The sequence below is a fragment of the Oncorhynchus keta genome, chromosome 31 (assembly GCF_023373465.1).
Source record: "Oncorhynchus keta strain PuntledgeMale-10-30-2019 chromosome 31, Oket_V2, whole genome shotgun sequence".
Lineage (NCBI taxonomy): Eukaryota > Metazoa > Chordata > Actinopteri > Salmoniformes > Salmonidae > Oncorhynchus > Oncorhynchus keta.
The window spans coordinates 12161702-12232891 of NC_068451.1; the positions used below are offsets into that span (position 1 = coordinate 12161702).

Consider the following 71190-nt stretch of genomic DNA (forward strand, 5'->3'; position numbering starts at 1 on the left):
TTACAGGAGCAATTAGGGTTAAGTTCCTTGCTCAAGGGTACATAAAAATTTTTCCACCTAGTTGGTTCGGGGACTCAAACCAGCAACCTTTCGGTTACCTGGCCCAACCGCTAGGCTACCTGCCGCCCTATCCCTCTCTGTCCTTACATTGTTTCAATGTGATGTTGCCCAATACTCCCAGCTGGTATGAAATAGAACATTGTGGCCCCGCCTGCTTTGCGAGAAAACAGCCCATGGTTATCCTTGGTTACCCCATTGGCTCACAGCAAAAACTTGACCTTTTTCAAAATCTTATGCCTGGGGCCGGCCCTGTGTAATGTTACCCAATTGTTTACAGTGATCCTGGCCTATTTTATTATTTTGCCATAGGCCCATATTATTCCATTGCTCATTGGTCCATAATATTATTGTTCCAGTGCTTCACAGACCCAATCCCACACATACAGACATGCAGAGACATGGGATGTGGGACATGGCATGGGGGGGCTCCAATTCCCTGCGCTCAGCAGCAACACGAAAATAAGCTGGTCAAGAGCCACCAAAAGAAGGGAGGAATGGAAAGAGGGATGGGGAGGGAGTCAAAGACTTGCCTGTTGGGTAAAGGTACTATATCAATTTACACCAAACAAGAGGCAACCTTGTTTTAAATGTAATTAATTGAATCAACATGTTTACATTTTTTCCAATGGAGATGTTAAATGCTTGAACAGATATTTTGGTCTCATATGCGGTCATCATTTACAGTGCCAACCCGATTTGTTGGTTGTTTTTACACTCACACTGTGCTTACTTCATATCAATGCCTAACAAGGACTTCATAATTTACTGCATCTTCAAAATGTGCTCTCTGACATTGTTTCAAAACAACAAAGTTTTTTATGGTTCAATTTGATATAGGTGATTTTCACATTTTTTGTTTCCCAATGATATCTAATTCAATGAGAATTCACGCCTCGACCTCTTTTGAGCTACACAACCATGTGAGACCATAACACCCTTATTCACATATCATTCAGAGTATGGCCCAGAACAAACACTGTTTATAACATTAGTTAAATCCCACTCCGTATCCACCCACGGTGCAGGGGAGCCTCAGTCCGAGAGGCAGGCCTCCTAACTGCTTTTCCTTTAACAGCAGAGCCACAGCCACAGAGCATAGGCGTTTATTTATTTTATTTATTTATTTCACCTTTATTTAACCAGGTAGGCTAGTTGAGAACAAGTTCTCATTTGCAACTGCAACCTGGCCAAGATAAAGCATAGCAGTGTGAACAGACAACAGAGTAACACATGGAGTAAACAATTAACAAGTCAATAACACAGTAGAAAAAAAAGAGAGTCTATATACATTGTGTGCAAAAGGCATGAGGAGGTAGGCGATTTTGCAGATTAACACAAGTGATAAATGATCAGATGATCATGTACAGGTAGAGATATCGGTGTGCAAAAGAGCAGAAAAGTAAATAAATAAAAACAGTATGGGGATGAGGTAGGTAAAAATGGGTGGACTATTTACCGATAGACTATGTACAGCTGCAGCGATCGGTGAGCTGCTCAGATAGCAGATGTTTGAAGTTGGTGAGGGAGATAAAAGTCTCCAACTTCAGCGATTTTTGAAATTCGTTCCAGGCGTAAGGAAAGTGACAGTGGGGGAGTTTGGGGAGTGGAACTGTGTGTCCACATAGATTAGCCTGTCATTAACCCCCTCACTGAGAACACAGTTTTGACCCTGGAGGGAGTCCAGATGAGGATTAAACTTCCGTTAGCCTCTGTCACTCTTTTGTTTGGGGCTGGATCTGAGTCCACAATAGCATAGCTGCCTGGCCGGCTCCACCAGCAGCAAGGGAGGGAGAGGGACTCAGTCAGTTGAGATTTAATTGATGCTTTTTATTCACTCTTAATAATACTGATGGTATTTGGGGAATTGTTGTTATTATTGAGAGGCTGGGATGTACTGTAAAGCTACTGTAGAGTCAAGCATGGTGACATTGGCACGTTTGCACCAGACCAGCTGTCTCTGGATCCCTGTCTCCTCACAAGGCCTTCCCTCACATAATTCCAAGCCTGCCCTAGGTCGGAGCCCGTGAGCGGTGGGGGATTGCTGTCACAGCAGTTGGTGTGTGACACAGTTTGGTAGCGAGGGGCCGTCTTTAATGAGACTGTGAGAGAGATATTCAAAGTGCTGCCCTCTACTGGGGATTTGAGCAAAGCAACAGCAGCTCCAGTCCAATATTTTTAGGAGACCATTGTTCTACGTCCCATCTTGTAAAATTAGCAGTGCTTAGCTGAGCTAACTCACCCGCATATTTGGAATTTAAAGTACTTGTCCCCAGGGCGTGGTGTCAAACGGAACAATACAATGGCCTCTATGTCTATGTATGCATCTAAATTAGGGGCCAAATAACCATTCATTATAAGTTGGCCCATTTTCAGTTAGAATAACATTGGGCTTGGTGTGTCTGCATGGCTCGCATTGTTTGGTTTCATAACGTCCTTAGGGCCTGGAGGCACTGAGATGAGAGACAGTGACTGCAGCTCTCTCTGTGAGAACTGAGGAAAGGCTACAATGTCCTTATCTGGTCAAGCAGACACACAGAGTAGGCACGTGCATAACATGGTAAATACTGTACCTCATGATACAATGTACTGCACAGTGTTGGGTGTATACTGTAAATGTACAATTCAGTTGTTGAAATAGATACACCTCTCTACATGAAGATATGTAGAGTATAATTGAGATTGGGAGACCTGCCTGTCAAAACAATGCCCTCATAAATAATTGCAGTCACATACACTCTCAGTTTAGTTATAATGAAGGCCTTGTGATTACTTACTGGGGCAATAACATGCTAAAGGTCTCAGCTGACAGCTACCATTAATTATGTTGAACTGAGGAAATATTACTGGATGATGAATGAGAGTTACAGATATATAAATCCGTCCCATTTCTTTGCAGCTATTCTGGGAATGTACACACTGATGAGCAACAAGCAGTACTACGACGCCTTGGGCACCACTGGTACCATCGCCAACACAGAGGGCATCAACAGTACGTATGACGAGGTTGACCAGCAGAGCAGAACATACCTACTAGGGTATTCAGTATATTACATGTTTAGGAAAGTCTTACACTAACCTGTGATACTCCTGCGCTTTTAGGCGTAGTAAAACCAGATGCATTCAAGATCTTCCCAGACGAGCCCCCCAACCCCACAAACGTGGAGGAGACCCTTCAGCAGATACAGAAAAACGACAGCAGCCTGTTTGATGTCAACCTCAACAACATCAAGGTGAAGCCAGTGGGCTTTAGATCCTATGGTCTGAACGTACACTGTGACCAATTCAATGAGATCACTTGATGGTAGCGTGTAGCCTTGTGTGTTATGGCGTACTGAATCAGCATAAAGTGATTGACATCTGTCTGTCCTGTAGGACATTCCCATCCCAACTCTGAAAGAGATCTTTGAGGCGATGAAGGGCAACACTCACGTGGAGTATCTGAGCATTGCCGCTACCCGTAGCAACGACCCCGTGGCCTATGTGAGTACATCTTTCTCCCCCAGACTAGCAACAAAGAATCTTCATTTTCACATCCTTATTGTAATTTTTCCCCTGTTACTAATGAATGTGACTCTAGTAACATACATGTGTCTGTGTGTGAATCAGGCTGTTGCTGAGATGCTCCAGGAGAACACCACTCTGCAGAGTCTTAACATCGAGTCCAATTTCATCACCTGCGAGGGCATGAATGCCATCGTCAAGGCCATGGCCAACAACACCACACTGACAGAGATCAAGATCGACAACCAGGTCAGACACCCATACAGAAAGTATGCTGTAGTATGAATACATACATTTGAATAGTGCTACATACTGCATGTATGCTGTATAAACAACTGAATATAAAACAAATTCCCTGAGTTCCTCAAAAGACATTAAAATACTATAGAAAAAACTATAATAATCTTATAATATGACAATGCTGTGATTTTGTTGTGTGGTTATGGGGTTATTGAAGTCCTTTTCATCCTTTGACCCACCCCACTCCTAGAGACAGAAACTGGGGGACTCCTGTGAGATGGAGATTGCCACCATGTTGGAGAACAACTCCAGCATCGTAAAGATCGGCTACCACTTCACCCAGCAGGGACCTCGGGCTAGAGCAGCCATCGCCATCACCAAGAACAATGACATGAGTGAGTGTCTTGAGAATGCATGCGTACTGTCAATTATTGTATTCCAGTTGTGCTTCGTTTAACATGGTCAATTTTAAAGTGCTTGACATTCTTCCTGTTAGGGTTTTTGTGACGAGGCTGTCATAATACCCTCAGAAAGTGGCTATAATTCTGACATAATGACAGATTTTCAGTTCATGTTTAGTTGTCCTAGGTGTTCTAACCTGTTACTGAGGTATTTCAGCTTTCGGATGACCATTGATAATGTACTCTGGCTGACTCATATTGTTCCTTTTCTTTCTCTATCCAGTTCGTCAACAGAGAGTAAGATGAGATGAGAGTGGAGCAACGAGATTGCGCTCACAAGACGCTAGCCTGTCAATTCAGCCCCTTGGACCTAACAACTCAAACAACTGCCATTGACAGCTTTGCGCTAGCTTTGTCAATGGGGCGCAACAAACCCTCTGTGCTCCTCACAAGGCCGGGTGTTCATTTCTGTCTGTGTCCAAGCTTTCCATTTCATTAACCACAAACAGCTTTTTGTAGACCATTGAATTCATCATAAAAGCATTGTACAAAAGTGTTGTAAAGTGTCGTTTATGCTTCTAGACTGTGCCATGAAAACACACTCAGAAAATGACTGAACTCCTACATGGTGGTGGTGATATATCTAGGAAAAGAAAATCTGTAAATACTTTAAATAAAATGTTTAAATAATTGTTTTAATGGGCTGAATGTGATATTTTTGCCATTTCATCACCTCATGTGAACATACATAATATTCAACATTCATAATTTCCATGGTTCAAAATTCAGAGCTGACACAAGGTACAAGCAGATACAAGAGTATACCGTGTGCTCCGAGATCTTGAGAATTGGAACAATTCAATACCTCATTGAGCCTGCCGGATCCCCAAACCTATTTTTACTCCCCCCATTGGGAATGTAACCCAGTCCTCTGGGCTTGAGTTACCCTTCCCAGAATATACCAACTTTTAAAAGGGTCTGAAGGGGAGGGGGCACCCATATGCACCCAAGGAGACTCGTGAGCCTTCACCAAACAGCTGCTAACCTCTGAGGATTTTCATAGCATTGGAGTGGCTCCCTTCTCCATGTACACATTCATTGTATACCTGTATTAAGCAATGTGTTTGGATTATTAAGTAACATTTATAATTTCTTGTAAAGAAATGTCACCTAGCAGGTTTTGAATAAATTGGGAGATGGGTTTTGAAACCTTGATTGCAGCGGTACGGCAACATCCATAAAGAGTGACATTTGGCACAGGGATCAGGCTTGTAATGATTTAAGGTCAGTATTGCCATACCAGATGCTATTCCTGGGGTTATTTATTCCCCTTTGATTATTCAGCCACAGTAAAGTGCATGTGTATTTATAGTTAAGTAGGGTACCAAGCAAAGCATTTAGCGACTGACCTGGTATACAGTTCTAAGTTAAGTAGTGCTTTATTTTACTCCCTTGTATCTGGGTTATTCAAACAGACATTGAACATTGTGGCTAGTTAGCAATGGAGGACAACTGTTTTGTTTAGTCATCTAAAAGTACAAGTAACATGATAGAATCAACATGACTTATTGCATTGACAATTTAACTCCATAACATCAGTCTTGATGACACAAAGACTGCATCGACACAAGAGGTCAAAACTGTCAACAAACACTCCAAACGTCTTGTGGAAGTCACGCACTGAGCTCAAAAATAATGATCAGGTACTCAGTTTTTGCCACACTTTAACGCCATCATTTAAAACTAACCCACGTTAAGTCCACACGCTCCCTTTCTCTAGGTTATCCAATATATAGAGTGATCACAAATGAGAACCTTCTGAAGAATGTTAACCGGTGGCTCCACTACCAAGATTAGCAGTAATATTGTCCTATATGCTGTTGATTTATGGTAAACTCACAGAAGCATAGCCTTAACAGGGGAGGTGTTGGACCTAAATAAAATGGGCAAACGGAATAACACAAAGGGTGCTGAGAATCAATCAAAGCATTGTCTCAAGCACCAATGCATCTTCCCTGAGATAGGGAAGCATGGAGGCAGTTCAAAGGAACAAAGGAAGCATGGAGGCAGTTCAAGATGATCTAGTACTGCTCTTATAGTGTTGTCATTACCGCAACAGAGTGCACTTCATAACTGTTGAGTCAACGGATGTATGTCCAAACGGGACCTTTGTGTCAGTGGCAGGGTTTGAGGAAAGGTTTAGGGATTGTGGGAAGGTGGTGGTGTTGATCTGGTCACTGCTGCTCATCTGGTCAGCCCTCTGTTGAGTCAGTGGGGGGAGAGGATGGGAGCAATGAGGGTTCCTCTTCATCTGAATCAAACTCCACATTCTCATCCTTTACCCACTGGCCACTCCTGTCTTGCAGCCATCCCGCACTGAGGCAGAAAGTGAAAGAGAGGTGGTAGAAAAGTTAAGATGGCATACTGACCTCTGGTGGTGAACTTACATAATTGCAGCCTTCACATTTGAAAAAACAACACTTAAAATGTGCATGAAGCCAGTGAGAAATTTGAATGAAATGACCAGTGATCAGTGTTGAAGCTGAATGAGTCAAGACTTTCTGGGTACACAGTACCTTTTCAATTTAAGGTAATGCTCCATCTCTCTCCTCCTTTGAGCTGTCATAGGTTCCGACTCCTGGTTCGCTGTTGGCTGAGACTCCTTACACACTTCATTATTGCTCCCGATTGGACACGATCCCTGATTGACTAGTGAGGATGAACGGCATTGAACAAAAGGGTTAGAGGGGAGAACAATCATTATAGATTTGTAATAGGATAACGTTATTAACAATAAATCTAGACTTTACCTGCTGTATTACTGTTGGAACTGGGTAAGGACATGATGTCTGTATCTCTTATCTCCACTGACATTTGATGTGGTGATGATAGTATTGTGCTGGAGGGGCTGATGTCACAGTCTGGAATGGAACTAGTTGATCCTTTTTCAGACTTTGTACTGGAAATACATTTCAAAGGGGTCTATGAACATGTGATTGTAATAATGTGTAGGGTACTACTCCAAAATAACATATCACTTTCAGCATAGAGTACCTTGTCTTTTTGTGACAACTGTTGTATGGCACAGTCTTCAATAAGGCGTGGTGGGTGAGTTTACGTGTCTGTGTCAACAGGGGGGCAGAACTAGAGGGTTCCTATGGGGAAAACAAAAAAACAACATGACACATAGTCAACACTCCAGTTTACACTAGTCTAAAGCCTCAGGTTTACAAAGACAAAATATTTCACTGAGTAACCGAGCTAGTTATATAGCTTTACCTGTTGGCTATCTTCAGCTTGAACATAGTTTTCATGTTTTCGTTTAGATATCTCATTTTTCAGTTGAGTTTTCTTTCCATAAAACCACTTCATCCCTGGCAAAGAAAGGATCAGTGTTGGTACATTCAGCTTTCACAGATGGTTTTGATATAGCTTCCTGCTTGGGAAAACAATTGATCATTCATATGTACCACCTTCGAGATGTCTTTTCCCCTTTCTGTGTACTGTCAGCATGTCAACTGTATCAAAAACAGGGCGGTATGAACACACAAGGCATGTGTATCTGAAAGGGAATTAGGAAAAAAAATACAGATGCTCATGATAAGTGCTTGCTCTGCCAAATAAAAACAACACTAAGATCTGGGTAAGGATTCATTCCAGTTGATAGCAATGATGCCGGTGCTTCACCTTCCATTTTTCATCAAGGCTGCCTCATCCTCTGGAATGAAATTGGACAGGAGATCTGCAACACGCCGTTTCTGGGAAATAAATAATTAACGTTAGCTAGCTACGTTATCTAACTAGATAGATACTTGGTTAGCTAATATGAAACAGTGCAAATTACAAACTTTACCATATAGCTAGCTAAAGTAACGTTTGAATCAGTTACGTATGGTCACAAGCTGCTCCATGCGTCCAAACTGATTTATGTAAGCAACTAGTAAGATGGCTTACCTTGAGGATATTCAATTGACTCTGATCATTGCCATCTCTTTTAAACGACATTTAGGTTTAGCTAAATATATTTGGTAGTTGAAGGTCTTTATTTGCTAATAGCTAGCTACTCCAAGCATCTTCAAAACAGTTTGTAATTTAGCTACTTCCTGCTTTCAGCGAGGAATTATGGGAGTCGGTCATACCACGGCAGCCATGGAAACTGACAGCTGCCTGAATAAATCTTTATGGTAAGTTTTTGTTTAGAAGCGAACTAGTCGACGGGATAAGGTAAACTAGCTACATGCACTTTAACACTCATGTTATTAGCTAGCACCTCCCTACAATAACGATTATACGGGGTTTCTAGTTGTATACTCGCATGGTAGGCGATTTAGCTAGCTGGCAAACTATTGCTAGGTAGCTTACCAGTTACAAGCTCCACCATGTTCCACGGGGAACGGGCTCCTCTTTCAACCAGTGGAGACGGTCTAGTCCCCGTTAACCGCACGAGGTCATACGGCAGTCTTGTACAATCCAACCTTTCTCCGGTACGACAAAGACGAATTGAACACCTAGTTCAACCAGGAGAGACGCTGCAAGGACTCGCGTTGAAATATGGAGTATCCGTGAGTAGCTAGACAATGGCATTGACATTCTTCCTGATTGTTTGACTATTTTTAATGTTTCCCCAGTAGACAGTTTGTCAGTGAGGAGTTTTTATTGCATGACAACTCAAAATTGGCTATGGTGATAACTTTGTTTACCTTCATAAACTCACATATTCTGCAATTTTCTCTTTTTAACAGATGGAACAAATCAAAAGAGCAAATAGACTGTACACGAATGACTCGATATTCATAAAGAAGTCTCTTTCTATCCCTGTGCTGTCAGACTACAACAGTGATGCTAATAGTGGGGTAGATGTGACTGAGGAGGACTCAGGCCAGGTACAGGACAGTACAAGTAAAGAAGGCTCTACTCAAAATGGGAAGCCAGTGAACAACTCTGAAAAGACACAAGAAGGCATATCAGAACTTTCTCCAATTAATTTCTTAAAAAGGATGGATTGTATGATCAGCCAGTCCAAGCAAGCTGTGAAAAGATGCCAAGAGGGAGAAAAACGGTAAATTCACCCAGATAACTTCATATTGTACTATTCTGTCCTGTCATAAACTAGTGGTCAGTCTGAGAGTTTACGTTAAAGTTCTTAAAGATGCACTATGCAGAAATCGCTCCACCAAAATCCAATAGTTTTCCTAATTTCAGTTTGTAACAAAACAAGCAAATATATTGTGGAGAATCATTGTACCATCTTAACCGCTGTGAAATGCCTTTTCCATGACCAAAAATATTGTATTTAGCTGTTTGAATATGGTGTACAAAACCGAAAGAGAAAATATGCAAAAATGAAATTTAAGAAAAGGAAGCATAGAAATAGTTCACAAAGAACAGATTTACAGCTTCTTAGATTTGCTTTCAATGAGAATGACAGATCTATAACACATTTCTATTTGAATTTGGTCAGTCGCCCAAAACGTTTGCAGCTTTAACTTTGATGAAATGCTAATATCCATTTAAACATGTAGGGTGTCAATGTGACGATGTCATGACATCAATAGCATGTTATTATCAGGGGTTCCCAAACTTTTTTTGTCCCGTGACCCCATTATGATTAATTTAAATAATGTACCACCCCACCATGTAAAAAAAGGTATGTAATCAACGGCCAAATGTTTCCATGTTTTAATTGGGGCTAAGACAGTCTATTGCAAATCAGTCTGACAGTATTTCAATCTGAAGGAAGTATGCTTTGAAGTGACATGCAACAGAAAGGTATTGGGAAGCTCAGAAGATGATCAGGAAATATTTTTGTATGATCTTCTGTGTAAAAAAGAAGGAAAAAAAGTCTGATTTAGTTCCTTGTCTTATCCACTCTTAATGATTCATTTGTGGTCATTGTAGAGGCAAACAAAGTCTTATATTTGAGTGATGGGGTCATATCATTTTGAAGCTTAAACGGTTCAAAAGATGGAGACATATTTGTAGGAAGGAACTGCATCTAGCGGCAACAGCAAGTTAAAACAAATGTATTTACGTTTTTCTCGTCACCCAATAGTTTGGGAAACACTTATGTGCTTAGCTCTTCATATAATGATTTTGTCAAGCTTCTGTTTATTTCACCTGTTGGGGTTTTCCATCACAGATTGACATCTTTGGAAGCTTGTACCACCAGCAAGACAACAGACCGTCGATTTACAAGGTCAAACAGTGCCACGGTCGTCACCTCTCCCAGAATGCATCAGCAAGCCATACTTGGTGCATTGCCCCTCACCATCACCAAATGCACCAAGAAACTGAGAGAAAGAGAGGATGAGATCTTTGAGTTGTGATTTCATTGCCTCTGTCAGGCAGATCATGGGACACATGTACTAATGCATAAATCAAAGGGATTGGCCGCCAAGCTAATCTGGCAATACAGATTTAGGAGAGTTCTTATTTTCACTAACGAGTAACCTGCTGCTCTATGGACTTGGTACTTGAAAGTTGGTCGTTAGCACTGTTGATATAATTGTTTTGCTGGGAGGATGAGTTTCATTTTGACAATACACTACTGGTTAAAAGTTTTAGAACACCTACTCATTCAATGGTTTTCTTTATTTTTACTATTTTCTCCATTTGTAGTGAAGACATCAAAATTATGAAATAAAACATATGGAATCATGTAGTAAACAAATCAAAATATGATATATTTTAGGTTCTTCAAAGTAGCCACCCTTTGCCTTGATGACAGCTCTGCACACTCTTGGCATTCTCAACCAGCTTCATGAGGAATGCTTTTCCAACAATCTTGAAGGAGTTCCCACATACGCTGAGCACTTGTTTGCGGCTTTTCCTTCACTCTGCAGTCCGACTCATCCCAAACCATCTCAATTTGGTTGATGTCGGGGCATTGTGAAGGCCAGGTCATCTGCACTCCATCACCTCTTGGTAAAATAGCCCTTACTCAGCCTGGAGGTGTGTTGGGTTTGTTCTGTTGAAAAACAAATGATAGTCCCACTTAGCCCTAACCAGAACCAATTTGGACTCCAGACCAAAGGACAGATTTCTACCGGTCTAATGTCCATTGCTCGTATTGCTCGTGTCCATTGCCCCAGAAAATCTCTTCTTCTTATTGGTGTACTTTAGTAGTGGTTTCTATGTAGCAATTCAACCACGAAGGCCTGATTCACCCAGTCTCCTCTGAACAGTTGATGTTGAGATGTGTCTGTTACTTGAACTCTGAAGCATTTATTTGGACTGCATTTTCTGAGGCTGGTTACTCAACTGAACTTGTCCTCTGCAGCAGAGGTAACTCTGGGTCTTCCATTCCTGTGACGGTCCTCATGAGAGCCAGGTTCATCATAGCGCTTTATGGTTTTTGCGACTGCACTTGAAGTAACTTTCAGTGCAAAGCTGTCATCAAGGCAAAGGGTGGCTATTTGAAGAATTTCAAATATAAAATATATTTAGATTTCTTTAACCATTTTTTCAAAAAAAAAAAAAAAAAAAATTATATGTTATTTCATAGTTTTGATGTCTTCACTACAATGTAGTCAAAGTAAAGAGAAACCCTTGAATGAGTAGGTGTTCTTATACACTACCGGTCAAAAGTTTTAGAAGACTTCTTATTAAACAATGAACTATTTACAAGTTATTTCAAGATGTAGTACATTGATTACGTATTATATATTAGCCATGTCCAGAACAGCACTGTCTGGTTGTCCGTTTACTACACAAGACGAGAGTCAGAATGTGGCACTTTGGAGTTGTGTTTGTATGTTAGTGTGATCTTGTAAATCTCCAAGCTATGTTTGGCCACAGGCGCTAGATCATGTGAGTTATGCTACCTCGTAGTGTCTTATGCAATGTCAGAAATGTGAAAAATATGCAAGTCTTGGAGAACAATAGAAGTTGACTAAATACATTTATTATTGAAACCAATGTGAGTTGGTATAGCCTAGTCTTCATTGGGTGTTTGTTACAATTACGCAATGGTGTACATATTTATTTTTAGAAGAATACTGAGCATTGCGCTTTCTTGTTCTAATCTTGGCACTAGGTTGTAGGCAGTGGTAAGGTTGTATGTATTGTATTGTTAACACTGAATTAGCCATACTCAATTAAAGTGTGAAACTTGTTGGATCTCCTTGCTATTTGTTGCTTTTCTGCTGTTTAAGTAAATATAGATGTGTAGTTTAGAAGTACAAGATATATTTTATGTTGCCTTTAGTTATTTCAGAAGCATCTGGCATGGTTACTCTTTTTGAGATGTGATTTTACCGTTGATTCACCAGTTTGTCCCTTTTTTACCCAGGTATTTCCATTTTGCACACTACCTACTGTACCAGTCAAACATTGGACACACCTACTCATTCCATTTTTTTTTCCTTTTTTTACTATTTTCTATATTATAGAATAATAGTGAATACATAAAAACTATGAAATAACACATATGGAATCATGTAGTAACCAAAAAAGTGTTAAACAAATCTAAATATATTTGATATTCTTCAAAGTATCCACGCTTACACTTTATGATAGCGTTGCACACTTGGCATTCTCTCAACCAGCTTCATGAGGTAGTCACCTGGAATGCATTTCAATTAACAGGTGTGCCTCGTTAAAAGTTCATTTGTGGTATTTCTTTCCTTTTAATGCGTTTTGAGCCAGTCAATGGACATAGACCGGTGGAAATCTGTCCTTTGGTCTGATGAGTCCAAATTTGAGATTTTTGCTTCCTACCCCCATTTCTTTGTGAGATGCAGAGTATGTGAACGGATGATCTCTGCATATGTGGTTCCCGCCGTGAAGCATAGAGGAGGTGGTGTGATGGTGCTTTGCTGTTGACACTTTCGTGATAACAAATCAATACAAATCAAATGTTATTTGTCACATACACATGGTTAGCAGATGTTAATGCGAGTGTAGCAAAATGCTTGTGCTTCTAGTTCCGACCATGCAGTAAGATCTAACAAGTAATCAGTTTCTCTTTGGGTCTTATAAAATGACTGTTTTGTATCTCCACAATAGATGTGCACTGTTTTTGTAAATAAGCTTCTATTTTTTCTTTGATACATACAGTACTGAGTCATTGCAAGCTGGACCACTAGATTGTGGTACTCTTATTATTTAGAATTCAAGGCATCCTTAACCAGCATGGCTAACACAGCATTGTGCAGCGGTATGCCATCCCATTTGGTTTGTGCTTAGTCCCACTATCATTTGTTTTTCAACAGGAAAATGAGCCAAAACATACCTCCAGGGTGTGTTTGACCAAGAAGGACAGTGATTGAGTGCTACATCAGATGATCTGGCCTCCAGAATCACCTGACCTCAACCCAATTGAGATGGTTTGGGATGAGTTGGACCGCAGAGTGAAGGAAACGCAGCAAACAAGTGCTCAGCGTATGTGGGAACTTCTTCAAGACTGTTGGAAAGGCATTCCTCATGAAGCTGGTTGAGAGAATGCCAAGAGTGTGCAAAGCTTCATCAAGGCAAAGGGTGGCTACTTTGAAGAATCTAAAATATATGATATATTTTGATTTGTTTAACACTTTTTTAGTTACTACATGATTCCATATGCTTTCTTTCATAGTTTTGATCTCTTCAATATTATTTTGCCATGTAGAAAATAGTAAAAAAATAAAGAAAAACCCTTGAATGAGTCAACTTTTGACTGATACTGTATGTATACACATTGTCAATTTATTGATAAATTGCACATATTGTACATTTTATTAACATTAACTAAAGATGTGAAGTCAATATATTCACAAATAGACAATAAGGCACCAATTTACAAGGCATTTTATTTTTTCCAATCCTATGATGTACAAGGCCCAAATAAAGCTGAATTATTTTATAGCCAGTTCTTAAATATTCCAATCCAGTTTCTCTTTGGGTCTTATAAAATTACTTTTGTATCTCCACAATAGATGTGCACTGTTTTTGGAAATACGCTTCTATTTTGTCTTTGATACATGCAGTACTGAGTCATTGCCAGCTGGACCACTAGATTATAGTACTTTATTGTTTTATTTCACCTCTTGCTTTAACCCTTGTTTTCATTCTGTTAGTCAGTATTGTGCAATCCTTGAGGTTTCTCTTTCCCTATACAGTACATAATATGTCCAGAGAGAGAAAAAATAGAATAGTAGTAAATGATCATGTGAAACCATGGACGGAAATTCCACTGTATAAAAATCAGGTGGTTGACACAATCTTAACCTAATCCTGACTTTCCAGGAACTCCATTCGTTGAGAAACAATTCATCAGGAGACATTAACTATACATCATCCTGCGTATTCTCATATTTCTTTCCACTTTGGGCAGTACGCTTTTTGGAAAATAACAGATCAGTGAGTGACTACATCAAGTAAAACTTGAATCACAAATCTCACCAGTTCTTATTTAGAGCATGGACACTTCCTGTCCTTACACACAGTCCTCTCTTGAGTTCTAAGCAGACCCCATCAAGCAGATCTTCCAGTGTCTCTCTCACAATCGTAGACTTGCTCACACTCTCATAACGTCCCCTCCTCCAGCAGACGGTTGAGGCCGGTGCAGATTTTGGTGAGGTTGGGTTTAAAGGGTCCATCAGGGTTGTACAGCTGGGTGAGAAGCTCTGGATCGGAGTAATGGTTGAATACGTGGTTGATGCGACCATGGGATTTGGGTGTGAGGTGGGAGTCGACTAGCTTCAACAGCAGATCTCTGCATCCTGTCAGGATCTCCGACATTACTGTCTTGTCAAATGTGAATTCCACCTGAACAAGAAGAAGTGGGAAATAGAGATAGGATAACAATGTTATTATGTTGTCATCGTCTTTTATCTGTTTTCATACAGAATGATTGGCCGTTAATGCGTAGAGGTCTATGATCGATTAACTCACTGTAACATAGTGTTATGCAAGGTGCCGGCATGTTTACCTCATAGAAGCTGATGGCTGTCATGGCTCCTTGATGCAGCTTCTTCTTGAAGTCCTCAGCCAGACTCAGCTCCTCTGGGGTGAAACGGTTGTGTCTGAACAGCACGCCAATCTTCACTGCTATCTTGATCAGGTCCTTCACCACCTTCTGGGCCTCTGAGCGGTTACCTGAATACTCTTTGGAAACACGGTAGAGCTCATCTAGGATCTCACTGCTGGTGTCGTCTATGAACATATGGACCACAGACTTGTTGGCCATGTGGCTGAGGATCTTCTTCTGTGCCTGCATGGCCATATCCTTGGAGCTGAATGACTCCATCCTTACCTGGGGGTTGGGAGAGAAAAGTGATCAGGGATGGCTGATTATGTTATTTCTAACTCCTAGCTCAGCCGTGCCACAGGATCTCCCTCAGTTCAGTTTTCTGGGCTTTTTGTTTTAGCATTACTGAGAATCCAACTGAGACATCCAGGGGATGTTCCATGGGTAATACCAGTTGTGGAAAAAGTACTCAATTGTCATACTTGAGTAAAAGTAAAGACACCTTAATAGAAAATGACTCAAGTGAAAGTCACCCAATAAAATACCACTTGAGTAAAAGTCTAAAAGTATTTGGTTTTAAATGTACTTAAGTATCAAAAGTAAATGTAATTGCTAAAATATACTTAAGTATCAAAAGTAAAAGTATAAATAATTTAAAATTCCTTATTTAAAGCAAACCAGATGGCATCATTTTCTTGTTTTTAAAAATGACGGATAGCCAGGGGCATGGTCCAACACTCCGACATCATTTACAAACAAACCATGTGTTTAGTGAGTCTGCCAACTCGGAGGCGGTAGGGATTACCAGAGATGTTCTCTTGATAAGTGTGAATTAGACAATTTTCCTGCTCTGCTAAGCATTCAAAATGTAACGAGTACTTTTGGTTGTCAGAGAAAATATATGGAGTAAAACGTACATCTTCTTTAGGAATATAGTGAAATAAAAGTTGCCAAATATTAATAGTCAAGTACAGATACCCCAAAAAACTACTTAAGTAGTACTTCAAGTAATTTTACTTTACTTTAAGTACTTTACACCACTGGGTAATACCCACCAAGGCTACAGCCTCACCCCACACCGTGTCCCTGTCAGGGGAGTGAAGATACAGAGACCCCTCATGGGAGGACTTGAGTGCACCTACATCACGTAAACACACGAAACTGTTGCACCACATACCGTTTAACAGGACTAGTGTCATTGCAGCTTTGTCCTGCAGCTGTGTTGCAGGTTCATTTGATGTACTCAATATTAAATTAACACAGTAGGTTCCATGGTACACCTATGGAATTGGGCCTAACCTACATTTTCAACATTGTAAAAATAGTTATGAACTATGTATAAAAGGTTACACAATTCCTACCATTGGTTTCTGTTACATGTTGAGAGCATACACAATCATCCTGTGGGGATAATTTCAGGGCTGAATCTCCACTTAAGGCCTGTGTGGACAAGTATGTGAGAGAGGCAGGTAGGCTGAATAGCTCAGGCAGGTTTCTACAAGTGCTCCTACATTGCATCAGAACAGGGGGAATGGAGCAAGTCATGGTCCTAGACCTGTCCTTGACTCTTAGAAAAATGGGTTATTCAGCTATCCCCATAGGAAAAACACATTTTTGGTTACTGGTAGAAAGAACCCTTTGGCATTCCATGGAGAACCCTCTGTGGAAAGGGTTCTACACTGAACCCAAAAGGGTTCTACCTGGAACACAAAAATGGTTCTCCGATAGGGACAGTCGAAGAGCCCTTTTAGGTTATAGAAAGCACTTTTTCCCCCCTAAGAGTGTATATTTACTGTCTTGTAATCCTCCCTTAGGCAAAAGGTATTACATTGAGGCATCCTTTAACTGGCAACAAGGCTTTCACAAATATGGGTCTTTTTTAAATCGCTTCAGGGCCCGTATTCACAAAGAGTCTCAGAGTCCTGATCTAGGATCTGTTTAAGCTTTTAGATAGTAATGAAACAGATTATATTGACTGACAGGAAATGGTCCTACGTCAGCACTCCTATTCTGAAAGGCTTTATGAATACGGGTCCAGGTGTGTGTGTGTACTAGTGCATGCGTGCGTGATCCAAATGACGGTCATCTATCTGACTCACAATTGATGCAGTAAGCAATAAATGCAAATTACTTTTCTGCCAATAAATCAAATGATCCTGACATACTAATAGGCTATGTTCTATAATCAGCAAACACACATCTCCCATATGTCATCCCACTGGGTTTTTATTACATGCGTATCCAGTGTCACATTTCTAATGGTACGCTCCAGTACAAAGCCTCCGCTCTCTGCGGGAACATTCATTAGATGAATTTCCCTTAACGATGATAATGGAAGTGGAACAGCATGATAGCTATTTCAGATTCACTCTCAATCTCATTCCAGTGCAGAAAAGCCCAGTGGGGATTGAGAGACGTGCGCACCCATCAGCCATGTATCCTCCCTGCAGAAATATGGAGCCGCAGCTGGAGACGGCTGGCTTTTTGGCTGGGCTTAAAGGAAAGTTCACTCTGTTTATTTGACTAGTCTGCTAAGGGTCAGTTGTTTAAAGTATAAATATCATTTTTGGGTTGTCTTCATGCGACAGCCAAGAAAGAGTACAATGAAAAAATACTCTCCTGTAATGGACAGCACAGGGCGGGCTGATAATGCTTTTTATGTTTACACAGTTCATGTGGAGTACAGCAACAGCAACAATGACCATGTACACATTTAAAGAGCACTCAAGAAGGTCAATCTGAGTTGCTGTCCATTAGGCTACGGATGGAAGAGCACTAACTTCGCCATTAACAATAGGAACCAATTTTATGAAACCAGACATTACACTTTCAGGAATGGGAAAAGCCAAGCAATGTGGGCCTTCCATGACTCCAGTGTTAGGAGGGCAGGTTGTGTGGATCAAGAAGAGCTGTGCTGACTGACTTGAAGATAGTGATCGCTGATTGGAAGATTATGTGCAGGGGGGCGGGGTGGGAGAGGTAAATATTTAGTATTCCGTAGATGACTGCTGTTTGTGTGTGTACGCCCAGGTAAATCCTCTGGACTCCCACAGGGCTTAGCAGGGGAATTGTGGAGTCCCTTCGACTTCCCTAGACAGAATGTGACTTCTACTGCTGCTATTACAAAGCACCAGGTCAAGCAGACATGTTCCACTAACACTAGCCCTAAAGGCTTATGTCACCCGCTGCCTGTCACCAGTGATATTATGGGGCAATGAGGCCTCCCAGTTCTTAAAGTGTCTATTCAGAAGGGAGAAATGTTCAGGGTATTTCAGATAGAAATATATCATATCGGATGGGCATGACTTTTAATCATACAAACAGAGAAAATATGCAGTTCTACCACCTCGTTGAACACACTCCTGGTGGCATTATCCTGAGCTCAGGTCCAGACCTTTCTGTTCAGTAGAGGACCTCACAAAGTTCGGAACTTTCCAGTTTTTCTCTCAGCATTTAGTTGGTATGGGTTTCTAAATCAGGATATGTCCTGTGTGTGTGCAGGTTCAGCATGTGGCACAATAATAGCCCAAAAACTGGCATCACAAAAGCATTGCTTCATTAAGAATGGTGTTGGACTGAATGCTTGATGTTTGATGCTGGCAGTTTTTCATTCAAAAGTGTTCATACAGTATGATTTTTGCATGTTTTGTCAGTCTTGTAACGTTTCTCGAAGTCTTTGAAGAGTTGTTGTTAAAGACTGACACACAACTCTGCTGGCTTATTATTAAGGAAGAGAAACCAGTAGTTGGTTTGTGGTGACCAATTTTGTTTTTACCCCTTAGTCTGTCCAACACTTTGCTGTGTCATTTCCATGTCTTTGTCTTTCGCTCTGACTGGCTCTCTGGCACTCTCAATCCGTGTAGGCTAGTAGACGAAAAGAAAGTCCACAACTTGTTTGATTGTGCAAGCTCCACCAGGCACAGATGGTTTCTCTCCTCAGTTATACAGCTGTCTGTCAGGACTAGGTTCCGTTTGTACCTGTTCCAGCATGACTCTGAGTGTACATACAGTACACGTCTCCCAAGTCCAGTGTAAGTTAGAAAACTATCGAAGAGGAATTCACACTATCTTATTTGGTCCTTCAGTACCACCTTCCTTCTCACTTTATCCACATAAACTTCAAATGTATTGAAAGATATAACAAAAAAGGACAAGCTCGCTATAATAATAACACAAGTGTTATATTTGCAAGAGTGTATGTTATTTCTGTCAAATGTAGAGCTATCTGTGCATAGAAAAGACATGGTTATCAGATAGAGAAAGGGATGGAGTTATCAGATAGAGAAAGCCCTGAGAGTCTTCTTACCTGTGTGTGCCAGAGAGAGTCCCCCCCTCCTTCTTGTCAAACGTCTGAGTCCCCACAGCACGTGGCTCAGGTTGTCAGCATTGAGCACTCGTTAATGGAATCCCTTCATCCTACCAGGTGAAAATAAAATAAAATCTCTCTGTGTCTCATCTATCTGTGCTGCTCGCCACCGTCTCAAGATAAATGTCAGTTGTACTTCCTTGAGGAACTAAATTGCTATGACACACCCCTTAGTGTGTTTCTCTCTCTTTCCTTCTCTCTCTCTCGTATTTCCCTCAAATTCAAACTTTTGTTCCTCTTCAAACTACAGTATCTCTCTCTTGCTTTCCTCCCTCTTCATACTTTATCAGTCTCCCTGTTTCTTTTTGTTTCTCTCTCTCATCCACTCTGTTCCTCTCTCGCTCTCTCTCGCGCTCTCTGTCTCTGTCTATGTCTTTGTCTGTCGCTCACTCTCTCTCTGACTGTCTCTCACTCTCTCTCTGACTGTCTCTCTCTCTCTTTCTCTCTATCTATCTGCTGACAGTGGGCCTCTGCTTGTTCTGACAAGTGAAAACCCCAGAAAGAATTGAGCAATAATCCGGCGTTTGAAAGGGGAGCGGCTTAAACCTTTTTGTGTTCACCATTGCAGGAATGCAGCTTCTGTCAGCAATGGACTCCATGTCACATCTGCTCTCCAGCAATGTATAAATTCATATAGTTCATCTGTTAATCCTAAACCTTTAACATTTCACTTCTTTACTTTTGTCATTGTAATTTTGACCCTGGTGACATAGTAAAGTATGAAGGGATTATATCGTATGGAGTGTATACTGTATATACTGTATTATAACTACATTGGCATGAATGAACAGTATTTGAAAATACTGAGCTCACATTGGTTTGAAATGGAGGGAAGTCAGTGAAAACTGATGAACATATAAGACCTATTTACCAGTTTTGTTTGCATTGGTTGCCATAGATTTTATCTCTCCTCGTGTTGGCTTAGTTTCAATTGATGTTGAATTTGTGAAAAGCAAATACATAGACATAGGTAGACTGGGGTAATAGTACAGACAGTGCATGGTGAAAATCTACACATCCCTTGCACATTATTCACATGTTGCTGCCTGAAAATACTATCTAAAAAGGCATTCAATTAGATTTAAGTGAAATAAAATTATAAGATATTTCCTAATGAATTCTTTTTTTAAAGAAGAGGGAAAAAAAGATGTCTTGATTGTGTGTCTTCACACCCCAGAGTTAACACTTGGTGGAAGCATCTTTGGCAGTCATTATAGCTGTGAATCATACGTCTACCAACCTTACACAACTCTTAGGGCAAGGTATATCCATTGTTTTTGTCACAATTGCTCAAGCTCAGTAAATTTGTTTTGGAATCATTGATGGACAAGCATATTGATGTCAGAACTGACATTGGACCACTCAGAAACACTCAACATTTTGTCATTAACATTTGTGTAATTGTTCCTCTGAAAAGTAAAACTCCCAGGGTTAGGTTTCTATAAGAGTGAGGCAGGTTTTCCTCAATTTTCCCCAAATATTGATCTTGTTTCATCACTGCAACTCCCCGACGGGGTTGGGAGGCGAAGGTTGAGTCATGTGTCCTGCCAAACTGCACTTCTTAACACCCACGTTTCAGAGGAAACACCATTCAACTGACGACTGAAGTCAGCCTGCAGGCACCCGGGCCCGCCACAAGGAGTCCCTAGAGCACAATTAGCCAAGTAACGCCCCCCGGCCATTAGCAAATGTATATTACAGATATCCTAGTCTTGGATCTTTAGTTATAAAGGGGGTGAATTTGATCAATCTCAACAATTCCTACCAAGGGAAGTGTGTTTTGTGTTTACACTGACCACAATTCATGAATGCTCTGATTCATACAGGCCTGGCCATTCTCTGATTCAAAAGCACTCTGTTTATCTGTAGGTTTATGTGAACGACATCCAGCTGGACCAAACAGCCTGCTGAGGCTCAACCCATGAAAACATCTCCATCCGATGGGGCTAAGGCCTTTGAGCCAATGATTGTTTTCATGTGTCAGGGTGAGAGGTCAGACCAAGGCCCAGTTGAACTGAAGGGAGAGTCTGAACAGATACAAGCCTACAGAGTGTGCAGTTGGGATTCAAAGACACCTGCACCTTTGTGTTTATTTTCTCTTTGCTCCGGCAAGAAATTAACTGACTAGAGATAGTGAACTGCAATTGCAAAAGTGGGCCTGTCACCATGGCAACAGACAGGAAATAGGGCTTAAGCGGTTTCCTGACGGCTTCCTCTTAATCATGTAATACCATCTCCCTCAGAAATGTCTACAAGGAGAGTTCAGATGTGTGTGTGAGAGTGTGTGTGTGTGTGTGTGTGTGTGTGTGTGTGTGGTAGGTAGGTCTGTAGCACTCACTAACCCTTAGGTATTCATACCCCTTGACTTGTTCCACGTTTTGTTGTTACAGCCTGAATTCAAAATGGATTACATATTTTCTTACTCTTCTACACACAATACTGCATAATGACAAAGTGAAAACATATTTTTAGAAATTTGACATAGTGAAAACATGTTTTTAGAAATGTTAGCACATTTATTGAAAATGAAATACAGAAATATCTCATTTACATAGACTACCGATGAAAAGTTTGGGGCCACTTAGAAATGTCCTTGTTTTTGAAAGAAAGACACATTTTTTTTGCTTATTAAAATAACATAAAATGTATCAGAAATATAGTGTAGACATTGTTAATGTTGTAAATGACTATTGTAGCTGGAAATAGCAGATTTTTTAAATGGAATATCTACATAGGCATACAGAGGCCCATTATCAGCAACAATCACTCCTGTGTTCCAGTGTCACGTTGTGTTAGCTAATCCTAATTATCATTTTAAAAGGCGAATTGATCATTAAACCTGCTGTTCTGATTAAAGAAGCAATGAAACGGGCCTTCTTTAGACTAGTTGAGTATCTAGAGTATCAAATCAAATCAAACTTTATTTGTCACATGCACTGAATACAAAAAGTGTAGACTTTACCATGAAATGCTTACTTACAAACCAACAGGGCAGTTTAAGAAGAAGAAAATATTTACCAAGTGGACTCAAATAAAAATTAATAATAAAAAGTAACACAATAAGAATTAAGGCTATTTACAGTGGGCACCGGTACTGAGTCAGTGTGCGGGTGTACAGGCTGGGGAGGGGTATCGATGTAAATTGTCCGGTGGTGATTTTATGAATTGTTCAGCAGTATTATGGCTTGGGGGTAGAAGCTGTTGAGGTGCCTTCTGGTCCTAGACTTGGCGCTCTTATACGTCTTGCCGTACGGTAGCAGAGAAAACAGTATATAACTTGGGTGACTGGAGTCCCTGATAATTTTCTGGGCTTTCCTCTGACAGCGCCTTTTATATAGGACCTGGATGGCAGGAAGCTTGGCCCCAGTGATGTACTGGGCCGTTCGCACTACCTTCTGTAGCGCCTTACGGTCAGATACCGAGCAGTTGCCATACCAGGCGATGATGCAACCCGTCAGGATGCTCTCGATGGTGCAGCTGTAGAACCTTTTGAGGATCTGGGGACCCATGCCAAGTATTTTCAGTCTCCCGAGGGGGAAAAGGTTTTGTTGTGCCCTCTTCACAACGATCTTGGAATGTTTGGACCATGATAGTTCGTTGGTGAAGTGGACACCAAGGAACTTGAAACTCTCGACCCACTCCAGTACAAGCACATCGATGTTAATGGGGGCCTGTTCGGACCGCCTTTTCCTGTAGTCCACAATCAGCTCCTTTGTCTTGCTCACATAGAGGGAGAGGTTGTTGTCCTGGCACCACACTGACAGTTCTCTGACCTCCTCACTATAGGCCGTCTCATCGTTGTCGGTGATCAGGCCTACCACTGTTGTGTGGTCCGCAAACTTAATGATGGTGTTGGAGTTGTTTGGCCACGCAGTCGTGGGTGAAAAGGGAATACAGGAGGGGACTAAATACACACGCCTGAGGGGCCCCAGTGTTAAAGTGTTAAGGATCAGCGTGGCAGACGAGTTGTTGCCTACTCTTACCACCTGGGGGGTGGCCCGTCAGGAAGTCCAGGATCCAGTTGCAAAGGGAGGTGTTTATTCCCAGAGTCCTTAGCTTAGTGATGAGCTTCGTGGGCATTATGGTGTTGAACGCTGAGCTGTAGTCATTGAACATCATCCTCACATAGGTGTTCCTTTTGTCCGGGTGTGAAAGGGCACTGTGGAGTGCGATTGAGATTGCGTCATCTGTGGATCTGTTGGGGTGGTATTCGAATTGGAGTGGGTCTAGGGTGTCCGGGAGGATGCTGTTGATGTGAGCCATGACCAACCTTTCAAAGCACTTCATGGCTACCGACGTGAGTGCCACGGGGCGATAATAATTTAGGCAGGTTACCTTCGCTTCCTTGGGCACAGGGACTATAGTGGTCTGCTTGAATGTGAATGTTGACCTGTTTTAACTTCTTGTGACTCTCAAACGGATCCGGGAGCGTAATCATCGCGTAATCATCGCCTCAAATGAATTAGCATAACGCAGCGGACATAAAGCTTCCTAGAAAATCTTCCTATTCATGAAAATCACAAATGAAATATATTGAAACACAGCTTAGCCTTTTGTTAATCACACTGTCATCTCAGAATTTCAAAATATGCTTTACAGCCAACGCTAGACAAGCATTTGTGTAAGTTTATCATGGCATAATGCTATGCTAGGCTCTGCTAGCGGCAGGCAACATTTTCAGGAAAATAAGAAAAGCAATCAAATTAAATAATTTCCCTTAGAAGAACTTTGGATGTTTCACTCAGGAGACTCCCAGTTAGACAGCAAATGTTCCTTTTTCCCCAAAATATTGTTTTTGTAGGCGAAATAGCTCCCGTTTGTTCTTCACGTCGACCGGAAAATGCGGTCACTACAACGCCAAACTTTTTTCCAAATTAGCTCCATAATATCGACAGAAAAATGGCAAACGTTGTTTAGAATCAATCCTCAAGGTGTTTTTCACATATCTATTCGATAATATATCCGTCGGGACAATTGGTTTCTCATTAGAAGCGATTGGAATAATGGCTACCTCAGTACTTTACGCAAGATTTTCTGCGGGAGCCATCATGTGACCACTTGCTCAATGTGGTCCCTTACGGCTATTCTTCAACATAAATGCGTAAAAAGACGTCACAATGCTGTAGACATCTTGGGGAATACGTAGAAAGCGTAAGCTCATTCATAGCCCATTCACAGCCATATAAGGCGTCATTGGCATGAAGCGCTTCCTGATTGGATTTTTATCTGGGTTTCGCCTGTAATATCAGTTCTGTTGCACTCACAGACAATATCTTTGCAGTTTTGGAAACGTCAGAGTGTTTTCTATCCAAAGCTGTCAATTCAAATCAAATCAAATAACATTTATTTATATAGCCCTCTAGTCGTGACAAAATATCCCGTTTAAAACGGGAACGTTTTTTATCCAAAAATGAAAATACTGCCCCCTAGTCGCAAAAGGTTAAAGGTCTTGCTCACTTTGACTACTGAGAGCGTTATCACACAGCTGTCCAGAAAAGCTGGTGCTCTGGTGCATTCAGTGTTCCTTGCCTTGACGTGAGCATAAAAGGCATTTAGCTGCGTCACTGGGCAGCTCGCATCTGGGTTTCCCTTTGTAGTCCGTAATAGTTTTCAAGCCCTGCCACATCCGATGAGCGGTGTAGTAGGATTCAATCTTAATCCTGTATTGACGCTTTGCTTGTTTAATGGTTCGTCTGAGGGCTTTCTTATAATCGTCCGGATTAGTCTCCCTCTCTTCGAAAGCGGCAGCTCTAGCCTTTAGCTCAATGCGGATGTTGCCTGTAATCCATGACTTCTGGTTGGGATATGTATGTACGTCACTGTTGGGATGACGTCATCGATGCGCTTGTTGATGAAGTGGATGACTGAGGTGGTGTATTCCTCAATATCATTGGATGAATCCCAGAACTTATTCCAGTCTGTGCTGGCAAAACAGTCCTGTAGTGTAGCATCCCCGTCATCTGACCACTTCCAAATTGAGCAAGTCACAGGTACTTCCTGCTTTAGTTATCGCTTGTAAGCAGGAATCAGGAGGGTATAATTATGGTCAGCATTTGTGGGTTCGATTACAGGCTCAAAATGGCCAGAAACAAAGACCTTTCTTCTGAAACTCGTCAGTCTATTCTTGTTCTGAGAAATGAAGGCTATTCCATGTGAGAAGTTCCCAAGAAACTGAAGATCTCATACAACGCTGTATACTACTCCTGTCACAGAACATCTCAAACTGGTTCTAAACAGAATAGAAAGAGGAGTGGGAGGCCTCGGTGCACAACTGAGCAAGAGGACAAGTACATTAGAGTGTGTAGTTTGAGAACCAGACGCCTCACAAGTCGTCAACTGGCAGCTTCATTAAATAGAACCCGCACAACACTAGTCTCAACATCAACACTGAAGAGGCGACTCCAGGATATGCTGGCCTTCTTTTTCACGACCCTGTCTTTCAAAGATAATTTGTAAAAATTCAAATAACTTCACATATCTTCATTGTAAAGACTTTAAACACTGTTTCCCATGCTTGTTCAATGAACCATAAACAATTAATGAACATGCACCTGTGGAACGCTCGTTAAGACACTAACAGTTTACAGATAGGCAACTAACGTCACAGTTATGAAAACTTAGGCCACTGAAGAGGCCTTTCTACTGACTGAAAAACACCAAAAGAAAGATGCCCAGGGTGCCTGCTCATCTGCGTGAACGTGCCTTAGGCATGCTGCAAGGAGGCATGAGGACTGCAGATGTGGCCAGGGCAATAAATTGCAATGTCTGTACTGTGAGACGCCTAAGACAGCGCTACAGGGAGACAGGACGGACAGCTGATCGTCCTCGCAGTGGCAGATCACGTGTAACAACACCTGCACAGGATCGGTACATCCGAACATCACACCTACGGGACAGTACAGGATGGCAACAACAACTGCCCGAGTTACACCAGGAACGCACAATCCCTTCATCAGTGCTCAGACTGTCCGCAATAGGCTGAGAGGGGCTGAGGGCTTGTAGGCCTGTTGTAAGGCAGGTCCTCATCAGACATCACCGGCAACAATGTCGCCTATGGGCACAAACCAACTGTCGCTGGACAAGACATTGCTAGCAAAAAGTGCTCTTCACTGACGAGTCACGGTTTTGTCTCACCAGGGGTGATGGTCGGATTCGCGTCTATCGTCGAAGGAATGAGCGTTACACCGAGGCCTGTACTCTGGAGCGGGATCGATTTGGAGGTCTGGGGCGGTGTGTCACAGCATCATAGAACTGAGCATGTTGTCATTGCAGGCAATCTCAATGCTGTACGTTACAGGGGAGACATCCTCCCCCCTGATGTGGTAACCTTCCTGCTGTCTCATGCTGACATGACCCTCCAGCCTGACAATGCCACCAGCCATACTGCCCGTTCGGTGTGTGATTTCCTGCAAGACAGGAATGTCAGTGTTCTGCCATGGCCAGCGAAGAGCCCGGATCTCAATCCTGTTGAGCATGTCTGGGACCTGTTGGATCGGTGGGTGAGGGTTAGGGCCATTCCCCCCAGAAATGTCCAGAAACTTGCAGGTGTCTTAGTGGAAGAGTGGGGTAACATATCACAGCAACAACTGGCAAATCTGGTGCAGTCCATGAGGAGGGGATGCACTGCACTACTTAGTATCTGGTGTGGCCACCAGCTGCATTGACTGTTACTTTTGATTTTGACCGCTCCTTTGTTCAGGGACACATTATTCCATTTCTGTTAGTCACATGTCTGTGGAACTTCGTTCAGTTTATGTCTCAGTTGTTGAATCTTGTTATGTTCATACAAATATTTACACGTTAAGTTTGCTGAAAATAAACGCAGTTGACAGTGAGAGGCGGTCTCTTTTTGCTGAGTTTATATATTTTTGAATCCATTTCGAATTCAGGCTACCACTACAAAATGTGGAATAAGTCAAGGGGTAGGAATACTTTCTGAAGGCACCGTACATTTTCTTTGAGCACAGCTTATGTATAATTTGTTACCTCCTTAGTTAAAAGATCAAGGACATTGGGCCTCCCACTTTAGTGAAGAAATTCTTAATCTAGAATAAGATTATGAAATAATGATGGGATTTCTATTTGGACATTAATTGAGCTCAGTGTCTTTGTCCACTTTACTGTCTTTTCATTCCACATTTTGGACATTTAGTATTTTCTGACTGGTGCTTACCTGTTCTCTGAACACATACAATCTCAGCTGTCCCTCTGACATTGTGAGCGATTCACTATTTTTTTTTGTGTGTTTATTGTCAAGCAAAACATTTAAAGATATCAACAAGGAAATGAACACGTGATGTGTTTGTCTGTACAGTTTTTATGGACAAAGAAGTGCTAACATACAGTAAACGTGCAACAAATTACAAATACAAAACAGAAAAGTAAATCACTTACAGCATTAGGAAAAGCGCTATTATATAAATGATTATTAAAGTCAATATTATTCCATCATTAAATACAGTATCAGAACTGTAACTTGTGTCAGACTTCTCAGAACTAGTTTATGCAAATAAAATACAACCATCTCTTGACATCTCATCTTACTCTGTATACCAATCCATTGTGATCCTGTAATTAGAAAAGGTGTTTTCACAGACGGTAATAACTTAATAAATAGTACATGAACTGTACATTTATTGACCTGTTTCCTATCAACAACATGCAGAAATCCAGAACATTAGCCAGGTGCTTGTATTACCAAAAAAGGCCCACTGTTTAACACGTCATCAAGACATGAGTATCGGTATATATTTGTTGGAAGAGAAATGTTTTTTCTCTTTTCAGCAATGTCACATTTGTTTAATTTTCGGAGCATCAATGTTTCCACTATTATTACTTAGGTGAGGTGGTCCGCTCTGTCGACCTCTGTTACTCCACCTTGAATAAATGGATTAATACATTACATTAGGTGTGGGCTGCCCTGAATATTGCTGTGGGGACCCTCAGGTCCTGCCTAAGAAAAAACATAGGATAGACACCAGGGCATCATACAATATATCGAACATGAAGGCTGGCCCATGATCTGAGAGGTCTTGAACTCTGGCCTGGTCCATCTCACAGTAGGGAGAAACTGAAAGGGACATGACTAACCAGCGAAAACATGTTGAATTTTCTAATTGGTTGAGGTTCAAGGTTAGGGTACGTTTCAGGTTTGCCTTCACAGGACTGTCAATAAGATGCAGGCCAGTCACATTATTTTAGCCTCTCCTCTCACAGTAGGCAGCAGGAAGTGCTGCGCATGGGAAGGTGGGCGGGCAGCTTGGTGTGCTGCCTGAAGCTGTTCTTCTTGTTGTTGAGCACTGGGGCGGCGGAGGCCGGGGGAGCCGTGGGGGTCTCCTGGGCAGCAGCAGGAAGAACTGCACTCTCCTGCACTACATTGACCTGCTGGGGGGGAGCTTCGGGCTTGGCCACGCCCCCTTTGTTGTTGTTCTTAGTGTTCTTTTTTACTTTCTTCTCCTGGGGCTCGGTGGGGTCTGTGGGGTCCTCAGGGGCGCCCTCTAGTGAAGGTAAGGGCTCTGCAGGCAGCTCTGTGGGGGTGGGCTTGCCCTCTGCCTGCTCCTCGTTGGGAATGTTCAGGTTGGAGGTGGAGCGCTTGGTGTTGGTGCAGGTGGACCTGTGTGTTGGAATGTATAAAAGAAAATGACCACATACAGTATGTACAAAAGCAAAGCAAATTAGTATCAGGTGTGTTTTTCTGATGCAAGCCCTTCGCTCCACAAACAGGCTGATGTTGGAACCTTACTAACTATACAGAAGTGAAGTTCAATGAACAGTTCACAGTCATATGATATAGGGCATCTTGCAGTATATCCCTACAGAAGAGATTGGTGTTGTCTCCTCCCCTGTTCCACTTACCCATTGGAGCTCCTGTCCTCTGAGTCCTTCTGTTCACTGCTGTAGCGGAGCTCTGCTGGAGTCTTAAACGACAGGTCCTTCTTCCCCTTCAGCCAATATGTCTTCATGTAGCCTTTACCCTGTGAATGGACAGAATTTAGGCAGAAATAGTACCGTGTTCATGATCCTTATGTTCAATACTTGTCAACTCAGCCAATGGATAGGCAGTAAATGACAATTTCAGGACTTTTGAACTTTGATAAAACTCCTGAAGAGATCAAAATATATTTGAATAGAAAGATTTTAAAAATGGATTTAGTGTGGTGCATTTATGTCTGTTTGGCAGGTAAAGCATCACACGGTGCCATGATGGGACATCATACACATACCTTCACAAAAATCTTTCCCCTCTCCTCAATTATGTAGGGCTCATGTTCCAAGTGGTCTTTGGTGGTCTGGCTTATGTGGATCTGCATGCCCTGTACAGACAGACACACAGAGGTTGATGGCTGACATAGTGCTAACTATTCAGCTCACTTAATGTTGCATTAATCTACTTGCTGCCTACTTACGAAATAAATTATTTGCTATACAGTGCTAATTGATTGCGTCTATTGGGTAAATCCATTTGAATTCAATCACTTTTTGACAGCACCCCTTTTCATTTGAACAAATCCTTCCAAATTGTAGAAGTGCTCAGAATGTGACCTATGGACCTGAATGCCTAAACTTTCAGGAGATAAAGTTGCTCAAAGTTGACCTATTTTGCATACCCCACCATACCATGAGACATCCATGTCTTCATCACTGGAAAATATAAACGGTTGATAATTGGTATAATTTAAAAGCTTACAAACAGGGTTGTCAAACCATTTTTTTTAAAGTATGTAATTTCCCTTAACCTTAAATGTCAATGATCAAAAAATGTGTAACCTCAGATTTAAAAAAAATATTCACATACATTGTAGCTTAGACCCTATTTGACATCAGAGTTTTTTATGTTGTGACCAATGTTCCCTCTAAGCTGTACGTGGACACGCAGATCCCTGGGACTGCCACACAGAAGAAATATCAGCCTGCGCAGAGTTTTCCCCATTAGTTAACACTATCAACATTTCCCTTTACTGCGGGAATTGTGATTGAATCAACGCAATATTAGCCACATTCAAGGCAATATACCGAAACAAAACTAAGTATGCAAGAGATTTTGTTGTAGGCAGAACACATCGGAGTAGGTTTCTACTGCAATGACAGGCACAACTCAGGGCCTTACTCTACACAGACCAGTGCGCCATAACCAATTAGAGCTGCAGTTGGCCGATATGCAAATAGACCATTGCTATATATGGATCTGTGCCATTCACTTTGAACTGGACTGTTTTTACAGCATGAGCGGTCATGAGTAGATGTGCTTGTTTTGAGATCAAAGCAAGAGCTACATGTAGCAATGTGTGTACATTTGTACATTTGTTCATATCCTTTGCTAGTTAGTAAGTTATTAGCCCAATTATAGATAATTTGTAGTCAGCAATGGGGGAGTGATTGCTTCCTACAAGAGCACAAAACGTGTGCATTTCAAGACATCTTTGAAAAGCGAGTCAGGTAAAGACATTTTGTTAATGTCTTAAAGGGGCAGTGTTGTATTTTGAGACAGGCTTGAATAAGCTAAGTAGTCAATAGGCAGAGGGTAGCATAACTTGTCTGACTCTGTAATAATGGTATGGGAATCATTTAGGGTTTTATTTTGTAAAGTGGTTTCTTGCATCAAACAACACATACCTTTCAGTCACCTCCTTGTCTGAAGGACAAGTGGATAAACAGGTTAATGTCAAGCCCTGCATGTTTTTTTCAAAAGTCTCATGGAATGTAGACCTACTTTGAACACCACACATTGGCTCCTACTGTAGGCTCAATGATAAAACAGCTATTTCAATGTAAACATTTTATGGGATGCATTTTCTCTGTTTTTGATGGTAGGCCACTCTGGTAGGCCTACATTATGATCAAATAGCCACAGTAGCCTACTTGACCACTGTCAAAACGTACTTAAACCGGGTACAGCATCAATGTTCACAGTAAATGCACGCCGGAAGTTGTACAGAATTTTCACAACATTCAGGTTTGCGCTCAGCAGACCTGAAATTTGCTCAGTGCCTACATTCTTTTGAGGGAACATTGGTTGTGACCGCCATTGGTTGTTGAGACACAACATGCTCTTGAATACAGAGTGGGTGTCCATCAAAGAAATAGAACATGTATGGAACCTTTTGTTTAAATAAAAAGGAATGCTGTCAAAAAGTAATTGATTTCAAATGGATTTACTCTATAGTGAGATTATGTTCTAATGTCAGCACTCACCACCCCATTGCTCTCCATGCGGGAGGCAGTGTTGACGGTGTCTCCAAACAGACAGTAGCGAGGCATCTTCAGCCCCACCACCCCAGCCACCACCATCCCTGAGTGGATCCCTGAAGGGAAACAACACACAATGAAGTTAAACTGCTTTACTGAACCTGGATCAGTGGCTATAGATTCAGGGTGCCTTAAGGAGTATAAATCTGGCAGCATTAACTGAGGAGCACAGTCAGGGATGGCTAGACAATATCAAGCCTATGACTTCCTTTTGACTGGATTATAAAGAGACACCGTACAGTATGTGTATGCTTTATGTCTGTCATATGCAGGGTTGGGTAGGTTACTATATAAATTTAATCCGTTACAGTTACATGACCAAAATTGTAATCAGTAAGGTAACTTTTGGATTACCCAAACTCAGTAACGTAATCTGGTTACTTTTGAATTACTTTCCCCCAAAGAGGCATTAAAGGAAGACAAAAAGGATCCATCAAACATAGTGGTCTCTGACTTGTGGTCAGACTCGCTCAGGTGGAACAACTTGCGGCTTTTTTTCAATGCTGAATTGAATGTCATTGAGAAAACAGAAAGGTGTCATAATGTATTTTGTCCCGCAATCGTCCTTTATGAATTTAAAAGTAACCCAAGAAGTAATCATCTAGTTTTTCAAATATATCTGTAATCGGAATACAATATTTTTGCTAGTAACGTATTACAGGTACAGTTTGTTTGTAATCAGATAACATGTAGTATATTTCTATGGTAAGGCCCACTCCTGTCTACACTGTCTGTGCCATAGAAATAGAGTGACTAGATTGTATTTCAATGGTCTCTGCTCACCGACTCTGATCTGGATATTGTCTCCAGTGGAGGGGTCTTTGAGGTGGTCGATGGAGCTCAGCATGTCCAGGGCCATGTCACATATGTGGTGGGCATGGAAGGTTGTCTTATTGGGCACGCCTGCCACCACCATGTAGGCATCTCGGATGGTCTCCACCTGAATCCAGGGGAATAAGAGTCAAGTTGTATGTTTAGAAGCATTACTGTATAAATTATATCCTACCAATGAAACAAACAAAATATTCCACTCTGTAAAACATTGCTACAGCCACTCAATGCATGATAATAGAGTCTGTGTTCTCCTTTTTGGTCCAGCCAACCTTGGTTGAGTATTCAGGCATATTGTTCCCACAGAGGCCCTTGTTTTGTATTGTCCTAGTCATTCACCTTGTAGACGTTGTGCTTCTCGCTGAGCGTGTCGAAGACGATATAGATCTCGTTGAGCATGTCCACCACCTGCATGGGCGTGATGTGGATGCAGATCTCGTTGAACTTCACCACGTCGCTGAATAGGATGGTCACGTCCGGGAACACCTGGGAAACGGAAAGGAAATACCAGCACACTTAAATGCTTGACATTTTACTGTGGTGTTTCTTCTGGCTTGACTGAACTGAGGTGGCTCGTTGGATTCCAATTGAGCCTTATTGTCATTGAATGTTTTGAGCCAACATGGAGGATAGTTTCCTCTACAAATTCTATGGCTGTGTCTAAAATGGCACCCTATTGCCTATATAGTGCATTACTTTTGGCCAGAGCCTGGGCATTATATAGTGCAATATATATGGAATGGGGTGTCATTTTGGATGCACCCTGTATATCTGTATATGTATCTGTAAATGTACGGCTGTGGGTTAGTACCTGGCATGTCTCCAGGGCCGTGATACCCTTCCTGAGCCGGTCAGCCACAGCTTTGGGTATCATGGCGTAGAGGAGGGAGTCTCCTCTCTTCTTCTCCTCGTCCAGCTTCTTGATGATCTCCTGGAGCTGGGCATACTTCTGCTGCTCCTGGAGTGGGAGGAGCCACCAGAGAGAGAGAGAGAGAGCTGTCAGTCAACTAACTCCTCATCCTTCTTCAAATCCAGCCCCGCCCTTGAGATGGTCTTTGTCTCTCCCTTCCAGTGTGAAGTATACACTACATATGTCTTTATTTGTAACTTTGAAAATGAAGCTGCCTATGAGCAGGACTGTGTGTGGGTATAGTAGTATGTCTTGCATTCTTAGATGAGGAAAACTTGGCCCAGTTAGTAGAGGAGTTATCTGATGATGTTAACAATGTACCAAAGTACGGTTGTGTGCTATTCCTATTCTAAAGGGTGGTATGTGGTATATATGAAATGTGTATGACTTACCTGGTCAAGAGCCAGCTGAAGTTCAGCCGACTGCTGTGTTCCAGCTAAGATGAGCTCTCGGCTGGAGTCGTGTAGGTTCAGATCGTTCACATAGACGCCCATTTTAATCATGTCCTCCACTGTCTCTATACTGGAAGAGGAAGAGGAATGAGAGAGACAGCAAGGATGGGGTGAGTGGCAGAAAGGGAGATAAGAATGGATTGGAAAGGTAGAGGGAAGCGGACAAACGCAACATGCAACAATTTCAACGATTTCAGCGATTTTACTGAGTTACAGTTCATAGGCCCACCCAATTGGAAGCCAGGCCCAGCCAATCAGATTGAGTTTTTCCCCACAAAATAGGCTTCATTACAGACAGAAATACTCCTCAGCTTTATCAGCTGTCTGGGTGGCTGGTCTCAGATGATCCCGCAGGTGAAGAAGCCGGATGTGGAGCTCCTGGGCTGGCATGGTTACACGTGGTTGTGAGGCCGTTTGGATGTACTGACAAATTCTCTAAAATTACGTTGGAGGTGGCTTATGGTAGAGAAATTAACATTCAATTCTCTGGCAACAGCTCTGGTGCATATTTCTGCAGTCATCGCGTCAATTGCAAGCTCGCTCAAAACTTAAGACATTTGTGCCATTGTGTTGTGTGACAAAACTGCACATTTTAGAGTGGCCTTTTATTGTTCCCAGCAGAAGGTGCACCTGTGTAATGATCATGCTCTTTAATCAGCTTCGTGATATACCAGACATGTCAGGTGGATGGATTACCTTGGCAAAGGAGAAATACTCACTAACAGGGATGTAAACAAACTTCTGCACAAAATTGGAGAGAAATAAGCTTTTTGTGTGTACAGAATATTTCTGGGATCTTTTATTTCAGCTCATGAAACATCGGACCAAATATATATTATGCATACTGAACATATTTATAGGCATATAGTAATATTATAAATATAGCATATCATTGTTTTTATTATTTTCATATGCTAATAAACACAGACACACCATAAGGTAAGGAATATCTAAAGTAAGTGTTATCTAAGGTAAGAGCCAACTTCCCTTACGTTCAGTATCATTATGAACATTTATGGTTTGTCTTATTAGAATCGTAAAACATTGATTTATTGAAATCTTTCAAGTCGCTCCCTCTCCCCCACGCTGGTGCTTGAGGTCTCCAGGCTGCTTATCATTACGCACACCTGTCACAATCGTTACTCGTATCAGCGCTTCATTGGACTCACCTGGATTCATCACGTTATGAATTACCTCCCCTATATCTGTCACTTCCTCAGTTTCTTTCCCGAGTCAGCATTAATGTCATGATGGTTCCCTTGTCCAGACGTTGTCCGTATTTTGTTTCATGTCGGTTACTTATTAAATATTCAGTCCCTGTACTTGCTTCTCATCTCCCAGTGTCTGTCCTTACAGAAGGCTGACAACACAATTTGAAGCTCCAGGGAGTTCTTTGTTTTTGTTGGTGACGTCAGGTCCGGGTGCAGCATCTGGGACTATTGTGGTCTGCTTGAAACATGTAAGTATTACAGACTCTGGCAGGGAGAGGTTGAAAATGTCAGTGAAGACACTTGACAGTTGGTCCTGGCATGCTTTGAGAGTACATGTCCTGGCAATCTGCCTGGCCCCGCGGCTTTGTCAATGTTGACCTGTTTAAAGGGTCTTGCTCACATCGGCCATGGAGAGTGTTATCACACAGTCGTCCGGTACAGCTGGTGCTCTATGCTTCAGTGTTGATTTGCCTCAAAGCGAGCATAAAGGCATTTAGTTTGTCTGGTAGGCTCGTGTCACTGGGCAGCTCATGGCTGGGTTTCCCTTTGTAGTCCGTAATAGTTTTCAAGCCCTGCCACATCCGACGAGCGTCAGAGCCAGTGTAGTAGGATTCATTCTTAATCCTATATTGACACTTTGCCTGTTTGATGGTACGTCTGAGGGCGTAGCAGGATTTCATATAACTGTCCAGATTTGTGTCCCCCTCCTTGAAAGTGGTAACTCTAGTCTTTAGCTTGATGTGGATGTTGCCTGTAATCCATGGCTTCTGCTTGGGATATGTATGTACGGTCACTGTGGGGACGACGTCGTCAATGCACTTATCTTATTGATGAAGCCGATGACTGAGGTGGTGTATTCCTCAATGCCATTGGATGAATCCCGGAACATATTCCAGTCTGCAAAACAGTCCTGTAGCGTAGCATCCGTGTCATCTGACTACTTCCGTATTAAGCGAGTCACTGGTACTTCCTGCTTTAGTTTTTGCTTACAAGCATGAACCAGAAGGATAGAATTATGGTCAGATTTGCCAAATTGAGCCTTACCTGGGTATACCCCCTTGTTCCCCTTCCCTATACCTAATTTGTGGTTTGGTGTTATGGCTCACATGGGCCTGAATGGACTATAGTCGATGAAATTATCTTTGTTTGTAAAATACCGTTTTGTTTGTTTTTATACTATCAAAGCTTTGGATTCTCCTTTTTTGGTTGCTTTGTAAGCGCGTCTGACCGTGGCATCACATAGCTGTAGCCTCAAGTTTTGAATTGGAGTACGTATTGCCTTCATAGTCAGATAATGACTAGGTACTGTAAGGATGTTGTGGGTGGTCTTACATGGGCGTACTGAGGAAGATGAGCGAGTCCCACTGGGGGACGTACTTCATTTGACCCTTCAGGTGGAGGGGCTTCTTGGGAGGTTCCCTCATATCCTCGAAGATGGTTTCACTGCACTTCCCTGGGGATGACGAAGAGAAGGGTGGCGTCATCCACAGACATAGAACTTGGAAACATTGGTTTGAAATTTAGAATTGTCACCAACAATTCCAAGACCATTTACACTCTAGTTATTCAAAATGGTATAGTTAATACTTCATTCAAAATAGACAGGGCAATCACTGACTGTTTTGATTCTGGCCTTGAGGTGGATTTCTGTACCCCTGTCAAATTTAGGAGAACGAAGCTATGTAGCATGTAAGCTTATTTTGGTGAGCTGGACAGGTGGGAAGATAGATAAAAAGAAGTGTGGAGGGTGAGGAAGAAGGGGTTCTCACCGGTGACAGTCTGGAAGGCGAGCAGCTCGATGTCCTCTCCCCCTGAGTTGGCTGAGCTGTTGTACTGTGTCAGAGCACTGCTGAACTCCTGATCCCCCTTCATCTCCTCCACAGACTTCACATCTAATGGGTCAGAGGAAAGGAGGGAATGAATGACGGAGGGAGGGAGGGAGGGAATGACTGAGTTAGGGAGGGAGAATGGGTGTCTGAGTGAGTGACATTTGTTTTATGCATTTCACTCATGCTTATAACAGCACTGACATAGATTTACTGTTACACATGTTGGAAGACTTTCAAAGCCCAGTTCAGTCAAAAATGAGATTTCCTGTGTATTATATATATTTCCACACTATGAGGTTGGAATAATACTGTGAAATTATGAAAAGTATTATAATACCCTTTTAGTGTAAGAGCTGTTTGAAAGGACTGCTTGAAATGTCAGCCTTTTTGGTGGGATGGAGTTTTGGCCTGCCTGTTGACATCACCAGGCAGTAAGTTAAGTGAATAGACCAATAAGAAAGAGTTCCAAACCTCTCTGCAAATAACAGCTAGTTTCCCCCTCCCCACTACCAGACAGTCCTAGCAAAATTCTTGTTTAAGAAATTGCTCTTTACTAAGAAGCTATTTGTCTTTCTTTTTGATCATTTTAGTTGAAACAATCACAGTAACTTACTTAATTGTTACCCAGAAACTATTTGATATTGAGATAAAAACAGCTGCATTGGACCTTAATGAATCAAAATCACTTAAACATTAGACATGTGCTAGAGATTGTTAGGGACAAAGTACTCCCCTCTCCTGTCGGTTGACTGTGGCGACGGGCGGACCCTTGACTTCTCTGTACCTCTCTCTTCCTCTCTCTTGGGTTTCTCGTTCTCCTCTTTTCCCTCGTCTTCCTTTTCCTTGCTCAGTTTAGGGACATTCACCTTCTGCTTGCTCTCCACCACAGCTTTGGACAGTAGCTCAAACACATTGTTAAGGTGGGTGTAGATCTGAGGGGAAGCATGGGAACAGATGACTTCAGTCAAATCCAGGGCCGGTATTCACAAAGTGTCTCAGAGTAGGAATGCTGATCTAGGGTCAGGTGCACACTGTCCATGTAACCTTATTTATTGTGATTATGAAGGCAATGTTGATCCTATATCAGCACTTTTACTCTGAGATTCGTTATTCTGAGACTGGCCCTGATTACATGCGGACATGGTGATGCTTACAGGTCCCGCACAGGTATCCTATTTCCCAAGTAAAAATAGCCTTTGAATGACAAAAACATCACCCATAATATTTGTACACTGTTAAAATGCTCAGAATTGAAGAAATGTTACATTTTCTCTAATTTCTAACTATCAGGAAGTCTGAAAGAACAGGTTGATTGGGCAGGGAGCTTATATTCATGAGCTCGCCTTGACTGACAGCTCTTTGAAACACCCTTGTGATCGTTGTAACAAGGTAAACAATGGGCCACATGTCATTGATGACCAGGTAAACAATGGGCCACATGTCATTCCTAGCCTAAATTGTAGGCTCAACCTATTTTCTCTGCAAAATGCTCTCATAGTCAACAGAACTGTTGGATATCAGACAAACAGCAGTAATACATAATTGCATTTCTATTGTTTTATAACTAATTACAGAATACAGCTCACTGATACACTTCTTCACAAGAATAGTGAAGCCTTAGTGATCTTAGAAGCTTACACATAAGAGAATATACAAACAGCATACAATAAGTGTACTGGACAATTTATTGGTGCCTCTGCATTAAATCAAATAACATTTTTTGGTCACATACACATATTTAGCAGATGTTATTGCGGGTGTAGTGAAATGCTTGCATTATAAATAACAATATGTTCAGAATTGTATGTATTGATCAGACAATTATTTGATCATTTACAATAGGACAGCATAGCCCAAAATATTGATCAACATGAACAATCATGAGAAAGAATGGTGGGAAATAAATGTGAGACATCATTTGACATAAAATAAATAATTAGAGCCATAAGCCTAATATAGGCACCCAGCCACCCTAGTGTCCAGGACCCCATTGATTCATACAATTTCTAACACTCATCTCCCATCCAAATGCTAAAAAAAACATAGAAATTAACAAAATGTAATATCATATCATGTAAAAGTTAATTACTTAGGCTTTAGGTAATGCAACCAACCACAGAGATTGATAGGGAGGGGGACCCATGTACCCCGCTTCAATCAAGCAGACTTTAGTCACCCCCAAGAAGCGGGACACTATGGCCTCCTCCTTGTCAGAACTCTCACACTGGGCAAACAAGGGTCCTGGGATGGACAGCTCACACAGCTTCCCCACATACTGTAAACATGCTACATACTGTAAACATGCTGGATCAAGCGTGACCTTGTTGAAGAGGAGATCCAGGAATCTGTCTACATAGCCGGTAATGTTTTTGAAATGTTTTTTATTTACTGTTCCTAGTTATGATGCTATCGATTCGTTGATGTAGTGATCTATTCATTCTACAATGTGTTTTCTGGTGTTTTTGAAGTACTCAATTGGAAATATGCAATATTTGGTTGTGCACTTTCTTGTGAAACGTTTCAATGTTTGTATCTTGAATTTTTGTGTGCCCGAAATGCTTAATTGGTGCAGACTTTAAATGAACAGTAGTACTTCATTCGTTTTTTGGTGTATCTGGACTTACACTATTTATATTTGTGAACATTTTTACTTCACTACATTCCTAAAGAAAATAATGTACTTTTTACTCCATACATTTTCCCCTGACACCCAAAAGTTGTTTTTACATTTTGAATGCTTAGAAGGACAGGAAAATGGTCCAATTCACAAACTTATCAAGAGAACATCCCTGGTCATCTCTACTGCATCTGATCTGGCGGACTCACTAAACACAAATGCTTTGTTTGAAAATGATGTCTGAAGTGTTGGAGTGTCCCGAGCTATCAGTAAATCAAATCTAAAGAAAACTGTGCCGTCTGGTTTGCTTAATAAGTCATTTGAAATTATTCATACTTTTACTTTTGATACTTAAATATTTTAACAATTATACTTACTTTTAATACTTAAGTATATTTATAACGAAATACTTTTAGATGTTTAGTCAAGTAGTATTTTACTGGGTGACTCACTTTTACTTGAGTAATTTTCTATTAACATATCTTTACTTTTACTCAAGTATGACAATTGGGTACTCTTTCCACCACTGGAAATTAATAAATGGCTTACAGTATGTTGGGTCTGTCTTCACATGTTTCACAGCATATCCCCCCCTTCTTTGCCTTTGGAAAGCAGATTTTGTATCACAGCATTCCTGCTGTGGTGGTTGCCTGGGAAGCTGTGCAGACAAAATAGATGTTGAATTTTCCAAAATGTCTATCATTACAGCTTGAAGATGGTGAAAAGACCAAAAGGAGATGAAAAGTGAAAATCATAATGACATTCAGCACTTTCAAGACCCACTGTTCCAATGTCAATGATGGTATTGAATCAGTCTTTAGGATTAGCTTCCTGGCAAGACCAATCGAATGTTCTCCACAATTGATAAAGCAACTTTGCTCAAAATGTGCACTGCACACCCGTGACATAATTGTAATTTTCGGTGAAGCCTGTCCACCCAAAATAAAAATGAGACACTGCTGTCGGATGTCTTCTTTCTTCAGACAATAGTGTAACGTTAAATTTACACTATGGCATCCAGTCACAATGTGCTTTTTTTCCGTGCATGCTGGTAAGTAGCTTGTTGGCTACCAGTATATTTAAAAAATATATATTATTTGGTTGTACGTTCTGCTTGAGCTAGCTACTAGTAGCTTGCCTACGGTTTGTAAACAAAGCCAAAGCAAGGCGTAGGAACACATGCAATTATGGTTTTAAGGCGGTACATATTTAAATACTTTAAGATGATACGACGCTACCGTTGGTGTATTACATTTCCGGCTTTATGTGACGTTGGATAAAGCAGGAAGTAAATCCTTGGTAATGCCTGACTGAATCCAAGCGTTTGACAAGGGGGAGGGGACCAGTAACTTTATGATCAAACATGATCAATGTGCCAGCTACAGACATTCTTCATACTTGGGTTACCCTACTTTGAACTGATTTCATCCAAATATCATCCAATGTGATGAAAAACATGATTTTCAATGTTTGGGACCATTAAAGGGGGTTGTTGAATGTTACTAAATTACCCAAATATCCACAAGAAAACTCTGGATTGACAACAATAGCCTAGGTAAGTGGAAAAACCACACCAAATGTAACAGAACCCTCATCCCACTCTCTCTCCCCTCCTGTACTCACGTTGTCCCAGCTGAACTCCAGCATGGGCCGCACCAGGGTGAACTCTTCGTTGACTTTCTTGCCCTGCAGGTCGGAGAAGACCTCCTTTAGGCCGTCCCCAATGCGGTACATGGTCATGTCTCGGCGGAAGATCACACTAAAGGGGAACATGTCGAAAAAGATGCCCCTCTTCATGGGTAGTTTCTCGTACCCTGGGGCCGTCTTCTGCTGGGGCATGCGGTGCTTGAAGGCAGCGTTGTCAAAGTTCATCTTGTAGATCTGCGGCAAAGAGACATGACGGCAAAGCAGCTGTGAGGATCATAAGGTTGTGCGTTTCATGACAATGGGGCCTGAAACTAAAGTTGTTTGACAATGGGGCAAACAGTAGCACTTGGAAAGTGATGCACTCCTACGTCAGAGGAGTTACTTGCACGTGCGCTGGGGTGTACATAAAATTGTTGAAAAGAAGTAGCTTCAGATAGGCACATGCCCACAGTACAGTACATACCACATATGTCATCTTCTCAGTCTCCTCTTTGGACAGGATCTCAACTTCAATGTCTGTATTGTAGAACTGCCTTCCCACTTGAGACAGCTGGCCTACAGTATGGGAAGAGAGAACAAGTATTTTTACAGTTTGGAGATGTGTGACATGCATCCTATGTATAGTATTACCAAATATAATTTAGTGCTTTGCTATGTTTGTCCTCTGTGGTGCTCCCTACCTACCTTTGACAAACTGGGTGAAGCCCTTGCGGGTGCTGCGGTAGTGCAGGGTGAGGCTGGTCTCACACTCCTCCTCCACACAGAAGCTGGGAGGCTGCACCTTGGGGAAAGAGAAGCGGAAGTACTCGTGCAGGTTGTCCAGCTCATTGATGAAGTCACGCACATTACGCCCCAACACCTGGATGAATGGACAAGGGATAAATAATGACATTGCACACACACACCAGTGTATTGATCATTAATTAGGGCCAATTATGCCTAGTGACACTTGAGGAGGGCCACTAGTCACTAGGTGACCTTGAGAATCCTCTCGTAGCCATAGTTCCCGATCCTCTTCACCATGTAAACCCCGAAGGCATACATGAGCTCATCATGGGTCTTCCCCAAGACCTCACCGGCAGCCTTGGCTAGCCGCAGGATTAGGTTGTCACTGCAGGGGAAGAAGATATGACATTTACATTGACATTTTAGTAATTTAGCAGATGCTCTTATCCAGAGCGACTTACAGTAGTGCATTCATTGAACCTGTTGTCTGTGTGTGTGTTATGTATTGATGGTCTATGTTAACTTGTTGTGCTTTTGCCAAGTCTATCAGGAAAGAAATTCAAGTGAAACCTCAAGTGACTTCCTTTCCTGGTAAAGTTAGAATATAAAGTAAATATGACGTATATGATGGGTACAGAGATGTAGTTTGCCCCGACAGTTAAGATGGGATATGGCCGTACTTGTACATCTGATGGCGGACAAACTTGAGATGCGGTATCTCTGCACGGGCCTCTATCAGCCTCCATACATCCTCTCCGTACGACTCGTTGATATAATCATTCACCGCTTCCAAGTACAGGCCGTACATCTTAAGGGGGTTGGGAACCTCCAGATTTCTGCCAAGTTTAACTGCTTTACTGAGGAATGGTAAGGAAAGAAGTGTAAAACACCTGCAGTCGGAGTCATTTTGCATATAGGATGAACTAGATATTAAAAACTATGAAGTCCCTCATTATTCATTGCCACAAATATTTTCCAAAATCAATAAATCATCCCTTTTGGGTCTTCTGAGAAAGATTAACATCTTGCTCTACACACAGCTCTACTCTAGTACTAGCACATGTGCAGTACTTGCACTTCACGTGTAGTATTTAACCAATGTTTTTCTCCTTTTTACTCAATCTCACACCTACAGTGGGGCAAAAAAGTAGTTCGTCAGCCACCAATTGTGCAAGTTCTCCCACTTAAAAAGATGGCCTGTAATTTTCATCATAGGTCCACTTCAACTCTGACAGACAAAATGAGAAAAAAAAATCCAGAAAATCACATTGTAGGATTTTTAATGAATTTATTTGCAAATTATGGTGGAAAATACGTATTTGGTCACCTACAAACAAGCAAGATTTCTGGCTCTCACAGACCTGTAACTTCTTCTTGAAGAGGCTCCTCTGTCCTCCAGTATAAAATACACCTGTCCACAACCTCAAACAGTCACACTCCAAACTCCACTATGGCCAAGACCAAAGAGCTGTCAAAGGACACCAGAAACAAAATTGTAGACCTGCACCAGGCTGCGAAGACTGAATCTGCAATAGGTAAGCAGCTTGGTTTGAAGAAATCAACTGTGGGAGCAATTATTAGGAAATGGAAGACATACAAGACCACTGATAATATCCCTCGATCTGGGATTCCACGCAAGATCTCACCCTGTGGGGTCAAAATCATCCCAGAACCACACGGGGGGACCTAGTGAATGACCTGCAGAGAGCTGGGACCAAAGTAACAAAGCCTACCATCAGTATCACACTACGCCGCCAGGGACTAAAATCCTGCAGTGCCAGACGTGTCCCCCTGCTTAAGCCAGTACATGTCCAGGCACGTCTGAAGTTTGCTAGAGAGCATTTGGATGATCCAGAAGAAGATTGGGAGAATGTCATATGGTCAGATGAAACCAAAATATATATTTAGGTAAAAACTCAACTCGTCGTGTTTGGAGGACAAAGAATGCTGAGTTGCATCCAAAGAACACCATACCTACTGTGAAGCATGGGGGTGGAAACATCATGCTTTGGGGCTGTTTTTCTGCATAGGGACCAGGACGACTAATCTGTGTAAAGGAAAGAATGAATGGGGCCATGTATCGTGAGATTTTGAGTGAAAACCTCCTTCCATCAGCAAGGGCATTGAAGATGAAACGTGGCTGGGTCTTTCAGCATGACAATGATCCCAAACACACTGCCCGGGCAACGAAGGAGTGGCTTCATTTTCTCATTTTGTCTGTTATAGTTGAAGTGTACCTATGATGAAAATAACAGGCCTCTCTCATATTTTTAAGTGGGAGAACTTGCACAATTGGTGGCTGACTAAATACTTTTTTGCCCCACTGTATATCACAAATACATTTTCACATGGACACAAATCATGTGAACATATGAGTTATGAGTGAACACATTGAGTTACTTTACACTCTTACCCTGAGGTTTGAGTGTCAGGTAACTTCCTCAAACATCTCCCTACCTCTGCACGCAGTTACACAATACTCTTTTGTCAGTGTTGATCAGAAGACTTTTATAATAGTACAACATTATCCTTTAAGGACTCATCTTTAAATAAGACACTACACTGCACAGTACTGCCTCTAGTCTATGGCACCTCGAACCTAAAATTATCCGGAATCTATGTTCCACAACATTTAGCCAGCTAATACAAACGTTTCCCCATAGTATATCAAAAGTTTTCCAAAAGAAAAAGCAGAAGAAGAGAGTGAAAAATATGGGTCCCTTACCTGCAGTCCCTCAGTGGTATGTAATTCGCTGGTCCAACTGTGGGAGCGAACGCCAAAATGCTGCTCCCTGATCTGACTGGCCAAACACCTGCTCGTGACACTGGCCCTCTTCAGACACTTCTCTATCAAGTCAATGGGTGGCAGGGCCTAAAATAAGCGTGCCAAGGCGTGTTTCTGGCAGGTACCAAAGAAAAGGTAATAGTGGTGACTTTCTAGCTCGCTGAAGACATAGCAGGCCAATGTGTGTGTGTGTGTACTGTAAGTCTGTGTTTGGATCTTGGTTATGAATGCCAAAAGGAAAAGTGTGTGGGCTTATTGTGGGGAATCTCTCAAGAGGGGCATGCCCCCCCTGTGATATAAGTCTAAATGTTTTAAATAAATCAATATACTGTTTAATTGTACATATAGGGCTGTGGACTATGAAATGTATTGTGACAAATATATATATATATATATATATATATATATATATATAAAAGAAGGCTCTCTAAACCGAGGTTATGGGATGGGCAACGTCTGGAGCAGCCCTTCAATGGATTTTCGGGGTTTGATTTGTACATTAAAATTAAGAAAAAAAATTGCAGTCCGGATAAAGGGAAGATATTTAAAGATATAAATATCTATCTATCAGGTTTTAGAAGTTAAAGTGTAACCTGTAGCCGTTTTTTAATCCAATTTTATTTTTTACGTGTTGGTTTAGCCTAGGCTACAGATGCTCGTAGAGTGCTCTATTGTAATGCTATGCTAAACGCACCCGTTATCAGAACCCGCGGGAATATTATGTCTCTTATGTTGCAAGTACGGTTGGATTGAGAAAGCCCTGTGAGTGTGAACATTGTCTTGATGGTGATAGTATGCTTGTCTTTAAAACGTGTCTATAGCCCTCAGTTAAATGTAAATTGATTACGAGCAGCCCTGCTTATTGAGACACTGGTTTTGCCCATTCTATAAACTCTGAAGGGGAGGGAGAGTATATGTCAGCTATGTTGTTAGCCTGTAGGGCAGGCTATAGACCTATTGTCCAAGTAGGTCAAATCTATCCGTTTCTAAAAACCAAAACCTTTGGGATTGATAACAGGTTGGTTTGAATAACTTCTACAAATATTCACAAATATGGTGGCCCAGCCATACCACTTTTGTCCAATGCCGACTGATCTCCCCACCACCCTTCCTTGCATCACGCGCGCAGAAGCAAGCTAATTATAAAATACTGTATAAACACTTAATTTTCGAAGCTTTAGTTATGTTGCAAAGCAGTGTGACGGTGCCCCTTTGCGAATATTTAGAGAAAAGTAGATGAGCGCACTAACTCACTTGTCGGTCGAGCCTATTCTGTCTCGACCGACAACTGATTAGGCTTTCATGCGCTCATCTACTTTTCTCTAAATATTCGCTAGGGGGCACGGTTACAACGCTCTCCATTCAAATGAAAACATCACTGGACGTCAACAGAGAGAGAAACTACACTACCACTAGTGATGGGCATTCCGAGTATTTTCGGTGATCCGGCTCATTGACTCCGTTCACGTAAAAGAGACGGCTCATTTGGTTCCCAAACGCATCTTCGTTTAAAATGCTTAACATCTACGTAGAACCATGAAACAAATAGCAAATATCCAATACAAAGCACAAAAGGTAGGCTACCATTATGTCAGATCGTGAAATGCGCGTTCAAATACATTTGTACTTGGCCAAATTATTATGTAGCCTGCAAAAACATGAAGCGTGGACCACATTGACGCACTCTCCCCACTATGTGTTTCTGCCGTCTAGAGTCACCCTCGTTAGAGAATCAAAAAGCAGTGCAGTATGCAAATCAGGGAGCCAAACGAAAGGCTCTTTCTCCGAAGCGATTCGAGTCGGCTCCCGACGTTCTCCAAAAAAAATCTGTTCAAAAAGAGCCGTTCGTTCGCGAAAGACCCATCACTAACTACCACCGCTGTAAGTGAAGCTCCAGTCGGCATTGCTTGCACACTTTTTCATAGTAGCTGCACCTAATTACTTCAAACCCTTAATGCTCCTGTGACTGCCTATGATAATCTTAGAACAACTTATTTGACCACAGCAGTTCTGTCTGCTCTGTCAACCATTCTCATCATAAGCTACAGCTCTTCAAGGCCTACCTGTTGTTACAAAGAGGAAACTCAAAGACAAACGCGTTTTAATTAGGGATCTTGTGTATTATTCATGCACTGTAACCAAGTAGGCTAACATTGTTTACTGAATCAATGACGGAAATGAGCCGTTAGCCGGCCAGGTCCTCCTGTACGTGGTGAAACTTCTTCAACAAGATTACTTCACCTATTCCAACCACATGGCCCCTCCTCCCCCACTCTCTACAACAATATGACAGGTGTGTGGTGAACCAGAGGTAGTTATTTTATTTTGTGTGATATTAAGCATCCTCTACCACATTTCCTGCCAGTGCTGGATTTCCTCCCTTTCTCTCTCTCGCCGCCTCTCCCTTTATTCCAGGTGTTACTGTCTTATTTAATGGCCTCTCTACAACTGTGCAGGAGCGACCCAGGATGTCTGTTGCTTCTTCTAACCTGGGAAATGGAGGAAGATAACAATGTGCTGTTGGTGCCAAGAAGTATCTCTCCACACAGATGTCTAAGGCAATTATTTTAAAGGGGAAATGACTCGTGATTTTGCTTTGATTTCAGCTGTATTACATCATGTAGTACCTGTGTAAAGGGACTGTCGTTTCTGAAAGCAGCCAAGTCCATTCAAATGATATCTGAAATGGTAGTGTGCAGCACCACACATTGATCCTGTCATCTGCACTCAGTGCTACTTTTCACAACCCCCCCCCCCATTCCTTGCTTGTTATCTTAGGAGTTATCAGCCTCAACCAGCTTAACTGGTGGATGATTTGATCACAAGGGTGCCAGGTGGAAGAGACCATTGCATAGTGCATACCTGATTCAGCACACCCGAGTTGGCTGCATAAATGGTCTGCTCCATTGAAATAGTGACCGTATAAATAGTGACCGTATATCAACATTCGACGCTATTATTGTAATTTCATGCAGATGGAAACACAAATTCTATAGGTGGGGGTCTTATTGAAACATTTCCACTGTGTTAAACCTGAACTTACCAGATGCCAGATCATGACAGTAACAGTACAGCCTAACATTCTGTTCCGTACTGCCACTGCCTCTGGCCCCTGATAAAATTGCAAATCCTGTAGTATAACTGGGCCGTGACTGCGCAAAAGCTGTATGGATGATTCACAGGGTGGGGTAAATGGAAATCTCAGCTACGGTGCTGTATGTGCTGTAACTTTTGTGCCCTGTAGTTGAATACTTCATAGGAATCTATCCGGCTCCCATCTCTCAATCTCCTCCCTCATCGCTTTCCCAGCACAACAATGTGCCATATTTCTCTCCCTCAATCCCATGATACCAGCCTCTTATTGGTTTTACTGTATACACAGCGGGAGAGGTAGCAGCTACTCTAACTGAATGTTAACAACAATGTCGATGGGGTGACTTGTGTGGCTTTATCCTCCTAGGGCCTCCCATTCTCCCTTCCTCTCACTCTATCACTCTCTCCCCTTCCCTCCACCCTCCTTTAAGTTCTGAGTTTTCGCTATCTTCATTCTTACGTCTGTCTGTCTATCTGTCTGTCTGTTTCTCTCTCTTTCGCTCTTCTCTCTCCTTGTCCCCACTTTCTACACTCTTTTTTTTCACTCACTCGTCTGTCATACATTCACCTCTCTCTTTCTCTCGCACTCTCTCGCTCTCTCTCTCTCTCTCTCTCTCTCTCCGTCTCTCTCTCGCTCTCTCTCTATTTCTCTCTCCTCCCCCATCCCTGCAGAGATGCTGTACTGTACCTAGCTATATTGTTATGGGTCGCACTAATACTCTTATCTTCCCTCCCTCTCTGCATTAGTTTATTGAATCTTCCAGGGCAGTTTAGAAAGCATGGTGTGGGGCGGTCCGTTATTCCTTTGCATTGATTTCTATGTGAGTCGGTGTGGTGAGAAGCTAATAGTCCCTGACAAATCACAGCTCCCATTCCCTCGCTCTCTACAAGGCCTTTTCAACAGCCGCCAATGGAACCACAGTCCTCTTGGAGGTGCAGAATTGGTGTCAAAGCCTAACAAAGGCAGTTGTAAAACGAAGGAAAAAACTGACTGCTGAGAAAAAGAAAGAAATATTCTGGAGTCTGCATATAAATATTCCATTAACTTTACCCGGCTCTATAACAGTGTGTTTATGCGTTCAGTGCCCTGAATTTGAAATTAAATTATTGCAAGGGGGAGAAAAAAAGTAGCCGTTTCCTTCTTCCAATTTTTCTCTCTTCCTTTTTTTGCCCTTCTCCTTATCGAGGGTGACACTAATCCAATTTCAGCTTGGCTTGTGACAGCTCTACCATGGTTTTGTATACTGATTCCCCCCTCCCTGTTCATTCAGTTCATTCACACACACACACAGCATTGTTAGCATTACGATTTCCCCATCGCCCTATCTCAATGACTGAATTAATAAATTACATTTTATTTTCATTTATATATATATAGTATACAGTACCAGTCAAATATTGACATAGCTACTCATTCCAGTTTTTTTTCTATTTTCTACATTGTAGAATAATAGTGAAGACATCAAAGCTATGAAATAACACATATGGAATCATATAAACATGAAAAGTGTTTGAGATTTGAGATTCAATGAAATACCACATGGAGACATGTAGTAAGCAAAAAAGTGTTCAACAAATGAAAATATATTTTATATTCTTCAAAGTTGGCACCCTTTGCCTTGATGACAGCTTTGCGCATTCTTGGCACTCTCTCAACCAGCTTCATGAGGTAGTCACCTGGAATGCATTTCAATTAACAGGTATGCCTTGTTAATAGTTAATTTGTGGAATTTATTTCCTTCTTAATAACGCATTTGAGCCAATCAGTTGTGTTGTGTTATGGTATACAGAAGATAGCCCTATTTGGTAAAAGACCAAGTCCATATTATAGCAAGAACAGCTCAAATAAGCAAAGAGGAACGACAGTTCATCATTACTTTAAGACATGAATGTCAGTCAATTTGGAAAATTTCAAGAACTTTGAAAGTTACTTCATGTGCAGTCGCAAAAACCACCAAGTGCTGTGATGAAATTGGCTCTCATGAGGACCGCCACAGAAAACGAAGACCCAGAGTTACCTCTGCTGCAGAGGATAAGTTCAGTTAAGTAACCAACCTCAGAAATTGAAGCCCAAATAAATGCTCCACAGAGTTTAAGTAACAGACACATCTCAACATCAACTGTTCAGAGGAGACTGCGTGAATCAGGCCTTCATGGTTGAATTGCAGCATAGAATCCACTACTAAAGTACACCAATAAGAAGAAGGGATTTGCTGGGGCCAAGAAACACGATCAATGGACATTAGACTGGTGTAAATCTGGCCTTTGGTCTGATGAGTACAAATTTGAGACTTTTGGTTCCAACCGCCGTGTCTTTGTGAGATGCGGAGTAGGTGAATGGATGATCCCCGCATGTGTGGTTCCCACCCATGCAGGAGGAGGTGTGGGGGTGCTTTATTTAGAATTCAAGGCACACTTAACCAGCTTGGCTACCACAGCATTCTACAGCGATACGCCATCCCATCTGGTTTGCGCTTAGTGGGACTATCATTTGTTTTTCAACAGGACAATGACCCAACACACCACCATGCTGTGTAAGGGCTATTTGACCAAGAAGGAGATATATGGAGAGCTGCATCAGATTACCTGGCCTCCACAATCACCCGACCTCAACCAAATTGAGATGGTTTAGGATGAGTTGTGGACTGCAGAGTGAAGGAAACGTAGCCAACAAGTGCTCAGCATTCCAGGTGAAGCTGGTTGAAAGAATGCCAAGAGTGTGCGAAGCTGTCATCAAGGCGAAGAAGGGTGGTTACTTTGAAGAAACTAAAATATAAAATAAATACATTTTGATTTGTTTAACACTTTTTTGGTTACTACATGATTCCATATGTGTTATTTCATAGTGTTGATGTCTTCACTATTATTCTACAATGTAAAAAAAAAAGTACAAATAAAGAAAAACCCTGGAATGATGTGTCAACTTTGGACTGGTACTGTATATACAGTCACAAAAATATAGAACAATGGAATGGAAGGCATTTGAACCCAGTCTGGCACAGATAGAATATTCTATCAATATAATTTCATAAAAAGACCTGAAGATAGGTGACTTTCAAAGTGTTGTGGAATCATTTTCAAAAGACAAGTAGTAATCTTTTTGCCAGTCTTACTTCAGCAAATGCTGAACTGGGCAGTTTTTGTGATATTACATCTAGAACTTTGAATGATTTATCCATAATACAAAGACTGGAAAAACAGTCCAAACTGTGCAAAGCTAATAATGCCTCTTCCTCACTAACACCACTTTCCACAGCAGTGAACCATAATCTCCAATTTGTATTCCTTTACATCCGATGGGAATAAATTCCCCATGTTCCAATCCATTCCCTGTCGGGGAACGCCTGTGGGTTTGTGTCAAAGAGTGGAAGCAGCTAAATAGAGACAAGGTCAGCTAGTATTTGTTAGGATTCCCTTGAGAATAGGGTGCACAGAGAGGACACAGCAGAATGATGGCAGACACAGATCACTGGGAAACAAAAGTGAACACATAATCCCCTCTGTACGGGAGATAATTGCATCAGAAAGCAGTCATCTGAGAGGAGGTCTGGGCGAAGCGACAGGCAGGGTGTGTGTGTGAGTTTGTGAGGTGTTTGATCAGCTCAGTCTTTCTCACTTGAGAGGCTTATCTCTGTGTGAAGGCATGCAAAGGAATGGTGTCGCTGTGTGTGTGTGTGTGTGTGTGTGTGTGTGTGTTTGATTGAGTATGTGAGGTAAAAGCCCACTACTGCTGAATCCGCTTTATCAGCATTGAGTGTGTGTAAAAGAGAATGTGTCTGCTGCATGCCTGTCGCTTTGCTTGCAGCATGTGTGTTGTGTCTGTCATAAATCATTCACACAACAACACCATTGCCATGTCTTTAAGATAAAGTGTGACGCGAGATTTGTGCACTGTGTGTGGTTGTTTTCAGTTTATAGTGACTCAATCGTATGACACCACCTTTTTGCTCCTACTCGTGTTCAATACTCCGCCCCTTGTAAAACAGTCCCAAAATTCATTGTTCACCATGTTTCATTGAATCAAAAGGAAGCTATTATGTCATTACCATTTTCACATTTGATCTAATATAGATAGTATAGATTTCTTATAGCTATAGAAATATTTTTTTTCTTCTCAATGATCGACAGTAGTATTGAACTTTGGCACCAGTTAATCCACTGCAACTCTTCTGCTCCCTCTCAGCTGTCAGCCTCAGCCCAGCAGCACTTCTGTCTGTGGTGAGTTAATGATGCCCCTCTGCTGGAGACTACTGCACCAGTCTGTCCTTCTGGTGGGTCTGGAACAGCCCAGTGTCCCTCTAATCCCACTCAAAGGCCTTCCTCTCGATTGGAGCCTCAGTCTTGCACTTGACAGAGCTTCAAAATTCTTATACTGTCTTGACTCTGGCAGCCATTTTGAATACAATTAATTAATCAGCTTAGAGGTATTTATAAAAGGTTCTGTTATGTTTTCTATGAGCTTGCAGGAGACTTATAGAGGGTTTATTTCATGGCTGTAAATACCTATTGTTCCTGCGTACACTAGCCTTTATGTCTGTGTCGCAATATAAGTAATAGTTTGAATCGGAGGAACAAAAATGTATTCTGTATCACCTCTTTTTAGATGACTTTGTCTGACTGTGTGTGAGTGTGTGTGTGTGTGTGTGTGTGTGTGTGTGTGTGTGTGTGTGTGTGTGTGTGAGTGTGTGTGCCACTGCTTGCATGTGTGTATGTTTTAATTGTGGATCCCTAGACATGTCTTTTTTGGAAAATCTGTGCAAAATTTTGGGACTTTGCAGGATCTCCACACAATATGGGGAAACGGAAACCAGACTGTTGGCCCCTTATGTAGAACCGACCAATGAGGGGTCTGCCAAAATGGCTGCCTATATGATTGATTGGTCCAGCACTAATCCTCTCCCTTCTGTTTGGCCTGCAGGAATCTTTATGGGCTCAATACTAAAGCACTCTTGTAATGAAGCCACCAAATCCTCTTTTCATTCAATTGTTCACACATTAAAAATTTTAAAAATGAAAAAGAAGAACTTCAGGGTAGTTATAGTATACACGAAAACGTCACGACAAAAGTAAACATTAACATTGCAGAATAGTTTAATACACACGCTATTTGGTAATTGTTGGTAGGTGGGATACATTGTGAGTGGTACACAGTGGTGTGTAGACAGTGAGCCCCAGTAATGAGCTGTGTTGCGGTAGGAACAACACAGACCCAGGGGAGGATGAGGGGGCTCTGTGTGTGGAACAGGAACACACACAGGCTTCAGGACATTTACAAGAGAATCTAGAGCTGTGACTCAAACTGATACCATCCTATTCTCTGTTGCTTTTCTATTCTGGTAGATCTGTTGTGCTATAAAATCTGTGGTTGTTATAAAGATTTAGCATGGCCCAGTTAAGGATAGCTGTCAATTGACTGGGAACAGTGGTTATCTCTTCATTCTGGATTGGATTTGGTTGTTTATTTCTACATTCAGCCTTTTTGCTTACAAGAAAATAAACAGTCATTAACTTTATGGTTTATAAAAAATCTTGCCGATACCGACAACTACTCAAAAGGAAAGAGAGCGATAGAAAAGCTCAGTAAATTGAATATCACTTAACATGGTTTATTTTCCGTCATTTCCATCATGTAATCTAAAACCTATTCTTGAGTTTGCTATTATCCTTGGTTCTGGGCTTCAGGCTGCATCCAGGCTTCTCTCCTCCACCATCCTCTAGGCAGCCATGTTATTTGTCTGTTACATAATCACCATTATTATTCCTGAGACGAACACTAAGCTTAAGACCAATTACATAATCACACAGAGATCGCAATCTGCCAACTATATTTGGGAAGGGATTGTTAGCCAGAGAAGGTGGGAACTCAATCGATTCATTCAAGTGTGCTTTAGTTTAGTGAGAGCTGTGCTGCCACAGGAAACGGCCTCTCATTTAGTCAGTAAAACCTCTCATTTGTTTAGTGAAAGGCGCTCTCTTCTCTTCCCAGCGACCACCCAGCCCAGAGTAATTCTGTCACCCACAGAATGAGATTACCATAAAACCCTGACCCTCCCTCCCAATGCACGGCCCAAACCAGCACCCCATCAGGGGAGGGCGGGGAGGCGGAAACTGCATTTCCACAGCTATTGTCTTCCTGAATGCTGGGTGGTGAGATAAACCAACTCTGGCGGGGTGTGCTTTCCTCCATGCCACCCGTGCCAGATGCTGCGGCGTGCCAAGGCATCCACGTGCCACCCTGCCAGTGCCAGCTTGACACAACCATCTGTGTGTGGACTCAGCAGTCTCTTTTTCCAGTCCATTTACATTCATATCTACCCCTATTCCACCCTCAGGGAGAGAGTCAATGTGTTTAGGGTCCAAGAGCCTGCCTACGGAATGCTGTAAAGGAGATTGCTGCTCAGCATTTTGTAATTCCCACTCTTCTCCACCCATCGCTCTGTATTCTGTTGACATTGCTTAAGCATCTCATCAGCCTGGGAGGAAATTGCCAGAAAGGAGGTGGGCAAATCTCCCTGGCTGCATTGTATTCGCAACACAGAGACAGCAGAAAGGACAGAGTTGGGAGGGAACACTGTTCAGGATGCTCAGCAGAACGTCTAGGGCTTTACCTGTTCTCAGTCTGCTATCAGAATCATCTGAAGCCAAGGCAGGCTACATTTATCCACCGCCAAGCTAGATTACATTTTTTAAAACACTATAAATGAACCTATTGCATTCTGACCATAGAGAGAATGTATCCGTATAATAGCAGGCTTTTCTTATTTTCTCTCTCTTTCTGTCTCATTCTCTAGAGAGTGAGGTACATTTGAACAAGCCTGGTGACAAAAGACGATAAAAAATGGAACAAGTTTGGGTCAGAAGACCGTCTCTGAGATAGATGGCTGCAGCTGTAAAGGATAGTCTAGACTGGGGATTCTTCAGAACCTGGACAGCCTGGAAGTAAACCCCAATACTCATAAATGGTAGACCTACATAACAGAAAGTTCATTGTCTTTCATTTCAAATGAGGGTCAAATTAAGAATCGATGAAGGGTTTATGAGCGGTTTATGTAGCCTTTATAAAATATACTATGCTTAAAGTGTGATGGAAATAGGCAGTACACTCTGTTTTAAAGGTCGTAGGTGTCTATATTAGCCATTGTCTTTTGAATGTATCTATGTTTAGGCCCATTCATAATAGCTAATGCAACACTTGCGTTCATTCCAATGCATCAGGAATACAGTCCAATACACATAATGCAAACCTATGCACCATATTGCAATCCAATTATTTCCCTCTCTCCCGCTTTCTTAAAGCAATTAACTTCACTTAAAATGTTTATATATTTATTATTGAGAATCACATAGCTAGTGTGCCCCAGAGGCCTCTGTTTAATATTTCATTCACAGCTGGGAAAGTCATTAGATGAGATTTCTCTCATATTATTTCAAGCTTTTATCTGACCCTGAATGGAATAACTTATCGAAAATGAATCTTTATGGTGACATTTCTATAACATATTGATATTTCAGATACATTCAAAGTTATTTCCCCTCGACTCTCACACAAAAACTGACAAGTGAAATGATGAACTAAGATGCTTTGCTGTATCAACTGTGGAGATATTTGAATAACCCAGGAGTTATTGATATATAATGCAATACGGTATGGTGAATAAATCCTTTATTTCATTCTCCTTCTTTTTCATTTGTCTTGTTTTCCACCTGTTGTATGTTATAAGTGATCTTAAATCAAATCACAGAGAGTTTAAGCGGTAACCTTGTGAAATGTTCCAACCCCCCTCCCCCTCTTGCTCTCTCTCTTTCTCTCCCTCTCTCTCACCATTCAAAGTTGTATTATCGATTCCCATATAAACAGAACGAGGCCCTTTTTCCCATGGTGCAGTTTCAACTTAACTCATAAATCAATAAATCAATACACTCCGATGAGGCTGTTCGCAGAAACACCCCCCAAATTGATATCCAATGTAGGCTAAATGAACAGGCATTAACCCTACATTTCTCTCACTCTCCTGAGATGAATCTCTTATACTACGAACCAGACTTCAGTGAATGCATGGGTATCCTCCTTTTTCTTTCAATTCTTGTTCTCTATAGATTTTCAGTTCAAAGTCTTCCTTCAAGCTTTCAGTATATTGTCACTATTTGTCCTGAAGATATTGTCAGCCCAGATATACCATAGAAGTCATCTGGTGCATATTTGACGCAAGTGAATCGCATTATATAACCAGTGAGCTTCAGGCTATTGCTCTGCAATTCTGATGCTTATCTAGATTAGGTTTTAGGCCCAGTCTCATTCTGCATTAAATAGATGGATTGTATGCATTATTCAAAGTCTGATAACTATTGTCTCCTTACTTATGGAGTTCTCTTCCCTGAAAATATGTGCATACTGTATTGTTTTGAACAATGGCAATACAAGCTTTATACAGACAAGCTAAGAAGAAAGTGTACAATACATCCTCACTGACCTTTGTCAGTTTTGGAAAAATATTATTTCATTTACTTTGGGCTCCCGAGTGGCGCAGCGGTCTAAAGGCACTGCATCTCAGTGCTTGAGGCATCACTACAGACACACTGGTTTGAATCCAGGCTGTATCACAATCAGCCGGGATTGGGAGTCCCATAGGGCGGTGCACAATTGTCCCAGCATCGTCCGGGTTTGACCGGTGTACGCTGTCATTGTAAATAAGAATTTGTTCTTAACTGACTTGCCTAGTGAAAGGTTAAATAAATAAATACTTTGAAAGGATATCTAGTGCAGAAAGTTACCATCAAAACTCTGTTTTACCACCATGGAGCACAGTTCCGCAGTAAAGAAAAGGGAAGTTGCTGCTGACGACCTCTTTGAGGTATCCAGGTCCAGTGGCCTTGTAGCCTGGCCTAGAAGGCTCCGTAAAGGGAGAGGAAACTAGCTGGCCTGACCACCATCTATTGTTAACCACAAGATTAAGGCTGAGGAGGGTAGGGTAGGGGTCTGAGGAGGGTAGCGGTCTGAGGGGCTTTGCAGAGCCTTAGGGGGATGCACAGTTCACTGAACTGTGTTGGAGGTATACCATATAGTGGGAAGGAAGGAATAATTGTACTTTCGTATCCTACAAGGTTGTGTGACTCACATGATCTTTGGAATGTGTGGAAGTTTGTGGCAGCGAGACTACTTTCTACTTTGTGACCTCTTAGCTAGGTCAAAGAGCAGCAGACTGAGGCCGTTTTTTAAGCCGTGGAGGTGTGTTGGCAGCAACAATATACCTTTATTCTCTGTGCCTTAAGCTAAGAAGAAGATAACATTCTCTTATTTTGTGCATTGATTTGTTTGCTCCGTAAAAGAGGACCTGAACATTTAAGCAAGAGATTTGTGCTTCACAATAGTTGAAATTCAGATTTTAGTAAAGCCCTTACGCCCACCTTAAGAAGCCAGGGCTATGTGCTATATAGAAGGCCGGGGTCGTGAACTGTATAAATGCAACAACAAAGAAAGACAACCACTCTTCTCTTGAGGGTAATGCATTGGCTGAGAGAGCACTGCAAACTACCCTATTTAAAAAGCCACAGGCAACAGCTTGAGGTTTGGCTTATTTGCATTCCATTTTGAATACCAGATTTGTGGTCTAATCCACACTTGTGGCACTGAAACAGCAGGTCATTGTTTGGAAATGATTCCAGGGATGAGACTTAACAGTAAGTCTAGAGCAGGAGCAACCAAAAAGTTTATGTTGAAAATGAATAATTATCACTTTCTCTAACAGTTCATTATGTAAACGTTTGGCAATGCATAATGTGGCAGCGTTTTACATGCAAATGAACATCTGGCCGACATCTGTCATTGCCTTTGTCTTAAACAAATGCCTGTTGTCTGTGACTTGCCAGCAAAAAGATGAATTCACATTTTGATATTTTATTCACAATTGTTTATACCACCCTTTTATCAGGCAAATATTTCCATTTTAGGAGGAGTTTCAGCAATGCACCTTTTAAAAATATTACCCAGATGAAGACTGCCAAATCCTGATATAGGACACGGCCTTGTGTTAATCAGCATTTTTAACAGCAAAATATTTGTTTTGGCTGCCAAGAAAACCAGTCATTATATTATCCTTGACCTAGACATACAGCTATTGAGGTAACCAAAAGATGGCCTGCTTGACTATAACCTTTAAGCTCTACTTGATGTCGTCACTGGATCGATAAAGTAATGGAAACCACTAGAAACACAAGGGGGTCATCGACTACCTGACTGTGTGCCCTTTCGAAGAAATCCTGAAGAATGTCTGGGTTTGAAAAGACGACATATTCACGTATGTACAGTGGTAATACTTTAGCTTTCACTTTTTCCTACACTAAACAGAGGTAACACTATAAAGACGTTTGGCTTGAAGTACATTGACACAAACTACTCTATAATAGTCCTCTATGGCATCTTATGACACCTCCTTTTCTAAATGGTCTTGTTTACCTGCAGGGGGTCTTGCTAGGTAGTCTGGTGTTATTAATATTGGATGGAGCATGATGGCAGTAACCTTTAAGACATCCCACAGCTATAATACTCCTTGGTGACCTTTCTACAGACACCTGGACACACTCGCACCGCTTCACTGTCTTATCTTACTTCCTGCTCAACAAAGTAGTAGCCTATAGAAACAGATTCGTAAGAAGGAAATACATATGCAGTCGTTCCCTCCATCGATCAAACTTTCTTCCACAAGCATGATATTTCTCATTTCTCAGTACATTTATGAACGAAAAACATGATTTGTAATTGGGATCGTCCTCTGCCAAACCCTTGCATTTCCTACATCTATGCAGTATTGGGAGAAAAACAAGAATACAGGCCCCGGATAGCCATGGAGGAGGGTGGTTAATGATTTTATATCACTGTTCACCCTTGCTGCCCGATACACTGGGGATTGGCGGGATTGTTCATTGGGGGGTTAGAGAACGGATGTGTTTGTGGTCACTGGCTACTCTGCCATCGATCTTGGGCATCAGATAAGGAAGCCCAATGACAAGCTGTTAACCTCAAACTGTTGGAGAATGAATCCCTTTCATCTCATCCCATTCCCTCCGCTGCTCTGCTCCCTCCCAGGCAGCCTAACCAACCCCTACAAGGACGAGGGAGGTTTGATACAGCTAGATGCACATTCATCCTTCCTACCCTGTGCCCCATCTCATGATTTGTAACAGCGGGAGGTGTGTGGTAGCTTAAGTTGATGCCGATACCCATCATGCTGTTTCAAATTTTCCCTGTTGTGATGATAAACTATATCTCTATAGTCGGATAATGCATTCGAGGTTGGGGGAGTGCACCCAAGGTGTCAAACGATAATGGAGAGTATGCTTCTGGATACTGATGTATTTTTGTTATTGGGCTGAATTGTTATGGAAATACTTTAAATAATGATTCCTTTGGAACTTTTTAATGAAATTGTAATTCTTTTAAATGATAAATCCTCCAAGGAGACTAACAACTGTATTGCAGCTTGATTGGCTAAATCAAGGGATCTCAATGTCTATTCTGCCGCTGTCTATTCTGCTCTCAGATGGCTTTGCAAGACTTCCAAGACCGATAACCAACCACCGCAGTAAACAAAGCCTGCTCAAATTGAAGTCGCCCAAGAATATGGATTTTGATTTGCATTCAACTTTTAAACATTGTTGTATGTGAAAGGAAATGCTTCCAAAACTGCATAACTTATAGATTCAGTAATTGTACCATTACCTCTGCAAGGTTTAATGGTTAGGATTGGAAAATGCTTTCCCACCTGATTGAATTATGGGTAAAAACTGTGCATCAATAAAGTGTTGGGAAATTACATTTTCAATTGTGCATGCACACTGTGACAAATAATGCATTGTATTTATCATATTTTCCTGCACTGCATGGAATTATGTTGTCCTTTGTATTTTTCAGTAAGACGTATGACAGCGCGAGGAACCAATCAGAACATTCAAATGAGAAGGTTTACTGTTCATGCTTAATGGCTTAAGACAGCTTACAAAAAGGCTGTTTTTAACTCGGTACTCTATGCTCTTAGTCAGAAGTGAAGTCTTGACAGCCACACTGCAATTATCTACACTAAAGCATAAATGTAGCTACATTCTCCATAATCATCTTGGATCAAAGGATAATTTTGACCTTTGCAAAACATATACAGTATATACAGTATTGTGTAAACAGTTGGAAACTCCCCATAGTTAGGCTATAGAAGCAACAGTCTTTTCATCTGATGGAGGCTGGGCAAGCGGCCAAACATGATATTTAATTCAACCAAGCATCATGTTTTCATTTTCATTATGAGCTCGTATTGCTCTTCCTCGCCTTCAAACCTGATTCAAGGAAGAAAGTTTACAGTGCTGGGATAACATAGCTGGGATAGCAAGGCTGGGATAACATAGCTGCGATAGCATGGCTGGTATAACATAGCTGGGATAGCAAGGCTGGGATAACATAGCTGGGATAGCAAGGCTGGGATAGCAAGGCTGGGATAACATGGCTGGGATAACATAGCTGGGATAGCAAGGCTGGGATAACATAGCTGGGATAGCATGGCTGGGATAACATAGCTGGGATAGCAAGGCTGGGATAACATAGCTGGGATAGCATGGCTGGGATAACATAGCTGGGATAGCAAGGCTGGGATAACATAGCTGGGATAGCATGGCTGGGATAACATAGCTGGGATAGCAAGGCTGGGATAGCATGGCTGGGATAGCAAGGCTGGGATAGCATGGCTGGGATAGCAAGGCTGGGATAGCATGGCTGGGATAACATAGCTGGGATAGCAAGGCTGGGATAGCATGGCTGGGATAGCAAGGCTGGGATAGCATGGCTGGGATAGCAAGGCTGGGATAGTATGGCTGGGATAGCAAGGCTGGGATAGCATGGCTGGGATAGCAAGGCTGGGATAACATAGCTGGGATAGCAAGGCTGGGATAGCAAGGCTGGGATAGCATGGCTGGGATAGCAAGTCTGGGATAGCATGGCTGGGATAGCAAGGCTGGGAAAGCATGGCTGGGATAGCAAGGCTGGGATAGCATGGCTGGGATAACATAGCTGGGATAGCAAGGCTGGGATAGCATGGCTGGGATAGCAAGGCTGGGATAGCATGGCTGGGATAGCATGGCTGGGATAGCAAGGCTGGGATAGCATGGCTGGGATAGCAAGGCTGGGATAGCAAGGCTGGGATAGCAAGGCTGGGATAGCATGGCTGGGATAGCATGGCTGGGATAGCAAGGCGGGGATAGCATGGCTGGGATAGCATGGCTGGGATAGCATAGCTGGGATAGCATGGCTGGGATAGCATAGCTGGGATAGCATGGCTGGGATAACATAGCTGGGATAGCATGGCTGGGATAACATAGCTGGGATAGCAAGGCTGGGATAACATAGCTGGGATAGCATGGCTGGGATAACATAGCTGGGATAGCAAGGCTGGGATAACATAGCTGGGATAGCAAGGCTGGGATAACATAGCTGGGATAGCATGGCTGGGATAGCATCGCTGGGATAGCATAGCTGGGATAACATAGCTGGGATAGCATGGCTGGGATAGCATGGCTGGGATAGCAAGGCTGGGATAGCAAGGCTGGGTAGCATGGCTGGGATAGCATGGCTGGGATAGCAAGGCTGGGATAGCATAGCTGGGATAACATAGCTGGGATAGCAAGGCTGGGATAGCATGGCTGGGATAGCAAGGCTGGGATAGCAAGGCTGGGATAGCAAGGCTGGGATAGCATGGCTGGGATAGCAAGGCTGGGATAACATAGCTGGGATAGCAAGGCTGGGATAACATAGCTGGGATAGCAAGGCTGGGATAACATAGCTGGGATAGCATGGCTGGGATAGCATGGCTGGGATAACATAGCTGGGATAGCAAGGCTGGGATAACATAGCTGGGATAGCATGGCTGGGATAACATAGCTGGGATAGCAAGGCTGGGATAACATAGCTGGGATAGCATGGCTGGGATAACATAGCTGGGATAGCAAGGCTGGGATAACATAGCTGGGATAGCATGGTTGGGATAACATAGCTGGGATAGCAAGGCTGGGATAGCATAGCTGGGATAACATAGCTGGGATAGCAAGGCTGGGATAGCATGGCTGGGATAGCAAGGCTGGGATAGCATGGCTGGGATAGCAAGGCTGGGATAGTATGGCTGGGATAGCAAGGCTGGGATAGCATGGCTGGGATAGCATGGCTGGGATAGCAAGGCTGGGATAACATAGCTGGGATAGCAAGGCTGGGATAGCAAGGCTGGGATAGCATGGCTGGGATAGCAAGGCTGGGATAGCATGGCTGGGATAGCAAGGCTGGGAAAGCATGGCTGGGATAGCAAGGCTGGGATAGCATGGCTGGGATAACATAGCTGGGATAGCAAGGCTGGGATAGCATGGCTGGGATAGCAAGGCTGGGATAGCATGGCTGGGATATCATGGCTGGGATAGCAAGGCTGGGATAGCATGGCTGGGATAGCAAGGCTGGGATAGCAAGGCTGGGATAGCATGGCTGGGATAGCAAGGCGGGGATAGCATGGCTGGGATAGCATGGCTGGGATAGCATAGCTGGGATAGCATGGCTGGGATAGCATAGCTGGGATAGCATGGCTGGGATAACATAGCTGGGATAGCATGGCTGGGATAACATAGCTGGGATAGCAAGGCTGGGATAGCATGGCTGGGATAACATAGCTGGGATAGCAAGGCTGGGATAACATAGCTGGGATAGCAAGGCTGGGATAACATAGCTGGGATAGCATGGCTGGGATAGCATGGCTGGGATAGCAAGGCTGGGATAGCATAGCTGGGATAACATAGCTGGGATAGCATGGCTGGGATAGCATGGCTGGGATAGCATGGCTGGGATAGCAAGGCTGGGTAGCATGGCTGGGATAGCATGGCTGGGATAGCAAGGCTGGGATAGCATAGCTGGGATAACATAGCTGGGATAGCAAGGCTGGGATAGCATGGCTGGGATAGCAAGGCTGGGATAGCAAGGCTGGGATAGCATGGCTGGGATAGCAAGGCTGGGATAACATAGCTGGGATAGCAAGGCTGGGATAACATAGCTGGGATAGCAAGGCTGGGATAACATAGCTGGGATAGCATGGCTGGGATAGCATGGCTGGGATAACATAGCTGGGATAGCAAGGCTGGGATAACATAGCTGGGATAGCATGGCTGGGATAACATAGCTGGGATAGCATGGCTGGGATAACATAGCTGGGATAGCAAGGCTGGGATAGCATAGCTGGGATAACATAGCTGGGATAGCAAGGCTGGGATAGCAAGGCTGGGATAGCATGGCTGGGATAACATAGCTGGGATAGCATGGCTGGGATAACATAGCTGGGATAGCAAGGCTGGGATAACATAGCTGGAATAACATAGCTGGGATAGCAAGGCTGGGATAGCATGGCTGGGATAGCAAGGCTGGGATAGCATGGCTGGGATAGCAAGGCTGGGATAGCATGGCTGGGATAGCAAGGCTGGGATAGCATGGCTGGGATAGCAAGGCTGGGATAACATAGCTGGGATAGCAAGGCTGGGATAGCAAGGCTGGGATAGCATGGCTGGGATAGCAAGGCTGGGATAGCATGGCTGGGATAGCAAGGCTGGGAAAGCATGGCTGGGATAGCAAGGCTGGGATAGCATGGCTGGGATAACATAGCTGGGATAGCAAGGCTGGGATAGCATGGCTGGGATAGCAAGGCTGGGATAGCATGGCTGGGATAGCAAGGCTGGGATTGCATGGCTGGGATAGCAAGGCTGGGATAGCAAGGCTGGGATAGCAAGGCTGGGATAGCATGGCTGGGATAGCATGGCTGGGATAGCAAGGCGGGGATAGCATGGCTGGGATAGCATGGCTGGGATAGCAAGGCTGGGATAACATAGCTGGGATAGCAAGGCTGGGATAGCAAGGCTGGGATAGCATGGCTGGGATAGCAAGGCTGGGATAGCATGGCTGGGATAGCAAGGCTGGGAAAGCATGGCTGGGATAGCAAGGCTGGGATAGCATGGCTGGGATAACATAGCTGGGATAGCAAGGCTGGGATATTATGGCTGGGATAGCAAGGCTGGGATAGCATGGCTGGGATAGCATGGCTGGGATAGCAAGGCTGGGATAGCATGGCTGGGATAGCAAGGCTGGGATAGCAAGGCTGGGATAGCAAGGCTGGGATAGCATGGCTGGGATAGCATGGCTGGGATAGCAAGGCGGGGATAGCATGGCTGGGATAGCATGGCTGGGATAGCATAGCTGGGATAGCATGGCTGGGATAGCATAGCTGGGATAGCATGGCTGGGATAACATAGCTGGGATAGCATGGCTGGGATAACATAGCTGGGATAGCAAGGCTGGGATAACATAGCTGGGATAGCATGGCTGGGATAACATAGCTGGGATAGCAAGGCTGGGATAACATAGCTGGGATAGCAAGGCTGGGATAGCATGGCTGGGATAGCATGGCTGGGATAGCAAGGCTGGGATAGCATAGCTGGGATAACATAGCTGGGATAGCATGGCTGGGATAGCATGGCTGGGATAGCAAGGCTGGGATAGCAAGGCTGGGTAGCATGGCTGGGATAGCATGGCTGGGATAGCAAGGCTGGGATAGCATAGCTGGGATAACATAGCTGGGATAGCAAGGCTGGGATAGCATGGCTGGGATAGCAAGGCTGGGATAGCAAGGCTGGGATAGCAAGGCTGGGATAGCATGGCTGGGATAGCAAGGCTGGGATAACATAGCTGGGATAGCAAGGCTGGGATAACATAGCTGGGATAGCATGGCTGGGATAGCATGGCTGGGATAACATAGCTGGGATAGCAAGGCTGGGATAACATAGCTGGGATAGCATGGCTGGGATAACATAGCTGGGATAGCATGGCTGGGATAACATAGCTGGGATAGCAAGGCTGGGATAGCATAGCTGGGATAACATAGCTGGGATAGCAAGGCTGGGATAGCAAGGCTGGGATAGCATGGCTGGGATAACATAGCTGGGATAGCAAGGCTGGGATAGCATAGCTGGGATAACATAGCTGGGATAGCAAGGCTGGGATAGCAAGGCTGGGATAGCATGGCTGGGATAACATAGCTGGGATAGCATGGCTGGGATAACATAGCTGGGATAGCAAGGCTGGGATAACATAGCTGGGATAGCATGGTTGGGATAACATAGCTGGGATAGCAAGGCTGGGATAGCATAGCTGGAATAACATAGCTGGGATAGCAAGGCTGGGATAGCATGGCTGGGATAGCAAGGCTGGGATAGCATGGCTGGGATAGCAAGGCTGGGATAGTATGGCTGGGATAGCAAGGCTGGGATAGCATGGCTGGGATAGCATGGCTGGGATAGCAAGGCTGGGATAACATAGCTGGGATAGCAAGGCTGGGATAGCAAGGCTGGGATAGCATGGCTGGGATAGCAAGGCTGGGATAGCATGGCTGGGATAGCAAGGCTGGGAAAGCATGGCTGGGATAGCAAGGCTGGGATAGCATGGCTGGGATAACATAGCTGGGATAGCAAGGCTGGGATAGCATGGCTGGGATAGCAAGGCTGGGATAGCATGGCTGGGATATCATGGCTGGGATAGCAAGGCTGGGATAGCATGGCTGGGATAGCAAGGCTGGGATAGCAAGGCTGGGATAGCAAGGCTGGGATAGCATGGCTGGGATAGCAAGGCGGGGATAGCATGGCTGGGATAGCATGGCTGGGATAGCATAGCTGGGATAGCATGGCTGGGATAGCATAGCTGGGATAGCATGGCTGGGATAACATAGCTGGGATAGCATGGCTGGGATAACATAGCTGGGATAGCAAGGCTGGGATAGCATGGCTGGGATAACATAGCTGGGATAGCAAGGCTGGGATAACATAGCTGGGATAGCAAGGCTGGGATAACATAGCTGGGATAGCATGGCTGGGATAGCATGGCTGGGATAGCAAGGCTGGGATAGCATAGCTGGGATAACATAGCTGGGATAGCATGGCTGGGATAGCATGGCTGGGATAGCATGGCTGGGATAGCAAGGCTGGGTAGCATGGCTGGGATAGCATGGCTGGGATAGCAAGGCTGGGATAGCATAGCTGGGATAACATAGCTGGGATAGCAAGGCTGGGATAGCATGGCTGGGATAGCAAGGCTGGGATAGCAAGGCTGGGATAGCATGGCTGGGATAGCAAGGCTGGGATAACATAGCTGGGATAGCAAGGCTGGGATAACATAGCTGGGATAGCAAGGCTGGGATAACATAGCTGGGATAGCATGGCTGGGATAGCATGGCTGGGATAACATAGCTGGGATAGCAAGGCTGGGATAACATAGCTGGGATAGCATGGCTGGGATAACATAGCTGGGATAGCAAGGCTGGGATAACATAGCTGGGATAGCATGGCTGGGATAGCATGGCTGGGATAACATAGCTGGGATAGCAAGGCTGGGATAACATAGCTGGGATAGCATGGCTGGGATAACATAGCTGGGATAGCATGGCTGGGATAACATAGCTGGGATAGCAAGGCTGGGATAGCATAGCTGGGATAACATAGCTGGGATAGCAAGGCTGGGATAGCATGGCTGGGATAGCATGGCTGGGATAACATAGCTGGGATAGCATGGCTGGGATAACATAGCTGGGATAGCAAGGCTGGGATAACATAGCTGGAATAACATAGCTGGGATAGCAAGGCTGGGATAGCATGGCTGGGATAGCAAGGCTGGGATAGCATGGCTGGGATAGCAAGGCTGGGATAGCATGGCTGGGATAGCAAGGCTGGGATAGCATGGCTGGGATAGCAAGGCTGGGATAACATAGCTGGGATAGCAAGGCTGGGATAGCAAGGCTGGGATAGCATGGCTGGGATAGCAAGGCTGGGATAGCATGGCTGGGATAGCAAGGCTGGGAAAGCATGGCTGGGATAGCAAGGCTGGGATAGCATGGCTGGGATAACATAGCTGGGATAGCAAGGCTGGGATAGCATGGCTGGGATAGCAAGGCTGGGATAGCATGGCTGGGATAGCAAGGCTGGGATTGCATGGCTGGGATAGCAAGGCTGGGATAGCAAGGCTGGGATAGCAAGGCTGGGATAGCAAGGCTGGGATAGCATGGCTGGGATAGCATGGCTGGGATAGCAAGGCGGGGATAGCATGGCTGGGATAGCATGGCTGGGATAGCAAGGCTGGGATAACATAGCTGGGATAGCAAGGCTGGGATAGCAAGGCTGGGATAGCATGGCTGGGATAGCAAGGCTGGGATAGCATGGCTGGGATAGCAAGGCTGGGAAAGCATGGCTGGGATAGCAAGGCTGGGATAGCATGGCTGGGATAACATAGCTGGGATAGCAAGGCTGGGATAGCATGGCTGGGATAGCAAGGCTGGGATAGCATGGCTGGGATAGCATGGCTGGGATAGCAAGGCTGGGATAGCATGGCTGGGATAGCAAGGCTGGGATAGCAAGGCTGGGATAGCAAGGCTGGGATAGCATGGCTGGGATAGCATGGCTGGGATAGCAAGGCGGGGATAGCATGGCTGGGATAGCATGGCTGGGATAGCATAGCTGGGATAGCATGGCTGGGATAGCATAGCTGGGATAGCATGGCTGGGATAACATAGCTGGGATAGCATGGCTGGGATAACATAGCTGGGATAGCAAGGCTGGGATAACATAGCTGGGATAGCATGGCTGGGATAACATAGCTGGGATAGCAAGGCTGGGATAACATAGCTGGGATAGCAAGGCTGGGATAACATAGCTGGGATAGCATGGCTGGGATAGCATGGCTGGGATAGCAAGGCTGGGATAGCATAGCTGGGATAACATAGCTGGGATAGCATGGCTGGGATAGCATGGCTGGGATAGCAAGGCTGGGATAGCAAGGCTGGGTAGCATGGCTGGGATAGCATGGCTGGGATAGCAAGGCTGGGATAGCATAGCTGGGATAACATAGCTGGGATAGCAAGGCTGGGATAGCATGGCTGGGATAGCAAGGCTGGGATAGCAAGGCTGGGATAGCAAGGCTGGGATAGCATGGCTGGGATAGCAAGGCTGGGATAACATAGCTGGGATAGCAAGGCTGGGATAACATAGCTGGGATAGCATGGCTGGGATAGCATGGCTGGGATAACATAGCTGGGATAGCAAGGCTGGGATAACATAGCTGGGATAGCATGGCTGGGATAACATAGCTGGGATAGCATGGCTGGGATAACATAGCTGGGATAGCAAGGCTGGGATAGCATAGCTGGGATAACATAGCTGGGATAGCAAGGCTGGGATAGCAAGGCTGGGATAGCATGGCTGGGATAACATAGCTGGGATAGCAAGGCTGGGATAGCATAGCTGGGATAACATAGCTGGGATAGCAAGGCTGGGATAGCAAGGCTGGGATAGCATGGCTGGGATAACATAGCTGGGATAGCATGGCTGGGATAACATAGCTGGGATAGCAAGGCTGGGATAACATAGCTGGGATAGCATGGTTGGGATAACATAGCTGGGATAGCAAGGCTGGGATAGCATAGCTGGAATAACATAGCTGGGATAGCAAGGCTGGGATAGCATGGCTGGGATAGCAAGGCTGGGATAGCATGGCTGGGATAGCAAGGCTGGGATAGTATGGCTGGGATAGCAAGGCTGGGATAGCATGGCTGGGATAGCATGGCTGGGATAGCAAGGCTGGGATAACATAGCTGGGATAGCAAGGCTGGGATAGCAAGGCTGGGATAGCATGGCTGGGATAGCAAGGCTGGGATAGCATGGCTGGGATAGCAAGGCTGGGAAAGCATGGCTGGGATAGCAAGGCTGGGATAGCATGGCTGGGATAACATAGCTGGGATAGCAAGGCTGGGATAGCATGGCTGGGATAGCAAGGCTGGGATAGCATGGCTGGGATAGCATGGCTGGGATAGCAAGGCTGGGATAGCATGGCTGGGATAGCAAGGCTGGGATAGCAAGGCTGGGATAGCAAGGCTGGGATAGCATGGCTGGGATAGCAAGGCGGGGATAGCATGGCTGGGATAGCATGGCTGGGATAGCATAGCTGGGATAGCATGGCTGGGATAGCATAGCTGGGATAGCATGGCTGGGATAACATAGCTGGGATAGCATGGCTGGGATAACATAGCTGGGATAGCAAGGCTGGGATAGCATGGCTGGGATAACATAGCTGGGATAGCAAGGCTGGGATAACATAGCTGGGATAGCAAGGCTGGGATAACATAGCTGGGATAGCATGGCTGGGATAGCATGGCTGGGATAGCAAGGCTGGGATAGCATAGCTGGGATAACATAGCTGGGATAGCATGGCTGGGATAGCATGGCTGGGATAGCATGGCTGGGATAGCAAGGCTGGGTAGCATGGCTGGGATAGCATGGCTGGGATAGCAAGGCTGGGATAGCATAGCTGGGATAACATAGCTGGGATAGCAAGGCTGGGATAGCATGGCTGGGATAGCAAGGCTGGGATAGCAAGGCTGGGATAGCATGGCTGGGATAGCAAGGCTGGGATAACATAGCTGGGATAGCAAGGCTGGGATAACATAGCTGGGATAGCAAGGCTGGGATAACATAGCTGGGATAGCATGGCTGGGATAGCATGGCTGGGATAACATAGCTGGGATAGCAAGGCTGGGATAACATAGCTGGGATAGCATGGCTGGGATAACATAGCTGGGATAGCATGGCTGGGATAACATAGCTGGGATAGCAAGGCTGGGATAGCATAGCTGGGATAACATAGCTGGGATAGCAAGGCTGGGATAGCAAGGCTGGGATAGCATGGCTGGGATAACATAGCTGGGATAGCATGGCTGGGATAACATAGCTGGGATAGCAAGGCTGGGATAACATAGCTGGAATAACATAGCTGGGATAGCAAGGCTGGGATAGCATGGCTGGGATAGCAAGGCTGGGATAGCATGGCTGGGATAGCAAGGCTGGGATAGCATGGCTGGGATAGCAAGGCTGGGATAGCATGGCTGGGATAGCAAGGCTGGGATAACATAGCAGGGATAGCAAGGCTGGGATAGCAAGGCTGGGATAGCATGGCTGGGATAGCAAGGCTGGGATAGCATGGCTGGGATAGCAAGGCTGGGAAAGCATGGCTGGGATAGCAAGGCTGGGATAGCATGGCTGGGATAACATAGCTGGGATAGCAAGGCTGGGATAGCATGGCTGGGATAGCAAGGCTGGGATAGCATGGCTGGGATAGCAAGGCTGGGATTGCATGGCTGGGATAGCAAGGCTGGGATAGCAAGGCTGGGATAGCAAGGCTGGGATAGCAAGGCTGGGATAGCATGGCTGGGATAGCATGGCTGGGATAGCAAGGCGGGGATAGCATGGCTGGGATAGCATGGCTGGGATAGCAAGGCTGGGATAACATAGCTGGGATAGCAAGGCTGGGATAGCAAGGCTGGGATAGCATGGCTGGGATAGCAAGGCTGGGATAGCATGGCTGGGATAGCAAGGCTGGGAAAGCATGGCTGGGATAGCAAGGCTGGGATAGCATGGCTGGGATAACATAGCTGGGATAGCAAGGCTGGGATAGCATGGCTGGGATAGCAAGGCTGGGATAGCATGGCTGGGATAGCATGGCTGGGATAGCAAGGCTGGGATAGCATGGCTGGGATAGCAAGGCTGGGATAGCAAGGCTGGGATAGCAAGGCTGGGATAGCATGGCTGGGATAGCATGGCTGGGATAGCAAGGCGGGGATAGCATGGCTGGGATAGCATGGCTGGGATAGCATAGCTGGGATAGCATGGCTGGGATAGCATAGCTGGGATAGCATGGCTGGGATAACATAGCTGGGATAGCATGGCTGGGATAACATAGCTGGGATAGCAAGGCTGGGATAACATAGCTGGGATAGCATGGCTGGGATAACATAGCTGGGATAGCAAGGCTGGGATAACATAGCTGGGATAGCAAGGCTGGGATAACATAGCTGGGATAGCATGGCTGGGATAGCATGGCTGGGATAGCAAGGCTGGGATAGCATAGCTGGGATAACATAGCTGGGATAGCATGGCTGGGATAGCATGGCTGGGATAGCAAGGCTGGGATAGCAAGGCTGGGTAGCATGGCTGGGATAGCATGGCTGGGATAGCAAGGCTGGGATAGCATAGCTGGGATAACATAGCTGGGATAGCAAGGCTGGGATAGCATGGCTGGGATAGCAAGGCTGGGATAGCAAGGCTGGGATAGCAAGGCTGGGATAGCATGGCTGGGATAGCAAGGCTGGGATAACATAGCTGGGATAGCAAGGCTGGGATAACATAGCTGGGATAGCATGGCTGGGATAGCATGGCTGGGATAACATAGCTGGGATAGC

General features: G+C 43.5%; 5 protein-coding genes across 6 annotated transcripts in view; 2 read left to right on the top strand and 3 right to left on the bottom strand.

Annotated features, from left to right (window-relative positions):
• The window catches only part of LOC118364453 (tropomodulin-4-like), a 14019-nt gene extending 9118 nt beyond the window's left edge, over positions 1 to 4901 (top strand). Inside the window, exons 5-10 of the mRNA XM_035745996.2 lie at positions 2957 to 3049; positions 3160 to 3290; positions 3433 to 3540; positions 3667 to 3810; positions 4052 to 4196; positions 4486 to 4901. Coding sequence (XP_035601889.1) covers positions 2957 to 3049; positions 3160 to 3290; positions 3433 to 3540; positions 3667 to 3810; positions 4052 to 4196; positions 4486 to 4508 — 644 coding nt within the window. The 3' untranslated portion in view covers positions 4509 to 4901. The remainder of the gene's footprint in view (positions 1 to 2956; positions 3050 to 3159; positions 3291 to 3432; positions 3541 to 3666; positions 3811 to 4051; positions 4197 to 4485) is intronic.
• Positions 4877 to 8635, bottom strand: scnm1 (sodium channel modifier 1). Of its 2 annotated transcripts, none has more exons than XM_035745998.2 (8): positions 8565 to 8635; positions 7890 to 7960; positions 7676 to 7764; positions 7482 to 7576; positions 7257 to 7357; positions 7013 to 7161; positions 6779 to 6911; positions 4877 to 6578 (listed from the first exon to the last, which is right to left on the bottom strand). In XM_035745998.2, exons 2-8 carry the CDS (start codon positions 7901 to 7903, stop codon positions 6455 to 6457), a joined length of 705 nt encoding a protein of 234 aa, XP_035601891.1. In that variant the 5' UTR covers positions 7904 to 7960; positions 8565 to 8635; the 3' UTR covers positions 4877 to 6454. The 2 variants fall into 2 exon arrangements, with proteins under 2 accessions (XP_035601891.1, XP_035601890.1); XM_035745997.2 differs by lacking the exon at positions 8565 to 8635 and adding an exon at positions 8157 to 8501.
• On the top strand, positions 7884 to 12320 carry lysmd1 (LysM, putative peptidoglycan-binding, domain containing 1). Its single transcript, XM_035745999.2, has 5 exons — positions 7884 to 7980; positions 8316 to 8386; positions 8617 to 8764; positions 8945 to 9261; positions 10342 to 12320. Exons 2-5 carry the CDS (start codon positions 8325 to 8327, stop codon positions 10526 to 10528), a joined length of 714 nt encoding a protein of 237 aa, XP_035601892.1. The 5' UTR covers positions 7884 to 7980; positions 8316 to 8324; the 3' UTR covers positions 10529 to 12320.
• Positions 12321 to 13968: 1648 nt separating this feature from the next.
• LOC118364456 (tumor necrosis factor alpha-induced protein 8-like protein 2) lies at positions 13969 to 19967 on the bottom strand. Its single transcript, XM_035746001.2, has 3 exons — positions 19454 to 19967; positions 15109 to 15432; positions 13969 to 14945 (listed from the first exon to the last, which is right to left on the bottom strand). Exons 2-3 carry the CDS (start codon positions 15424 to 15426, stop codon positions 14703 to 14705), a joined length of 561 nt encoding a protein of 186 aa, XP_035601894.1. The 5' UTR covers positions 15427 to 15432; positions 19454 to 19967; the 3' UTR covers positions 13969 to 14702.
• A 7804-nt stretch (positions 19968 to 27771) lies between these two features.
• LOC118364457 (soluble guanylate cyclase 88E-like) lies at positions 27772 to 45038 on the bottom strand. Its single transcript, XM_035746003.1, has 17 exons — positions 44708 to 45038; positions 42663 to 42839; positions 42235 to 42367; positions 41941 to 42115; positions 41720 to 41811; positions 41233 to 41490; positions 37726 to 37924; positions 36933 to 37055; positions 36496 to 36616; positions 33893 to 34022; positions 33402 to 33548; positions 32930 to 33076; positions 32543 to 32699; positions 31706 to 31815; positions 29737 to 29826; positions 29369 to 29487; positions 27772 to 29126 (listed from the first exon to the last, which is right to left on the bottom strand). Exons 2-17 carry the CDS (start codon positions 42788 to 42790, stop codon positions 28724 to 28726), a joined length of 2532 nt encoding a protein of 843 aa, XP_035601896.1. The 5' UTR covers positions 42791 to 42839; positions 44708 to 45038; the 3' UTR covers positions 27772 to 28723.
• Positions 45039 to 71190: the final 26152 nt, after the last annotated feature.

Excerpts from the sequence above, each read along its gene's own strand:
- LOC118364457 (XM_035746003.1), bottom strand. The coding sequence starts at position 42,790 with ATGTACGGCCTGTACTTGGAAGCGGTGAATGATTATATCAACGAGTCG. Across the intron at positions 37,925-41,232 it reads TGGAGTTCAGCTGGGACAAC|ATCTACACCCACCTTAACAA; the intron begins GTGAGTACAGGA and ends GCTTCCCCTCAG. Across the intron at positions 34,023-36,495 it reads ATCTTCCTCAGTACGCCCAT|TATAGAGACAGTGGAGGACA; the intron begins GTAAGACCACCC and ends TTCCTCTTCCAG.
- scnm1 (XM_035745997.2), bottom strand. The coding sequence starts at position 8,207 with ATGTCGTTTAAAAGAGATGGCAATGATCAGAGTCAATTGAATATCCTC. Across the intron at positions 7,765-7,889 it reads GCCTTGATGAAAAATGGAAG|ATACACATGCCTTGTGTGTT; the intron begins GTGAAGCACCGG and ends ATTCCCTTTCAG. Across the intron at positions 6,912-7,012 it reads TTCCAACAGTAATACAGCAG|TCAATCAGGGATCGTGTCCA; the intron begins GTAAAGTCTAGA and ends CATCCTCACTAG.
- LOC118364456 (XM_035746001.2), bottom strand. The coding sequence starts at position 15,426 with ATGGAGTCATTCAGCTCCAAGGATATGGCCATGCAGGCACAGAAGAAG. Across the intron at positions 14,946-15,108 it reads CAGCCATCAGCTTCTATGAG|GTGGAATTCACATTTGACAA; the intron begins GTAAACATGCCG and ends CTTCTTGTTCAG.
- lysmd1 (XM_035745999.2), top strand. The coding sequence starts at position 8,325 with ATGGGAGTCGGTCATACCACGGCAGCCATGGAAACTGACAGCTGCCTG. Across the intron at positions 8,387-8,616 it reads TGCCTGAATAAATCTTTATG|TGGAGACGGTCTAGTCCCCG; the intron begins GTAAGTTTTTGT and ends TCTTTCAACCAG. Across the intron at positions 9,262-10,341 it reads TGCCAAGAGGGAGAAAAACG|ATTGACATCTTTGGAAGCTT; the intron begins GTAAATTCACCC and ends TTTCCATCACAG.